Genomic DNA, 64,837 nt, shown 5'->3' with positions numbered 1-64,837 from the left:
ACTCCATGTGCTTAGAACCTCTACTAATACGGCCGCCGTGCGTATAGCCATATTGAATCTTATCCACACGGCCGCCGTGCGTATAGCCATATTGAGTCGGCCATACGGCCGCCGTGCGTATAGCCATATTGAATCTTATCCACGCGGCCGCCGTGCGTATAGCCATATTGAGTTGGCCACACGGCCGCCGTGCGTATAGCCATATTGAATCTTATCCACACGGCCGCCGTGCGTATAGCCATATTGAGTCCGCCACACGGCCGCCGTGCGTATAGCCATATTGAATCTTATCTACACGGCCGCCGTGCGTATAGTCTCGGCCATCACTGACACTGTCAGTTGACACTGTCAACTATCAACTGACACAGTCACTGCACAGTCACTGACACTGTCAACTGACAGCTAGTCATGACACTGTCAACTGACACAGTCATGACACTGTCAACTGACACAGTCACTGTCACTGACACTGACACTGCTATTATCGAGTTTGCTAAGATGAGAAATTAACTTATTGAATATTGCTGGATAGAAAACGTACCATACATAGAAGGAACGCAGTTCCTGCAGTTAACAAGTATACTATCAAAACTATGACATCAGGGTCTAATAACATGATGCTAAAATGTGAAAAATACTGCAAAATGTGTGTATTTACAAATGAACTGATGCAAATAACGCTGCCAACTCAGCGCTACAATTCGTGACGTCAGGCTGAGATTGGAGTACACTAAAATCTGAATTTGGTCTGGCAAAAATTACTGATGAACATTGAATATACGGCTTTTTTTTTCACATTCATTCATTTTATTTTAAACACAACAATCGTATCGCATATACTAAATTATTACCGTAATAAAACTAGGTTTATATTACTATAAATTTAAACCATACATAGTTTATACTGATATTAAAATAATTGCACCTACCAGCTAGTTATCTGGTTACCTCTATTATGGTTACTCGACTTAGATGGGCTCACTGTTCCTGAACTTATAGCGCATTGTCCCCTGGAGCTGCAAGTTATGGACAAATGTGCCGTCTATTCTGGACTGCCATCTCGTGGGGAAAAACTGGTTGTCAACTTGAGCACTTGGCTCAGGGCTCAGCACTTGGCAACCAATCAGTTCTGTCATGTCTGCGTTTAGAATCTGTCACCGTTTGCCTCAACATTTATTGAGAAGTCAGCGTATTCTCGGAACTGCTTCAGCAGTTTCAAAGCGGTAAGCATAGCGCGCGTGTTTAAAACTAGTAGGCCCTAGTAGTACAGCGACAGTATCAGGTTCTTGGATGTTGAAGAATATTCAGGTACTAGCGGATACCCGGCGTTGCCCACAGGCACCTATATCTAAATCCCCCAATGCGAGCACCGAAGGTGTGAGTAGAGAGACTAGGCGCTAGGCTATGGGAGGTAGGCGTTACTCAGTTGACTTCAACCCGCTTGGTTCCATCCCATCTATCCCATGCCATCGCATGCCATCCCATCCACACGTAGCTCTAGTAGTAGTACTATAGCCCGCGTTCGATAAACTGCCGCAGGCCGCGAACGCGGGCTATAGTGAGAATTTATAACCGTTTCATCAAAAGGACAGAGATCAAAAAGCAAGCAATGATAAACGTAAACACATCGTATCATGGCTGAGTGTTTGTGTATCCTTGTATCCTTTTATTGCAGTTATATTGTAAAGTGAAGGAAGGAAGGAAAGAAGGTGACTACTTACATAATTATGATGTGAGTGCATGATACTGATAACTTTGTAGCAACATAAATTATAGCCATCAAATATAAACTAAACCTGCTTATGTTCTACGGTAACACTACTAGTATGAAAGTTGACAACAATAATTCAATTGTCCAACCTTCACAATACATGATCAGGGTTTCTTATACATAGGAGGCACAGTGGTGCACCGCCGTTGTCAAATTTAACATCGGCGTTGTGAAAATGTTCCTGTATTTACTATTTACTGATAAGTATATCCTATATCTATATCAATACATCCTGTATTTGAATCCAACGTGCGCGTTTTTTTCCCAAACTGGCCATTACCTCCTTTGTCTAATTTTCCCTCAGAAGAAACCCTGCATGATCCTCTATAAATACAGAGTATAAAATGCCCCTGTGGACCGGGCACTCGCTAACACTCACCAGCGTTCGACATGAAGGTTACTGAAGGTTGACCGAGCTGCTTGCCTGGTGAGAAGCTTAAAGCCACACTGGGTGTCCCTGATGCCTCTTACACATAGCAACCAGACCATGAAGTGAAATCCGTGCATCAACAAAGTCCGAAATAAGGAACGCTGAAATCAATATGATAATGGACACTTACAATGATAATGGATACTTGAAATGCTAATTATTGAGAAAAAAATATTCATACAACGATTGACTTTCTAGAGTCAAGCGTAAGGCAGAAATATCATTAGGTTCACACTTTTTGTGACTGTACATTACAGATAACCAACTACTGAAGCAATGCAGATTCAATAACTCAATAAGTGGCAACATCATTTAACACCTCTCCCCTCGTTATGCACAATAGTCTCTGACTTTTAAGGAGGGCCAGCATAGCCATTGTACCAGCATAGACATATATTCTTTGTAAAGTCCAAGATATTTTTTAGATAGTTATATAATAGAATATAGAACAGACGATGGCAGAACGCCTAAGAATGTCACAATTGTGAAGTTTCCTTGGTGAAACTTTATAAGGAAGCAGAAAAATTTAAATCTGGTGCATGCATAAACGAGAAGTAACATCACACTCACTGTTGCAACAGCCTCGTCTTGTAAGTGAGCCCTTGATCCACAAACTATCGCCTCATTAGTCTGCAAGACCAAAAATTACTCAATTGAATGGCTGCTGTTGTTACTGCCTGTGGCTACTACTACCACTGCTGCTCCTACAACAACTGTTGCTACTCCTGTAACATCTGTTACCATTGCTGTTGTGGCTGCTGCTGCCTGAGTCTATTATGTGAGTCTTCTCCATACAGCAATGATGTTTTTTTGCAAGATGGCTAAAAATATTTGTTGGAATTACCTTATTACTATCACATATTTTCCTCATTTTCATTTCCACTTTGGAGTAGTCAGGAAAACTAGATGCACCATCAGCATCAGCAAACAGCAAATGTTCTCCTCTTGAACTCATCATACCCTGTCATGAATGAATGGATAAATGCATATTACAATATTATCACTTAGATAAACAGATATATGTAATAGGGGTTGAGAGCACCGGTAGATATAAAGCAAAATTGATTTGGTGAAATTCTAACCATAATCCTATAATAGAATAACACTGTTTCAACATTGCTATCATTTTTTATTTCTTTACAATATGTGTTCTTTACAATATTCTTTACAAAATGTGTTGTATTACAGATTAGTTTTCCACAGTTGTAGATTATATCTTGTACAATACAGATTGAAACTTCCTACCTAAGTGTGTTTTGACTTTACTTACTAGTCTCACTGCTCCTCCCTTTCCTCTATTTTTCTCAAAAGTCAGAACTCTAACTTTATCCGTACCAAACTTGTGAGAATACTTCAGTGCGACCTAAAAGGTGTGACAATATATACTGAGTTAGACAATAGCAATGTTATATATTAGCAACTATTGGACATTAAATACCTGCTAGGCTTAACAATTCAGCAGAGCAAGCACACACACATCATATACCAACCTCTGTTGTTTTGTCACTGCTCCCATCGTCTACCACAATAACTTCATACTGAAAATGTTCACTTTCTTTCTGTAAATCGAAGATGGTAGTATTAGGGTCTTGGTTTTTCAGCCAGACAGTACAATTGAAATGGCACAAAAAATGAAACTACATTTTATTTTATTTTCACCAAGGAATAAAAATAAGAACCATTCCATTTATTGTATGAAAATGACATACAATAGACACCAATGACATCAATTATGCTAACCGAACCATATACACTATCACTGCATGTGTACTTACTCTTCTAGCTTCCAAGTAATCCAGACACTCATCCATCATCTTGGGCACTAAAACAGACAAAGTGACACTTACAGTCTATGGCATTTATTATTTTATGCATCACATTAATTAACAAGATATATTGCAGAAGTTGGTTAATGCTCAACTAACCACTTGAAATGGGTGCTAAACATACTGTCACTGATGTAAACATGCTGACAACTAGTAACATCTATACCCTCCACTCCAGCCAAAAATGAATCTTCATCTTTACCTCATAATACTTAGATGTAAGTAAGTCAACCTTAGGTCCTCTGTGGTACTTACACCTTTCTTGCTCATTGTATGCAGGCACAATAACAGACAGTTGAAGCTCTGCCGGTGCTGAAAGACTCGGAAACCTTTTTTTGGTACTGGAAACTGGGTCAACAAAATATTCCTCAGTTTCACTGCGGCAAATGACAGGATGTCGTTCACTTGTCATATAGATAACCACAACAAACTGCAAGTAGAAGATGGATAAGAACTTTAGGAATCTCTGTGGCCACTCCGATCTTTGTTTGCCCTCAACCGACCCAGGCTGAAAAGTTTGGGTAGGCATGCAGGTCGGCTTTTTTTTTAGGGCAGGGGGGGGTCTTTTTACAAATTTAGCATGTTGTCTACATGCTCGGGTGTGCTTGAGTGGGGATACCTTTTATGTTGAATGCTTGTTTTGCTTGGTACATATAATGTATTGCCTACCAATTTATATAATGTGCAGTGATACAATTTGTTTTAAAAAAAAGATCAATAAAATTTTTTGAGTCGGCCCCTTTTTGGCGGGTCGGTCGGGTGAGGGCAAACAAACAATATTTTTATTATGGCCTGTGCTAGATTTAATTGTATTTTCAGTGTTAATAACATTATAAAACTTTAATTTCCCACATGGATGTGTCATAGATGAATTATTTACTTTGTCATGTTTAACTCTCAGACATGCTATCTTCACAATAACCAATCCGATTATATGGTTAATTGTAGAATGGAAACGTTTTCCAGTGCAATCGGCAGTGTTCTATCGATTTTATCAAATCCCTACATCAATCTTTATTAGTTACGAGGTTACATCCAACTACGACTATGAGGTTACTTCCCATGGCATGCAGCACAGTGGCACTGACAGTGTCACTGACACGTACAGTCACTGACTGTGTCAACTAGCTGTCAAGCCACAATTAAAAAAAAATTTCCTTAAATTGCCCTCAGCTGACCCCGGCTGAAAAGTTTGGGTATGTAGGTAGGCTTTTTTTTTAAATGGGTCTTTTTACAAATTTAGCATAGTGTCTACATGCTCGGGTGTGCTTGTGTGGAGATACCTTTTATGTTGAGTACGTGTTTGTTTTGCTTGGTACATATAATGTATTGCTTACAGATTTATATAATGTACAGTGATACAATTTGTAAAAAAATGATTAATACATTTTTTTCAGTCGGCCCCTTTTTGGCGGGTCAGTCGGGTGAGGGGGCAAACAAACAATATTTTTATCATGGCCCCATGCAGTGACTGTCCGTCACAGTCACAGTCAGCGTCTGTGACTGTTAGTCACTGACACAGTCACTGTGACACTGACGGAAGTGCCTATACGCACGGCGGCCGTGTGGATAAGATTCAATATTGCGGGGGGTATGGGGGTCCTTCCCCAGAAAATTTTGGAAACTTGCTGGTTTGCTGGTTTCAAATCGAGTTCACCTCTCATAAATCAGAAAACCTGACATATGATATTATACCAGTGTTGGAAATAGCAGCTGGTCCCATATTTTTATATTATTCACGATTTAATTCACGATTAAGATTTGTTGATGAGCTAGAAAACACTCGGATTTGAAGTATGAAACTGAACATTATTGTGCCAGCTAGCCTATACCAGTTGGTTGCATGGGATTGATTGTCAGTTCAGATGTAAAATATTGAAAGCAAAAGGTTATACACCATAGATTAATTGGGTACCACGCGTATATAAGATAGCCGAGTCGGTTTAGAGTTAGTGTAAGGGTTAGAGATAGTGTTTTTTGGTTGTCCACCGGACAATGTCTCAGACTGGTTAGGTTGTCCGGCGCAATTTCTGGTTGTCTCGGACAACCGGACAACGCTTATTTCGAGCACTGAAGATTCCGCATTCTATACAAATCCGGTGGCATTCTGCTGTATACTCCTGAGAGGACAATCAAAATATTTAGTGCAGTAGCAATAATGCACACGAAAGTTGCTACCACATCCGCTAGATCGCCCGCGTCATATTGTCTATATTTGACCAGCCAGTGTTGCAATCGAGTCAAGGTATCTTAGGTCAATCGTATTCAAAATGACAACCGTCTTGCCTGTTTATGTAAATATTTTAAGAATTTTTAACGTAACAGTTTTAGAGTTAGAATGCGTTAAAAACCTGGCCGAGTATAACTTTGGGAGGTATGCAGGCCCTATCTGCGAGTATGGCAACAAACGGTGTCACATGAAATACTGCAGCGAGGAAAGAATGCGGCTGCTACTAACGGGGTTATGTGCAACTCATTAACGATATGCCTACGCACGGGCTAGTCCTGACGGCTTGATGAATTAACCTCAGGAACGTTACGTACGCATTTCGTAGGATGCCTGCCTATGGACGTTAACTTACGTACCAATGATGAATCTAGGCCCAGGAGAAACCAAATTGGAAAAAAGAACCATACTGTAATTCAAATGTGTCTGTTTACTACAGCTCAGAATAGACCAGATTGCATCTCAGAACATCTAGGTTTGAAAAAAAATTTAGGGGGGGGGATTCTCCCCCCCCCCGCACTCTGCCACGGCCTCTTGCAAAAGCATTTGGGCCTGTTACTATAAAAGATAATGAAAAGGTTCATTCATGAATGTTTGATAGGTACTATTACTCTTGCCGCTATCTTTTAAAATCCTTCTATATCTGCAATACAATGCTTCGCTTTTTCACCTGAGAGCAACGATTTGGCGGATATTTTGGGGTTATTTGTGTCCTAGAGTTTTGTAGCTAAAACGTTTTGCTAAGTGTAATGCTACAACAGTAAATCAGAAAGGGGCGAGGAAATATAATTGTATCCGTGTTTTTGAGGCTTGAGCATAACAGTATTAATTAACACTATATAGTGCAGTGAAAAAAATACACGGGGGCTCGGGGCGATTTAGCCCCCCGAAATGCCAAAAAGAGCCCCGGAAAATTGCATAGAATTCAATGGAAACCAAATTTTAGAGTGCTATTTTCATGCGGGCGAGCTTGAAAAGTAGCCCCCAAAAAATAAATTGACTGCTAGGCTATCAGTGTAATGGGCTATCATGCTGGCATTCGTAACGAAATCACTGGCTGCTGTGCCTTAATTTATTTTATTGGATTTATTATTCATCACTAGATTATAAAAACTTATATGACCAGTAATGCTTAGGCAGGGATTTATAATGTCGTGTTAATTATTCATTGGATCTTATTCTCAAACATTTAAAAATGTTGCCAAAATGCTTTTCCCTATAAAATTTGACAAAACTGCTTTGAACCAACATGCTGCTTCAGTTCACCGAACAATAAAATTATAAGCAATGCCAAGCTCGTGTGCTATTAATAGCCTATTATATAAAATCTCAACTGTGTTACTACATGGGCTATGGTTTTGTGATGTATTGTTCCTGTACTAGTTAAACATCCTATGAGAATTCTGACAAATAGTTCATTAACTTACAATTCAGAACCTTCAACACAGTTTATACTTCAGACTATCAAATGTTGACTACCGGCCATTCTTTGGCAAATCTCCTTTCTGTGTATATTATTTATCTCTTGGTACAATACATAGACTGGTACTATCAGTATCAGGAGTTAATAAAGACAAAGGAGTTTGATACGTATTTGGCACTGATTTCACTAAATTTTGTCGTACGAGTTTGATGTGAGTAAAAATATAAAATGTATACAAACATGAGCTTCTTTTGTTCACTGGTCCTTATTCCATCTTCCGGTAGTATTACAAACCGCGTAGCATTCTTCGTTTTGACTTAAATCGTACTTTTGCACGACATGGTTTTCACGTTATTTACCGTCGTGTGTCGTAGCCAAGTGGTAAATTCGCATACACAGCAACTGGAAGGTGGCGCGACAGGGATCGCGTCTCCCGTACGTTATCTCCCGAAGAAGTTTTTGTTCGGCTAACAAAGCCCAGCGATGACGAGGTTAACTCTCGCCTTTATCACATACAGATGGTCATGATAAGTAAGGTGTAAACACATGCGTTTGCCTGCAATTGCATAGTAACGGTTGCTATGCAAAACACGTGCGAAAAACTACAATCAGCTGGAGCGTCATACTCGCTAAGATTCATACACATCATTCCTCCGGGGGTGAAGTAGTTCAGATATTTTACCACCGCAGCGTTTATTTAAAAAAACTGCGGGATTCAACAATAAAAACAAGGCATTCTAACTATAGTTTCAATGTAAAATAGTTTTAATTTTTAAACCCAGCATGGGTGCAACGTAACTTAAAGGCTCACAATGCGCATCCAAACGCTAATTTCTCCAGTACTAGACTAGCAAATACTTCGTGTCATGCATAATCATACTACCTTATGGCAAAATAATAGCACGGTCGCGGGTGTCATGGCGCCGTTCAAATTTCGTAGCGTTGATGTGTAAATAATTAATTAAGTATCTGGTGACAAATACATGTGGGTATAGACGATTTGTTATACAGTAAGTACAGTTGTATGCAGTAAAATCCTAGAGGCTACTGTCCCTTTAAAAGCAAAAGGATTAATTGTAATATCTTATAAACGACATATAGTTTCAGTTATATTATGGATAAATTTGTCCTCAAATGAACATCGTTCGGTTAAATAGCATTTAGGTATGAATATAATTGCATCTTTGTGATTAGCCCTCGGTCTGTAACGTGCAAAATAAATTGGCAAATACGCAAGTTTTTCAGGGTGGCAGCACGGTCGCGGGTGTCATGGCGCCGTTCAAATTTCGTAGCAGTGATGCGTAATTAATTATAACAATTAAATTAGGTATCTGATGACAAATACATGTGGGTATAGACGATTTGTTATACAGTAAGTACAGTTGTATTCAGTAAAATCCTAGAGTCTACTATCCCTTTAATGGCTGTTGGTATATACTAGTAGTATAGCTCTTGTAGACCAATCTGAATGCTTTTGGGATGGTTTTTGACACTAGCTTATCTAGCAATGGCTACTTATTGACGTGTGTGTGTTTCAGGACACCGCTGAGCTGTTCTTCGAAGATGTGAAGTTGCCTGCGAGTGCACTGCTGGGAGAGGAAAACTATGGCTTTATGTATCTGATGAAGGTGAGAGTGAAGGTCATTCGACTATATTCTCAGTGTTAAAACCAATTGTTAGTGATGGCTCTGCATATGCTAAACTAGAATTAGGTTAGGCCGATACCTGATTAAAAGGTTTTTCATCCTAGGTACAAACCGAATATCATATTCTATTCGTGACATTTATAATGAAACAAGGGTTTATTAATGAATTATGTCTCATGTAGGAGCTTCCACAGGAGAGACTGATCGTGGCAGCAGTAGGTGTGTCCAGTTCTGAGGCCATGTTTGAGATGACTAGGGACTATGTTAAGCAAAGAAAGGCATTTAAGCGTACCATCTCAAGTCTGCAGGTATGAATGTGCACACTAGCAACAGGATGCTTGATATCATTCAAAAGCAGGATTTAAAAATTATAAATAATATATATTATATATATGTGTGTGTATATATATATATATATATATATATATATATATATATATGAGTTGCCGTAATTAAAATTTATATGATAAATATGCAGTCAGCTACCGACAAATTGGGCAGGACATAGCTCTAGAACTATAGCTCTTGGCAGATCAAACTCAAAGGGCTATAGTTCTAGTGCTAGGCAGGACATTGACATGTGTAACATATATATGGTTATCACATGAGTTCATTAGACAGCTCATTGACATTCACATGTGTTGTATACAAAATGTCCTACTCCTAGTTCCTGCAATCAGTTCACCCTGCATCCAGCCTTATTTCAACAGCAGTTCACAATGAACTCGGGTGCTACAGCAAAAATTTGATGAACAAAGAGAAGATCTTTTTGTATATATCTCATTCTATAATCCATATGTAAACAGAAGCTAACTTTAGATAAATTTTTGGTCTCCAGGTTAGAGCCTGAAAAAACCTAAACACAATGATGACATATTGGTAGTGAAAGCAAGCCAGGTGGTTTGGTGCCCCTTAGTTCCCCTTCACCACCGGTATTCCCCTGAAGGAATGCACCTATTTTTTACTTTGAGGAGAAATATTATCGCTATTGAGCAATAAGTGAAACATGGCCTGTGGTGTTATAGCTCAGACCTCTTGTTCCTTACACCATAACTCCTAAAATCATTTCAAATATCCAAGAGTTCGTGTGTTTTTTCTGTATGTTTTAACTCCAGATTTAGATGAAAAATATACAACCAATGGTACACTCAAAATTCTACCCAAAGTAACATTTTCATCTGCCATATAGAATGCTCCAGACCTCACTAGTTTTTGATATTGTTTAATTTAAGTCAACACACTGTCTAAATTGAAAGTAGCATTCTGAAAGTTCTGGTAGCATGGCACAACATAGACCAGCCAAAGACAGCTAGAATGGCCTGCATGTGAACCTAGTAAAATTTATGCGTAGATGTTCAGTTCAGGCTACCATGATAATGATTGGCATAAATCCATTCTTGGGTTTGCCTTTGGATTAGAGTAGCGTGGGCGCTCCCAATGTAAAGATATATTTATTTTTCACTACTAACTATTGACCAATGTTCAAGCAACCACGTTTAAATTTGTTGAGTCATAAATAATGATACTGGTTTATATAAAAATGTCTGCATACGTATGTGTACGAGGTGCATGTACTTTGTACTAAGGCTGAGAGGGTCTATGTCCCCCAGGGTACTGCCGGAACGTACCCTTGGTACGGTCCGGTATACCGGAACACCCTGGTACTATCTAATATGCCGGACTGTACCTCGCCTACTCCACTAACGAGTCTAGGGAGTCGCCTACGCCTACTCCCTAACCCTAACCCTAACCCTAACCATATCAAATAGTTACCAGGGTACGTTCCGGTATACCGAACCGTACCCATGGTACGTTCTGGCAGTACCCTGGGGGACATAGACTCTATGAGCTGTACTAAGTGTAATCTGTATTTAGGTGAGTGTTTTGACAGAGTCAGTACTTTTGAACTTTGTGCTGGACTGGCTTTTCTGTTTGAAAAACTCCTGTGGCAGTGGTCTTTAGTTTTGGTCTAGCTTTGTTATAGTCCTTTGAACTATGAAAAGTTTTCATTCGGAGATTATAGTTTCCCCAACGTCACCATGTTGTGTGTGTAATTAAATTTTAAGTGGCACATCAAGTCTGTATGAGCCACTTTATGTAGAGAAATGTATGCAGCAAAGGCAATCATAACATAAATGTTATTAATGTTGATGTTTTAACAGCGTCTATCTATTTTATTGCATTTACAACCTGAGCCATACAGTGTAGGGTTTAAAGGTTTCTCATATCAGTTATATCAAATGAACCTCTGGTTATAGCATATACATGATATATATAGTATCTGAACTTTGGTCAGTCTGAACTTTGGTGTGTCAATAAAACGGTACCACATAATATCAATATATAAATAGTACCAAGGACCTCCCCATGCCTTTAACCCATGTCACTCAACATACCTAAAGTGTGTACAATAACCCTTGATTGAAGTGTGGTGAAGATGTTGACAGCCCACTTGTCATAGACTCCTAGTGCATGTGTATCGTGGCGAGAGAAGCCTCTCCTCGCGTATTGATGCTCTCGTGACACCATTTTTTCAATGTTTAGATCGGCATCATACACTACGGAACTTAGGCAAGAGAAATAACCAATTGCAATGTCATCACAGCCTGACATTATGTATTGCTATCACGCACACTACACCTGGTATTTTGCCAATTGATAACATAATTAATGCATAATGCTATATTAGTATATTTCAGGGAAAAAAATATTATTTATTTTTCGGGGGCTACTTTTCAAGCTCGAGTGCATAAAAATCGCCCCGAGCCCCCGTGTATTTTTTTTCACTGGTATATTTCTATCTCTTTTTATCTGACCAAGAGTAGATAATAACACATAGTTAATGTGTTATTATCTACTCTTGATCTGACCCATACTCGGGGTTAGAGGGTACATTTCTGGTTGATTTTTTTTAAAGGGACGGTATCCTCTAGGATTTTACTGCATACAACTGTACTTACTGTATAACAAATCGTCTATACCCACACGTATTTGTTACCAGATACCTAATTTAATTGGTGCCACCGTCGTTGTAATCAAACTGTAGTCGTTAGTTTTAAAACATTTTTTTAAAATATTTCTAATGGTGATTGAACCATGAAACTTTTTATGTTGCGTAATTATAACCTAAATTAGCTCAAAATAACCCTAGAACCTAGAGTAAACTCTCCCTTTAACCATGTGCCTTAAAAGATATGGTTGCTTTTGTTCTTTTCTGCCCAGCTTCCAAATTTGTGTTAAATAGTTCTACACACATACATGTGCACTTTCAACACCTAGATCGTCAGACTGACTGCATAGTGGCAGAATGCCAAATCTTCCGATTTTTAGAAACCTAATAATAATTAATATCAACTCCATTTCTCATCTTTGCTGACAGTGTTGTGATTGTCTACGTGTATTGTAGCAAACGAGAGACTGGTTAATTGTTGTATATATTTGTGCAATATATGACGCTGTAATGGGCTGTATGTCATTTATTCCTGTTTACCTGGAGAGGTTAATTGCATCTAATAGACACTATTAATTTGTCTAGAGGATGCTGCAACATGGATCGGCCCGAGCCGGGCCAGTCGGAAAAGCTCACCGACATCGGCACTCGACGTATTTTCTCCGATGAGCACGATCTTTTTCGAAAGAATGTGCGCCGTTTCTTCCAAGAGGAGGTCATGCCCTATCACGACCAGTGAGTTTTACGTATCTTGTTGTTGGACCCGGGTACTGAGAAGTCGCTCGTTTGGTTAGTGCTGTTTTCTGGACATAATTTTGTGCAGCGCTGTTTAGAATCAAATGTGATTCGCTCGCTACCACTATTGTTGGTCATGCCGCATCATTGACATGAAGCTTTGTTTTCACGCATCCCAAGATGCTATACTGGTCGTATAACTCTGCATGTTTCAGGTGAGTGACAGAAACAGGCGAATCTTGAAATTAAGTAGTAAGTTTTATTCTTAGTAACAAGAGCTAATAACACCTTAGGTATACCTCCTTAGGTAGGCCTTACCTCTTGATAGTAATATTATGTGACAAATGCAAAATGGCAAATGTTGCAGGTGGGAGATCGATGGACAAGTAAGCCGTGAGGTGTGGGAGAAGGCGGGTGAAGCTGGACTGTTGGGAGTGAGTACACCTGCAGAGGAGGGAGGCATTGGCAGTGATATCCTCACAAGCTCTATCGTGTGGGATGAGCAGTAAGTATAATTACTTATCTGAGTTAATAGCTATTTGTGTGTATGTGTTTTACTGTTTTAAATGTGGTTATGTGCGCACATGTGTGTGATTGTGCTTGTGTGGGAGTTTGTGATTTTGCTTATAATGCAGTAATTAACCTTCCTAGTTGAATTTGGTAAGAAATACGTCCTTCATATTAGATGAGAATTTAATGGGTTCTCGCTCATCTTATTAGTAGATTTAATAGATGTCACCTGTAGTTATTAGAATGACACTGACTTACCTACATCAATAACACTGGCTTAAATGTGTAAGCAAGGAGGTGGTCTCACTGACATTCTATCTACCCCCACTGAGCATGGATGGTAAGTATGGTTGCAAATAGGGCAGTAGTTTGGGAGAAGATTAATCTGCCCATGGATGTTAGTCATGACTGCAGTGCACAGCTAGTGACAGACCAATGCAACCATTCTGCAGGAATGCTGTTAATTTTAAAATCATCTATAAACTATATGTTTAAACAAAGCTGCTTGTGTACTTATCAAATAACTATAGCAATTGTGTACCAACTTGTTAGGATAAAATAATGAGAAAAATGGTTTCAAAGGTGCATCTGGTACAAATCGTATGTCCTTGAAGCACTATGGATTGACCGACCTGTCTGTAATTGTATTGATAATTAATTCCAGGGGGTATTCTGGCGCATCAGGCCCAGGATGGGCCTTGCACTCAGACATTGTGATGCCCTATATATGTCACTACGGAACTACCGAGCAGAAAGAGAAGTTCCTGCCTGCCATGACAGCTGGAAAGAAAATAGGAGCTATTGCCATGACAGAACCTGGAGCAGGCAGGTGAGAGTAAACATTCTCTACCGTTAGTTTCCGAGTTATTTGCTGTGTAATGTGCCCAGCATGTGCAATGTCCAAGCCAAGCTGTCATGTCACCTTTGCAGCTATCATGCTGGGCCAAAAATCCCCCGTTTCAAACTGTCAGTTCACAAAATAGTTGTCAGCTTCAATATTACCATTGCTTCAACTTTTACCAGTATATATAGAAAAAAGTTAATTTATAGTAGTGATATAATTAAACCTATATCATAATAGGCTCTTGAAGGAGTTATGTGGAATTTTCAATGTACTAGGTATGAAATAGACGTGAACAGATATATTTGTATAGATCATATATTTCTCAAGAATATCTTCCAGCTCTACTTTTCCATAACAGTGATCTTCAAGGCATTAAAACCAATGCCAAAAAAGATGGAGATGGCTGGATTCTTAATGGAAGCAAAGTCTTCATTACCAATGGTCACATGGCAGACGTTGTTATTGTCGTAGCAGTAACAGACCCAACGGCCAAGAGTGCGGCCCGTGGTATCAGCTTGTTTCTGGTGGAGGAGGGTATGGAAGGGTTCAAGAAGGGCAAGAAACTGAAGAAACTTGGCTTGAAAGCACAGGTGCGGTTTCCGTCTTGGCAATGATTCATGAGGCTTGGAAAGGCAAGCTTTCTACTCAAACACTGTGGCCAGTCATGTGACACATGTTACAGTATGTGTGCACCAGCCATTCGTATAACTTGGTATATGAATATATATAGTATCAGAAGTAGATAATAGAGAAGGAGTGTGACTTCAATAAACAAGGGAAATTCGTCATTTACTAGCCTTCGAATACCTACGATTTACTGCGCGTAACTCAACCAACTTGAGCTCAAATCGTACACGGTACATTCGCCTAGCATCGTGCGAAATCGTTTCCTTGTATACGCCCGCAATCCGGAGATACAGACTAAAACGTACGACACGATTCTCCATTCTAAGTAGGTATTCTAAGGCTAGTAAATGACGAATTTCCCTTGTTTATTGAAGTCACACTCCTTTCCTATTATCTAATTCTGATAATATGAAAATTATAATCTTGGTTTGAACTAACTCCCCATCGAGGTTAGTGTTTATTGGCCAGTCATTTGGCTCACGTTGGCCAGTCATGTGGCTTGGGAAGTTGATGTGGTAATATAGACTTACATAGAAGAGCAAATCACAGCATTCACGTCGTGTAGGACTCGTTATTAAAAAATAGTTTGTCACGATTTATTTACAACATTTCTTTAAGGATACTGTTAGGGTTATGGACGTGTAACACTGTAAAGGGCATTGCAACATAACTCATCTAATTCAATCAAACTCATATCCATGTATACATACGAGAGATGTCTCTCTACGCTCTCGATGAAATTTTTTTTTAAATTTATTGCTAATTAAGTGACTGCAAAAATTGTGAATTTATACAAAAACATGCTTTTTTGTTATTTCTCTGAAACAGCAGAGTTGGGACCTAAACGTTTAACCATAAGTGTCCCTGGAATTTTGTTTAAATGCTTTAATTTAGGAAAGAAGTTGAAAAGATGTACGAAAATTTGTAGTGAATTTCAAAACGCAACAATTTCGTAAACAAAGAGCCATAACTTTTAAAATAAAATATTTAAAAAAAATTACAGGGACACTTTTTTCCTTTCATATGTTAGCATTAAACTGTAACAAAAAAATTGAATCGGAGTTGTGAGTTTCGAGAAATAGCGTTTGACAAGTCAGCATTTCTAACGATGGAGATATTAGCACTTTTCTAAATTTTCCATGATTCCTGTGTTAATAATTGTCTAATGAGGGGATTTGGATCTGTTTGGGAGGGTACATACATAATTTCTACGTATACATAGCTGCCCATGGGTGCGATCTATCAAATAAAGTGGGTAGTGAAATTTCGACCAAAAATTCGTCTCTAACCCTAACAGTTTTACTCTAGGTTCTAGGGTTATTTTCAGTTTATTTAGGTTAAAATTACGCTACATAAAAAGTTTCATGGTTCAATCACCATTAGAAATATTATTAAAAAATGTTTTAAAACTAACGACTACAGTTTGATTACACGACGGTGGCGCCACTCAAAGCGCACGATCTGATAAGTTGCGCAAAACCACTTTTCAGCCAAGGTCTACAGACCGAGGGTGTTTCTTATTTATTAATTTAAAGGAACAGTAGCCTCTAGGTTCTAGGGTTATTTTCAGCTAATTTAGGTTATAATTGCGCTACATAAAAAGTTTCATGGTTCAATCACCATTAGAAATATTAAAAAAAAATGTTTTAAAACTAACTACTACAGTTTGATTACAACGACGGTGGCGCCACTCAAAGCGCACGATCTGAGAAGTTGCGCAAAACCACTTTCCAGCCAAGGGCTACAGACCGAGTATGTAGTGAAATCAGTACCAAATACGTGTCAAACTCCTTTGTCTTTATTAACTTCTGGTACTATATATATATCTCTATATATAAACTGTCTGGTATCATAGAACCAGTTTCTACTCATGAAGACGTTTGTCATCGGTCTGGGTGGCTTTGGTATGTGTAGGAAGTAGTGATAGAGCAGGCAACATCTGGTAGCAATTAGCAGGATGATTCTGGTTATGTGGCCTGTGATGTAATTGGTTCACATGCGTTATAATTATATGCAAAGGGTTGATTTTTGAATATCCTCTTTTTAGCTCACCTTGACATCGTCAAGCTGAGCTATTGCCATGGGTCGTCGTCCGTCCGTCCGTCAACATTTGGCTAGGGTCAACGATAATGCAAAATTCCTGCTATGAACATATTATGATTTATACTATTATTATTATGATATAATGATTTATGCTAAGAAACATCAAAGCGGGTATAGCGCCATCTACCGTCACAAATTGTGATTCATTTTGGTTTATAAATTATTTATACGATATACAGATGGCAATTTCGTTTCTATAATGTACGTCGATGGTTGCTCAATTAAAACTGACTTCTTCTCACTCACTCATTTGTGTCCTTTTTTGTGGTGAGCTACAGTGTTATTGACACTTTCATTTATTTTAATATTTATACTTATTTTTATAATGTTTTGTATAAGTATAAATATCAATATTACTATAGGACTACTTAGTATAGATTCACCCATTAGCAAAAACTGATAAAGCAATAGTGCCAAATTCCTAATAACTCTTCCGAACCCTATTTTAGTCACGAGTGAGTCACAATATCAATTAAATCTCTTGCTGCTATGAAACTGACTGGCGCCACTTGGACAACTCAAACCATGGATTGCCACGTTTATCACGTCCATGGCAAGAAAGGAGGACTGCATCATCTTATAAGAGTCGGGTGTTTCGGATTGCCTTCAAATCGGCGGTCATTTCATTTTTAGCTCATCTGACATAGTGAGATGCAGCTTGTAGAATCGCATGAGCGTGCGTCCGTCCGGCCGTCTGTGCGTGCGTGCGTCAACAGTTGGGCACAAATCTTAACCGCTCGACGTACGGTCATGATATTCGGGACGTCGGGGGGATCGTCAAAACGAGTTGGGATGTCGAAGCTGGGGGTCAAAGGTAGGGGTGCAACGAATCACAACTTCACGGTTCGGTTCGGTTTTCGGTTTTCACATTTCGGTTCGGTTATTTTCGGTTCGAATATTTGCGATCATGTGTGTGTGTGTGTGTGTGTGTGTGCGTGTGTGCGTGCGTGTGTGCGTGCGTGCATGTGTATGTATCAGACTCATATAATGTTTACTGGAGACTATGCAGAAGTTGCTTGCATTCATATATCAAAATCCAAGTCGGCCGAAATCCGAACGCAAACCCCGCGAAATTTTCTAGGGCGCTTGTAGCATGTACCTTTGTACATGGGCGGATACTTGTTCTGCTGCCACCCCCATATGGCGATGAAACTTGCAACTTTATCCAGGCAAAATATAATTTCGCTAAAATAAGTTGTACTATTTAAATATAAAAATGTGTTCAAAATTTATATTTTTTATATGTTAAAATTGGTAAGCTATACTTTTACATTAATTTGCATATAACTGTAAGTTTATTGGGGAGGTAGTCAATTATTGTAACAGTGAGCAGTTTCTTCGTAACCAATCACCAAATACGCCGTAGAGGGGTCTTACTAATGTGACGTCACACATCCTATCTCGCCCGTTTTCGTTGTCTGGAAGGTCTACGGACTTTCATTTCGTCGCCATTATTGAGGCGTTTGATATTGCACATTTTCGATACTAGTTCGCGGAAATTTCTGGCTTATTCGGACGGCACTAGTGAAAACAATACAGAGACGTTACAGTGGAGTGAGTATAATGTGCTGTACTACGTGTAAGAAGGTGGAAATCGCTACTATGTGTTCTTGCCAAAAATGTTGATTCGCCTGTTTGTTCATCGGGGACGTGGCCTGATCACGTGGTTTGTCCTACGCGTATTTGTAACCCGCTCGCGGTCTTCTGTTCTGTACGCTCCAGCTTGCAAAACGCCCAAAAATTTACGTTTGGCTTATGTATCTTTACAAACGTCAATAAAAATGCCTAAATGCATGAGTTACCTCACTGTGCACTTTGAAATTGTTGTCAATTTGCTTGTTTATTAAAATGCACAGAGGAAGACTGAAAGCTGTCACGCCGTTGTCATCAACCTAGTTCTTGTCAAGGAAGAAGAACGGTCTAGCAACTGAGCAATTTCCACTTCACCCCACAGACCCATCCTGTTCCTGGGGGAGCAGGCGTGGAGGGTCGTTGGTACGTTAGTTTGGACAACAGCATGCATGCCAGAGATATTTTGTTACGCCTTCGTTCCTTGATAAACGCCACTCGTGTTCGAGTCATCATGAGTCGTAGCAATGCATGTATTGTAGGCCTAGTGTCGTAGTGTATGTATACGACGCAATAATATTAATAACAGAGTGTCTATATGCCCGGCAGCCGGCATATATCTGACGGCTGCCGGCCACGGTCTTCGATTTCCTAAATGCACGGCATTTTTTAATTTTCAGCATTATCTCAAGTAAACAAGGGTTAGGGTTTAAGGGCATTTAGGAAATCGAAGACTGCCCGGCTGCCTGCCATATAGCCACAGCGTATTAATAACTCATGATGTTACGTCATCTGATTCGTCACCCACTTTCAAGGGTACTCACATTAATTATAGTTCCAGAGTAAACCGACCAGGCTCTCCGACTGTTGCACGTCGTAGGCCAATGTAGTGTTAAGCGAGAAGGGAACTTGTGGCTAGTTCCAGAGATACTTTTACAGGCTGACTGCCACTTTGTTATCACCTTTGGCCTCCATATAATTTCTGTGAATTGTCTAAATTATGCTTCAGCCTACAACTATTGTCATCATTGTGAATAAATGTTGTATTTGGAAAGCTATGACAGGTGTAATATTTTTGACATTTAACATGTTTATAGATAGTGTTTTATTATTGATTACCGTATGTGCACATTGAGATGATGCCATTCTGTGATCTGTCTCTCGCTCACATAACTTGCTTTATGAACTTTTTTTGCATTTTATAAACATGGAATGTGGGGTTTGTAATCATTAATATAAGAGAGGATGAATTGCACTATCGCTCTCTCTGTGGTACATGGAATAACCATTTACAAATCGGGGCTTAATCTATGTATCTAGCCTAATCGGGGAACCGTACAGGGAAATTGTATATATACTTATCTATCACGTTAAATTGGACGTTTGGTTGACACATTTTATTCAGATAATAGATTATAGATCTTATATGAGCATTTTATTATAAAACAGTGCCTACAACATGACGATAGAAACATGGAGATCTGCATCAGAGCTCTGCTAATTTGGGCGTTTTATGAATTTTGTAATTTGGGCATTTTGCTAGGGGACGTAATTTGGGAGGCCCGTATTCAGTATGAAAAATGGCCTGAATTAGGCCCTGCAAATGTTCTCGTGTCACTGATGCAAGAAGTAGCTCAAACAGTGGCATCGTTCATCATCGCACATGGTCAATTTTTAAAATCTGGTGTTTATGTATTGTTCATATTGAAGAATGTAATTTAGTCTGCAGCAGAATTAAAGCCTAATTTAACTTGAAATAATTCCGAAAGTCAGAGTTGTGATATTGTTGAAGCATTTGCATATTTGTAATTATATGTTGATGTGCATTTTCGTTCACCAGGTGGGAGACATCCAGGTGGGCGTTATGGATCATCAGGTGGAGAATCTTGCATCTGCTATTCTACCACTTGTATGTGTTCACGCTGGCCATTGAGGCTGTCCCGTCCTTTCGCGATGGCGCCTGCATTGTCGGATGCAATTAGGCAGTCCGTGCATTCAGGTTTCAGACTTCCTCCATCACCGCCGCCATCTGAGAGCTCGCCGGAAACTGATAGGGAGCGGGACTGTGAGAGTCCCACAGCAAGCGAGCGGGCTGTCTCTCCCGTGCAGGCTCAAAAGGCACAGATTCTGGTGCGGCCGCACAACGGTTACAGTCAGTTGAAAGAAGCCAACATCCCGGCTCTACTGCGGAAGCTTGCAGCGACCAACAACAATTTTGGCATTGTGAACACAATGGACGTCGACCAGAAAACGGGAGGAAATAGAATTCAGAAAGCGACGTGTAACCTACGTGGTTCTAACACAAACGGCAATCCAAAGCTAGACATGACGGGACAACGCAACAGTTCTTCGTCATCCCCAATCGCCAGCAGCATTTTGGCCGAGAATAGGACCACCGTTCAGCAGCCAGAAGCTGTCTCTCCCACACAGCTGGACGAGAGTGCCATGGATACTGACGATCAATCCGAACTGACCTTGCTGAAGTCTCTCGTGTGTGATAGGCTCGCGGACGCCGGCAAGCGGCAGGTTTACCTGGAACGACGTGCGGAGCGGCTGCTGCAGCGTCTGCGGCGGCTGCAGACGATGCAGACGAACACGCATGTGCGCGAACAGCTGGTGGCGTTCGTTCAGCACCAGCGCAAGAACCTGCAGTCGTGCGTGCGATCAACGACGAGGACTTGCAGCGCGCCGAACAGCAGCGACTTTCACGCCGAGCTGCTGCAGAGCGAGGACGTGAAGAACCTGTCGACGGCGGCCCTCGTCAACCTCGTGCGGAAGCTGGAGAGCGCCCACGGCTCGCAGCGTCAGCGGCTGTACAGCAGTCGCGGCGCTCACAGCGAGGACCAGGTCACCGTCGCCCTCGGCGACGACCTGTGCGACGAGATCAGCTGCGTGTCGAGCAGCCTCGCCGCCAACCTCGGTCACCTGGAGAGGGTGCTCGACTCGGAGGCGACCGATAGCAGTTCGGGTGGCGAGAGCTGCGACGAGGAGGAGTTTGACACGTGCGAGACGCAGCATCACTCGGTGTAAGTAGTTGACGTTTAATAATCCTCTTACACGATAAGTATATATATATATATATATATAAATATATATATATATATATATATATATTATAAATTTACATCGAAAGGTACGACATTTCGTTCTAAAACCTCCCCAGTCATCCTTGTCAGTCAAACGTAACACGTCAAGAGATGTATCCGTGTTTTTCTAGTATATATTCTTATTCAAACACCTTTTACATACCAACATGTGAGTTCAATACTGATATTTAAAATTATATATATATACATATATTGTAAATCATTCATTGAAGCTATATTGGCTATGTCATTATGCCATTATTTTGTTTAATTGCAGACAGTTCAACACAAGCTGGCCGAGATGAAGAGTGAAATATGTATGATGAGAGCATTTTACGACCAGTGCTTGCAGCAGCATCAGCATGAGACTCTAGATAACTACTCAGTCTCCATGGCTAAATATCTGTAAGCTACTTTTTGGTGTTAAACCACTGCATCCCTATTGCTGCTGATCTCTTGTTTGTGCTCTGTGTCTATTTCCAAATAGCTATAAGATTTTTCCTATATGCACACTCTTGTCAAGATGGTATTCACTATCATCATTGCAATTATAACTTGCGAAATTATTCTTTTGTTAAACTAACTCATGAATATAGGCTAATATGGCCTCTCAAGGTTAACCAGAAGTGTTGAAAGTCTGCACTGAGTCATAAGATGGGCTGAAGATCAACAATGTTGAAGTTACTGACGTTTATAAATTTGCATACATTGGTGCTATTGTCAACAATCAAGGAGATTATTAACTGATTAAAGACAAAGGACATTAGTAACTGAAAAAAAAAGAGAAATAAAAATCAGAAATAGAAAGCCAGAACAGCATTCAAAGTAATAGCACTTCAAGCTGATATACCTTAGGGTCTGTGATGTTGTATTGCAAGAGGCACTCTGGGGCAAGTATATACTTCATGCGTGTGTGAGTGTGTAAAATGTATAACGTTCCTGTGTTTGTCTTCTCAGGGCATCTGACCTGCAGAACAAGATTGCAAACCAATGTCTTCAGCTTCATGGTGGCTGGGGATACATGTGGGAATTTCCTATAGCCAGGGCATATGTCGACGCGCGAGTCCAACCAATCTACGCCGGAAGCAATGAGATCATGAAGGAGCTCATCGCCAGACCAATCGTGTCTGACAACTGAACGAAATAACCGTGTCTGGGTGTATGTACATGCACAATGTACAATGCGGTGTTATTTCATATGGCACCTCAAAATGCTGATTTCTGTATAAGTACATTCATATCCATTTTAGATCAAATGAAATCTTAAGAGGGGTTATAAGGCTTAACATTTCAGATTTGTAATTATTTTTATGTGACCTGGTGTAAATATATCAGGTGTTTATTAACTAGTTACAGTATAATTATTGAAAAACTATATATGGCACAGATTGAATGTGGTGTTACTACTTATAATTATATTATAATATATAAATATTGTAATCATTTAATATATTGTATGTATTTGGGATATATTGTAATGATACTGATATTGTCCATAATTACAATGTCTATGAATATATTAAATTGAACTTTAAAGATAATACTTGCTTGTTAGGATTATATTGGTAATATAACATGGTATTGGTAATGGAACACGGCCACCAGCATGGGCTAATTTATAACCTTATGGCATTTTTCTAAGACTACACACAGCTTTAGTGCTTCTCACAGTGTGTACGAATTATACTTGTGAGTCTGTTCACATATAAAAAAAACTATGGTAAAAATCGAATTAAATAATATATGACTGACTTATATGCTGATGATATGCTGACTTATATGCTGATGAGTCATGCCTGCCTGATTTATATGCTCTGACTAGAGGTAGCTCTGACCAAGGAGCTATACATATAACGTTATATATAATTTATATAATGTTATATGTAGCTCCTTGGCTCTGACTAGGCTCAGGTTCAGGTAGGTGCTGCTACCTAGCGAATAAAAATTAGTAAAGCAGCAGAACCAGTGGCAGAACCACTGATCTCTATAATAAAATTTTATTAATAAAATATTATTATTGAGATCAGTGAGCAGAACCCAAAAATCGTCTGCAGCATAAACAACATAATTAATCATATTATAACCTCACAAAGAGAATAGAAAATGCTTTATAATCCAAGGGACTGCAGCGAAGAATGATAATCTAACGTGAATCAAATGATCAAATCAAGAACGTGGGTTGCACAAATCATATAATATTATCATGAGTATATACATAACATGCTGATAACATACCATATACGATATAAGAAGCATAAATAATTCGCGTATATATCATTTACTCACGTTGTGATTAGTTATGATGCTTGATCATGGATTATTAATTACGGTATATGCGTGCGTGCGGGCGTGCGTGTGTGTGTATAAGTGCGGGCGTGCGTGTGTGTGTGTATAAGTGCGTGCGTGCGGGCGTGCGTGTGTGTGTATAAGTGCGTGCGTGCGCGCACGCGTGTGTGTTATAATATACATTGTTCTGTATGATATATGATACACGATATATGTTGATACTATATTACATGTATTTGAGTTGCATGCATATTACGTCTTATATATTATTCTTACTTTTATTTATTATTCACCTTCAATTTTGTATTCACAATTTATTCTCATAATAATAATATTTGTCACAACCGTTATGTCTCGATTTGCGTACGAGCATAACCACAAACATGCACTCGTCCTCAGACATTGGATCTAATGCAAATAATGATACGTGATTCACTTAGACAAATTCATGAAGATATGAAATCTTGAATATTTTATTAAAAGCAATCTGCAATAAAAACCATTATTCACCATATATTTGTGTACCATATAATATGTGTACCATATATTTACCACTATATATATATGTATTACAACTATACTTTGCCAGCTAGGCGATATATAAGATTTGAGATTTACAACCATCGATTACCAAACATCGATTTTCTCTTTTCAACAATCATATATAGCATTCCACAAACATATTATACGTGCGCACGTGTTTGTTGGTGTGTGTGTGTGTGTGTGTGTGTGTGTGTGTGTGTGTGTGTGTGTGTGTACATTGTATCAAGCGAACCAGAATCAGCGGTTCTGGTGAAAATTTGATGCCGTGGAATGGACAATTCAAATGTATGCCTCAATCATCAATGTCAGTGTGTGGGGTTTGTTTAAAGACTTGTGCAAGTGCATCAGACGGCCCAATTTTCAAATAATATACAATACGAGATTGAAATAAAGATTTATAATGTTTTTCTTTGTTTTTTTTCGGGCCACCAGATTACATTTTCGGGCCACCAAAAATTGAAAATCAATGATTTTGGTGGCCCGATCGGGCCACTGAAAAAAAAAGTTAGTGTCGAGCCTTGCCTTATCACATAGTTAAATCTATGTACAGCATAGAATGAATGTCACGGCTTATAAGACAAGCATTTTTAGGGGGTGCTTTCAAATATTTACATTTATGTGAGTTTCATTTTACTAATTTTAAAAATAGTAATACTTGGGCCACTCATTCTTCAAGCTGCCAACTAAAATAATGTATATATAAAAAAAATTGAGTTTTTGTTGAAGAGTACATAGATCTATCATCTAAGATAAATCGGAATTTACTCTTTTTGGTAAAAATTGCAATAATCTTATTCTATCGCAGAAGTGATATTATTCTAGTGTCTTCAAACGAACTAACAACTATTATACTGTATGATATTGGTGACAATGGGTCTATGAGAAGGAACAGGATGTACATGTAGTCAGAGTTGGCAAATTTATTAAACAGGTTTATCTGATTATAGATTGCATTAGGTAAATATCTGAGCAGTTGCGAAGTAGGCTGTTATCGGACACTGTTTAACTTTAAATTCTCATCATGGTGTTATTTCTTTGAGTCAACAATTTTTTGTTTCAAAGAAGTCCGTGTGTCTGAAAGTAATTTTAGTGATGGAGCATAGCATTGATATGATATCTTTTTGTTCTCAGGTAGGCAATAATTATGGGCATTATGATTAGTTTTTTGAAGAAAGGAAAAGATTGTTTACGTGGGCTTGTGAGTTAGATGATCCTGTAGTTGAATGACGATGGCACTGTGCTGAGTATGTTACTAGCCTCGGGGCAGGTGGATGTGCAATAGGTCATGCCTTGGGCCTATGTCGCAATGTTGTCATGTGTCTTTTATGACATGTGCGTGATCGTGTGTCACGTGTAGTTTAGGCATCTATCTACCATAGCTTGTATTACCAGATCTAATGTACTATAATTCTAAAATGCCTGCCTGCCTGCTTGCCTGCATGACTGCCTGCCTGCCTGCCTGCCTGCCTGCCTGCCTGCCTGCATGACTGCTTTACACCTACCGACCTAGTGGGTTCAGTGATGTGTGTTGAACATAATAGGCTAGCTGCTCTATAGACTACAGATTTCTGTCCACATGAATATGTATGTAGGTACTTGCTGAGCTCACACTCACAGCATGCTGCCTGTGAAATAGCATGCTGTATTGATGAGATCCTGTAGAGCCCCCCCTAGCGTAGCGTGCTTACTGTATGAGTACAAGAGTACAGCACACACACACAACAGCCTACTGACTAATGAAGGGCTTGAGTCACATGGCTTGAGATGTGGCAGCTAGACTGCCTCCTCTCAGCAGGAATAGTTTGTGCGCAGCAGTAGCAGAATGTAATAGGGGGTGGCAGTGGTTTAGATGTGTACACACTTGTCTGTACTTATGTACGCACATGTCTACACAGCAGTGCATCTTTGCATCTGTGTAACGTCAAATCGTACACACAGGTTGCATGTTTCTAAATTTAATGCTGTTTTAACAAATACTCCATAATATGATAGTACTTAGTGAATGCTTTTCAAAAAGAACTTGATATGGTTTAATGGTACTCGTGACAAACACTCAATGATTTGCATACAACGAAAGTTGGTCTGCGATTACATGGCTGCTGTGAACAGACCGTCAGACAGAGAGAGCGCAGATCATTACGAAAATTGTGATTTCTATTCTCATTGATTTTTTAGATAACCGTGGTGGTTATAAAAGAAACGTAATGAGCTGTACGTGCAAAGTGGTGTGATTTTACGTTCACTAATGATATGTAAATGCATCGAGGTAATTTTTTACCTGCTTGTATGTTGATTAGATATCGGAGAGCATCGTGGAAATGGTCAGTAGACAGAGCGGCAATCGCCAGCAGATGGACGTGGCTGCAGGCACAGGTGTCGGATCTAGAGTACCGCATACGTCAGCAGAATGATATCTACAAGCAGATCCGTGCTAACAAGGGACCTGTGGTTTTGGGTGACCAGAAGATGGATGCTGTTATGGCACGTGCGAGGATCGTGAATAGAACGGCTCGTCGGCTGTCCCCGCTGGAGACGAAAATCTCCAACATGGAACGTTACGTAGAAGCCCATCCTAACGAGTTGTCTCCGCTCCATAGCAGTGATAGCTCGAGGGCAGCCGCACGCAGAGATGGGTTCGTGCAAAAGCCTGTGAACGGGTATATCGACGACGACAGTCGGACAGGGCAGCAGCAGGCTGCGGGCGGTACAGCGCTGGCGCCTCGCGTGTCGCAGAGCAGTGCAAACAGCGTTGCCGTTACCTCCACGACAGGTGGTTTACCGGAGGCAGCGGCACCCGGTACACCTGCTGTAGCACCTGGCCAGGATGATGTGACGGCCTGCGCAGCCAGGACTAGACCCCTGCGTAGCTACAGGAAGAGGAAGTTGCTGAGGGCGGCCGGCATACATTACATCAATCGGAAGGCCGCGCGCTTGTCCACGGTGAAGTGTGGCTGCGCGGCTCCGATCACCTCGTGCGTGATGTGCGGTGGCCGCTTCAACAACGTTCAGACTCTGGACCCCGACACAATGTCACTACCTGAAAGAATTGGCCTACTTGACCCCTCACACCATCAAGTCCTTTCATTTTGCCAAGGTAAGTTTCATTCGACTGCGGTGCGAGAGGGGCAAGTTCGTGAGAAGTTTGTCAATTGATAGCGTTGCTTTGCTTTGAGAAAAATAGAATGACAATATTACACTGAGTTGGTGTTGTTTTTTAGAAGTACCACTCCAGCATCATTTTGAATCCCTGCTCAAGACAGGAGACTGGCAAACAAAGGCATCCCCTAAGCAGACACTTGGCCCATCATCATCATCGTCATCATCATCAACAACATACAAAAAGTAAGAATTTTCTCATAGCAAAGAAACTGTCAGTGAAAGTGAAATCATTAAATCTTCTTGCCTAGTAGGCAATTAACTTACAGTTAGAGCATGGAAATGACAATTTGATACGGCATGTCATTACTAAGAGCAGGCGTGGGTTTATACCAATGAACAGGTTGTTGAATAGGGAATGCTGCAGGAAACCTAATTATCATTATTAGACAAGAGATTTGTTACATGATTTTGTCTTACAAACTCTAATGATATTACAATCTGAAAAACGGATGTAATGAAATTTTAAGTATTATAGGAGATAAATTGGATATATAGTTCCAGGTATTCTTGTACCAAGCGTATGAATAGATGTTGCAAGTGGCATTTCTTATGCTTTAGTACATAAGGAGGGGGCTTTAAGGTCTAAGGTCTATTTGAGGCAACTAATGTTTATGTTATCAAGCTTAGCATTATTAAAAGTTGCCTTTACCCACTAGAAAATTTCATCTTTTTTCCATTTCTGCTATGAGCATCTTTACAAATCACCTTGATGCTGTGTATCCTCGATGCATTATGAGACGTTGTAGACAGCTAGCCTGTATAATATTAGACATTGCCAAGCTTAAAAACCATTTTCAGGGGAAGAACACTGGCTGTGCATCCATGTTCTTCTCTTGGTTACCAAAATGTTGTAATCGGAGAAGCAGCAAGTTATTCTTCTCTTTATCAAGTTTCATCAGCAGCTTTTATGCATGGGCTTTCAGACGGAGGCTGAAGAACCACGCGGAACAGAGGATCAAACGGTTGAAGTTGAAAAATGCAGCAGCGTTTTTACTGTCTAATGCTAGTAAGTACACTGTAGTCTCATTGCTGGGAGTGTTACTGTACATAGCTTGTGCGGTGGGTGTGCCGGCTTAGTCGATTTATGTGATGTGCACTGTAGGTGTTCGTACCATATGGAGGGTGCTTGTGCGGTACGCGCAAGGGGATAGGTCAGCCATCTGCGTGTCAAAATTTGTGTAGTAAAGTTTGTCCTTTTTATTGGTTAGTGACTAACGATACTAACGTTGAGGCAAAAGTGGAGACTGCTAGGACAACACTTGAAATTTAGAACTAGTGTGTCAGAATCCTTCTATTTGTGTAAAAACCTTAGAATTGCAGTTGTTTGCAGGCAAATGGAAGTTTGTAATTGCTGTCCTAAGATTTCTATTAGGATGAATGACAATTGCATATTTATGAGAGGTTTGCTAAGAAAAATCGTGGTCAGGCTGATACATTGAAAAATAAGAATGTCGGTAGATGCCATTGTGAATGTTTGTTTTGATTCTCCATCAGCTATTGTTTAATGGCGAGGTTTTTATGATAATTCCCGGTTCAAAGCAAGGATTTCTCATGTTTTTTTTCCAACCGTAACCATATTTTCTTGACTGTTCTTTACAATTTGAGAGATAATTAAGTTTTAAATGAAATTTAAGTTCTCAGTATATACGAGAGAAATGTTATTGTGTACTTTCATTCTTTTGACGTTTGATATGTATGAGAGTTTAGTTTAGGGTATGGACTGTCCTAGACTTTAGAGCAAATTCGATTTAGGGTAGAATGCTATGACTAGGACCCCTAAATAGTATGATTTTATTAGAAGAGAATAACAGATAAAGCAAAGTCTGCTCAATAAAATAGCTACTGCTATTAGGGCTCCCTCTGGATGTTCTAAAGTTTGAGCAAAGACTGAGCCACCAGTGAAAAACTATAGCCACAGTTCACTTCATCGCATGTGCTAGGCAAGGCATAAACAGGTGGTGGGTATGGGAAAAGAAGTGCACGGAAACATTTTACGATACGACACTGAAGTTTGACGATTTTATTATACAAGCGTAATTTTGTGAGCAGTTGAACCATTGCCATTTGTATTCGCCACTTAGTGTAGTAAAATCGCCACTGTTATTTATTTATCGCAACTTGCGAAGGTGGCGAACGACAGCGGTAGCCCTGGCTATCATCTCACTGCATCGATGATTTTAATGCAGCTAGTTGAGCGGCGCTGTGGTCACTCGATCCCTGAGCATAACCGAATCGTAACGCAAAACGCATCTTGCATCTCTCGTGGCAGAGCTGCGCAACAAGCTCGTCGAGAACAACGGCAAGCGTGGGAGGCTGCAGACCCTGTCGTTGCCGTCCACCGCGGCGGCGGCGCTGAAGAACTCCGGCCGCAACAGTCGGCTGTGCAAGTCCGAGCTGCGCGAGAGTCGCAAGCAGCGGAAGGCCGCGCGGCTGGCGCTCGCCGCCATGAAGAAGCAGGAGAAGCAGCGCGCCATGTGTTTCCCGAATGACGCGTACGGCAACGCGATGATGTCGCCGTCGCCGCCCGGCTCCGCGATGCTGTCCGACGTCGTCGCTGGCCACTCGCACGGGAAGCTGGAGGGCGGGAAGGACCTGCTTCGTCGACCGTTCCGAAAGTCCGAGAACGCGTTTGATATCAACAACATAGTCATTCCAGAGAGCATGGCGGCGTCGGCACGCATCATGAAGCTTCAGTACAAGGAAATCATCACTCCAAAGTAAGTGGGCAAAACAAGGCGAATGTCGGCAGGTTCGGGTACAAGTATAAAACCGTCTAGCACAGTGGTTCTTAACCTCTTTTTGAGTCATGGACGTCTTTAAGAATCTGGTGAAATCTACAAACCCCTCCCCAGAAAAATGCACATAAGCACATAAACACAATAATTTTGCATGCGCCTGGTTCACGACGTTCACGGACACCCTGAAGCCCATCCGCGAACCCCAAAGGGGTCCATGGACCACAGGTTAAGAACACCTGGTCTAGCGCATGGCCTGCATGGGTTGGCGTCCCGCATCACACTGACACCCCTATTCGCACATGCATCTACTGCATTGATTATGTGGGTACCTGTTTGGCACACACAGTTGCCCGACTGCAGTCGCTGCAGCAAGTGAAATGATAATCAGGGAGATAAGAGATTTTTCACCCAAGTTAGCTGCTAGGGGTGAGCTGACAGCTACAGTAGTAGACCATAATTCTGCCTAAGAGCACATTGTAAGTTTATTATATGTGCACCAATGATATGACTACAACGTTGGCTCAAAATTTGTTTATATGTCCAACATCTGGTATCTTTTATCACACTTCTAGTAGTCATATACATTACGCAGTCATGTCTATATCAGTCATGCAACAGCAGCACAGTTCCTGTCTAAGGCTCACTTGGCTGTTCTCTCTTTTATGCCATGTGCATTTTATTGACTTCATCTCGTGTACGTGTGTACGTCACACATGTAATTTGAACGTTAGAGCAAAAAAAAATCCAGTATTGTCAGTTCTCTGTTAATTACATCTCAAAATAGCCACGCTTGTAGGTGTACTTTCATCTGTTGACAGGCAAGCAAATATTCCCTTCCACTTGCTCTATTGGGAATTTCTAAGTGTGTGTTACCTGGAGGTAGCCGCTTGTTGTTATGATTCTTGTAGATAATTGTTGCTGGTTCTGTTGTTGTCGTTGTCCATTGAAAACTTATTTCTATGATGTGGTGCATCGCCATACGTGTTTCCTTCAGGTGGCGTGTCGTGGAGGATGAGGTACCACCTGTCCCCTTACCAAAGGCCAGGAAGATGTCTACTGGGTCGAACGGGCTTGTAAACCACGTAGGTTCGGGAGATGCTGGAGATGATGAGCCAGATGTAAGTTTGCATTGCCTACCTATAGTGATGTCACGATCATCGATTATACTTGATCATCGGTTGAACAGTGGCTCGAACAAAGCGCTTTGGTTATCAAAAATCCATAAATCGTTTCATCGGGGGGGGGGAATCGAAATAAATGTAAAACTTGGAAAAGTGATGAGAATCAGAGATATCATCGCTACTATACAAGTTATCCTTTATTAACATACATGTATTATACACACAGTAGTAAACAGTGCAAAACAAACAGTAAACAGGACTAAACAACCACATACATGCACACGACGTTACGCAATACATGCAAACGACGTTACGCCACGCAGGCATTCACACCACGAGTAACGCATTGTAACCGATCATCGGTTACTTGGGTCGAACTGATGATCGATTACGAAATTACAACCGATTGACAACACTACCTACCTAGCAGCGTCACACAGGCATCTGTCTCACGTAATAGCTGGCTATATAGTAGCATCTGTCTCATGTCATATCTGGTTATATAGTAGCATCTGTCTCGTACAATATCTGGCTGCATAACACCATCTCGTGTAATGCTTACGTAGTGACAGTTTTCTCCTGTAATATTGGCTACATAGCAGCGTCTTCGCTCCGTAAACTGCTCGCCGCGGTCAATTAGCGGTTAGATAAATCGCAAGCAGCGCACGAGCACAACGACGGCCGCGTTGACGTTGTCTCCTCTTTGCCGCTCCCGCAGTGGGAGGACATATCGGACGAGTTGATCGCCGTGCGGCACATGCGCTGCGAGGTCGACGAGAAGAAGAAGTTCATGACGTACGTGACGCCGGCGCAGCTGATGGGTCGCTCGCGTTCGTCGCAGCGCAGCGAGAGCGGCGCCTTGACCCCGCCCGCGTCGCCGGACTCCGTCGGCGGCGCCGTCCCACGCCGAGTCGCCCGCCGCGTACTCGCCCGTCATCTCGGCGGTGATCTCGCCGCCGACCACGCCAGTGCTGAAGGTGAGAGACCCCTGGTGGGCGTCTTCTGCTCCCTGCCGTCGCGGGGGTTGTAGCAGGCATGAGAATTTTCTGCGGATTCGCGGATTTCCGGGTTTTGGTTTTCATTTTAGTCATACTTGAGATTGATGCAATAAAAAGTTTAGGGGGTAAGGTGTACGTTTTTTGTCAAAATGGACACCATTTTTAGCTCATCTGACGAAGTCAGATGCAGCTTGTAGAATCGCATTAGCGTCCGTCCGTGTGTCCGTCAACAGTTCGGCACAAATCTTAACCGCTCGACTTACGGTCACGATATTCGGGATGTCGGGGGGGGGGGGGGGGATCGTGAAAAGTACCTGGAATGATCAATTTGTGGGTCAAAGGTCAAGATGTGTCAACGGAGGGATATTTCCCCCCTTAACTTAAGGTATAGGAGGAAATACAGAATTGCGGCACAAATCTGAACGGCTCGACCTATGCTCTTAATATAGTGTGATGGGCAGGAAACCCATCACCAGAGCGAAATTGGAGGTCACATGTCAAAGGGCAGGGGGGAAAGGTAAGATATCATTTTCTGAGGACATGGTCTAACAGACCCAGTGGAAAACTTTTTTGTTCCAGTGCTGACCTACCATTTTTTATCACTTTATTGAAAGGACCATGAAATGTACTTTCCACTGACGTGCGAAGAGTAAGTGTCTAATAACCTTTTGACCTTCAAAGGGAGGGTTAGACATGGATTTGTTGACTGTCAACAAAGGACTGAACTGCTTTTGCTAGTAGAGCCCCCTCCACCCGCCCCTAACTCTCCCCCAACCTTCCCTGTACCCCCTACCCCCGCCCCCCACCACCACCACTACGCTCGCGCTCGATGCATTTCCATGATAACATGTTAATATAGCGAATTGATTAAAGTTAAACAGCTGTATCTTCGTTTAGATTTTGAGAAGAAATGTTATGAAAGTAGCAATACAAATAAGTTCTAGTGAATTTTTGCAACAGACGAGCTCACAGTAGGTCTATATATAATATAATCATTTCACCTTTGAAGGATTTCTAGTGTATTTTTGCAACAGACGATCTCACGGTAGGTCTACCGGTATACTATTATAAGCATTTAACCTTTGAAGGATTTGTATACTGCATACGCTGCTGCGTTTGCCAGTACCTGTGGTTGTGCAAGGCTCACATTTTACAGTGAAATTCCTAGTGGTGTTCTGATTAATCGAGTTCGTCGATCATTACTCGTTTGGGCTGCCGAGTTGATTAATCGAGTAGAAAATCGGACGACCGAGTACAACTCGAACTTTTTTCTTTTCTTTTTTTTTTAATTTCCAGATTTGTCACAAGTACATACATTTACACATATACTAGTAAAAACGGTGCAGTGAAAATTTTCAAGGAACTAAGCGACTGTTTCCTGAAAACCAAGCCTAATCCTAAATTTTCCTACATCTTTTCAACTTATTTCCTAAATTAAAGCATTTAAAAAAAATTCCAGGGACCCTTTTTTGTTCATATTATAAACAACTTATGGTTAACGACGGATGTGTCGACGATGACGCGGCGTCACCGCGTCGTTGCCGCAATCTAAAATGATCGATGATTAATCGATCATCGGTCGTTTTGTAAAACCGATGATCGATCATGAAATTTTGACCGATCTCCAACACTAGAAATTCCACACATAACTCTTACTTGAACAACGTTGACTTACTTAAACAATAATTATATATGAGATTCTTTAGTGTACGAATACATTCGCACTCTCGCACTGACTGGCTTTTTGTGGCCGCTGATATGTGCTGAAAATGTACTCGATCCCACCTCTCGGCTTAGGCCTCGCTGGGCCTGGCAGAGCGAGCATAGTGAGTGGAGTCGACGGCAGGGACCCGTCTAGTCCTGCATTGCACGATACGGTATGTTTTTGATAACGGCCCCCCATCTATCGGGACAAACTTAAAAGAATGTGCAGGGATGATAGTAGATCTAGTACTCGCACGCATTCAAAATCAAATTCAAATTCAAATAAAATTTATTGCAAAGATAATTGATGTTTATACAGGCAAGTACAGTGTGTTGTAACACAAGAAAATATCTATACTACGTAAGAAATAAATCCATCTATCGAAGTTAAATGATTTCGTTGGTGCCATGTGTCGCTGCGTTTTGTTTACGACATGCTGGCTACGCCCTCACTGCCTCGGGCTACTCGCATATCCAAGTAACGTTTATATCTATATATATAACATTTATATCTAATAGTCATTCATTGGTGAAATGATGTGTACGCAACTGCGTATCTGCGTTATGGTAGCTACGTACACGCCTGATTTCGTAGAAAATGTCTATGGTACTCCACCCAATTCACGAAGGTTACGTATACCATCACCATGTTTCAGCGCATATAATTATGCGAACATATCTGCGCCTAACAAAGGTGTCACTATCACGACTGAAATTTTGAGTTTATAACCGTAGCAACAGACCTCAGATGAGCCCAGTCGCTCTGCGGCTCTTGTTAATTTAAACTTCATAAAAAGTCAGGAAAAGTATGTCTAATTTCACACAGAAGTAACGGAACTCCAGTAAATATTGCGGTGTATCTATGTAATGTAAATTAAGGCAGGCTTTAAGTTAACCGCCACATAAAACATTGAAATTTTCATAGAAAATGATGTCTGAATTGTTAGTCACGAAATAGGTCATTTATTAAGAACAGAATGGACCCCAGAATGCATGGAAATGGCCTATCTGCCCTTCCAAATTTCAAAAAGTAGCACGACAGTGTGCAATATTTCCTCCAAAACATCTCAACCTGTTCTCATGCCTGTAGTAGCCTCATTCTGAAATCGCGTGTCTGGAGTCGCGACTGCCGTATTGCCTGAAACGTGTCTGATTTTCGAGCGAGTGAATTTTGCCCGACGCGAACCTGTGATCAGAAACCACGCCCCCTTAGGTATTGTTGCTACATCGGTCAAGCCAGACCGGTTTGTGTGTGGTTTTCACGCGCGGACGATTGTTGACTTTGTTAAAGCAAGGATTTCAAAAAGGATTTCCGACCGGTCTCGTGTTTTCCCCACTTTTACTATACTTAGTTACTGTTATTGCATGAGTAACAGCAGCTGTCTAGAATAACACTAACGTGTCTCAGAACCTTCGTACTTAGCTATATTCACCAAAACATGCACGTTTCGAGTTTTGCTTACTCGTTTTGATTTCCACCACCATTTCTTGTGAATCTCAAACTTTCTTGCGATCACCTGACATCGGCCAATTTAAAAAACGCAGAGTACACTACACAGAATCATATGCCCTTTCGTTTTTAGCTCGCCTTGACATCGTCAAGATGAGCTATTGCCATGGGGTGTCGTCCGTCGTACGTCCGTCCGTCCGTCAACATTAACGATAACTCAAGAACCGTTTGTCCCACATGTTTCAAATTGCATATAGTTGTTACTCCTATGAGAGAGGTTTGAAACATCCTATTTTGGAGCACCCAGTTGACCTACATTCGAGCCACGTCCACTTTTTGGCAAAAATGGAAATGGTCAGTTCAGGTTCAATGGGTTTTGCTCATTTCTGGTATGTGAGTGAATGAGGACTGGCCCCAAAACATATCACACAGGTTTTGATATTTTTTTAAATTATGCAAATTAGGTAGATTTTGTCAATTTCACTATGCATTTCAGTGTCTGCCTACGGTCAACGATAACTCAAGAACCGTTTGACCCACATGTTTCAAATTGCATGCAGTTGTTACTTCTATGGGAGAGGTTTGAACGTCCTATTTTGGAGCACGCCAGTCGACCTACTTTCGAGCCACGTCCACTTTTTGGCAAAAATGGAAATGTCAGGGTGCGAAATTAACGGGAGTCCGGAGTCAATTACTATACCTGATTTACTGTCGGACTCCCTGATTTGACATATGCAGGAGTCCGTGTGACTCCCTGAAAATTCTGCTATACAAACTAGTTCATTCCAGAGCGGACTCCCTGATTTGACATATGCAGGAGTCCGTGTGACTCCCTGAAAATTCTGCTATACAAACTAGTTCGTTCCGGAGCACCGCCCCGCGGAATTACCATATTTTTTCAGCAAATATTTAATTATGAACTTCACACTACGGACTCCCTCATTTTGAGGGCAGGGAGTCCGTCGGACTCCCTTGTTCAAAAGTAAATTTCTACCCCTGAAATGGCCATCTAAATTCATTCGATTTTGTTAAATTTTGGTATGTGAAGTGTAAGGCTAGCCCCAAAACAGTTGTTACTCCTATGGGAGAGATGACAACGTCCTATTACGTTTATATTCGTCTAACTGGTCAACAACTCTACAATCGTACCTATATACGTGTAATATTGTGTTTTAGATTCTCCGTTACAGTAATTTGACTGGAATATTTTATTGTTTTTATTTGCGCGATATTCGAAAACCAAAATCGCGATCATTTAGGCGTAGCGCCATCTCTCGTCAAGATTTCAGACTTTCAGATCTGAAACATTTATTTTCGCATCAAAACTTATGCCTATATCATTATCAAGAGTATATATAATGGGAGATATGCTATATAATGGGAGTTCTCCCATGTATAATCTTGCTTTATAGATTCTTCCTCCCTCTTCTATCACACCCAAGGTGAGCTACAGTGTCACTGACACTTTCATTATTAGGAATAGGTGCATTTGTTTTGAAGCAACCATCTGCAATTTTGTTGTCGCTATAATCAAATATGCCATGGTGTTAGATCATGTTAAATTCCAATTTTCTATCCTATAGCAGCATAAGTTCTTGGGGGTTTTCAGGTTGGTGTAATAAGTAATATATCCCCTATTAGATCAGACTATATTTTGCTATATTTTTTAGATTGTGCATTTATAAGCAATGATTTTGAAATAATTCTTTTAATAGGCAAGGTTTTAAAAATTCCTATTGCAATGCTGATGACCTCAAAATACCAAATGCATTCAAATCACTCCAATAGACTGGTAGATTACCAAAATGGTGCCAAATTGGTATATATAAAAAAACATTCATCGTAAACATTGCAGTTCTAGCAACTATTTGTGTCAACTCTGTCAGTGTAGGTTAACTCAAAGAGAATCCTAATGTAGGAAATGATTGTAGCCTGGACGTGGTGCCCTGCAGGCTGCCAATATGCCATTATTATTGTTATCTAATTATGCTTGTATTGATTGAACTGAAGGTTTATTTATAGTAATTGTTGTTGACCTGCATTCCTGGATACGAAAATCTTGACAAATGGGAGTTGCAGACAATTGTATTTATATCCAGTGTCAATTTGTGCACCATTTGTCGATTCCATCCTCCGTTCATTCTTTATTTGAGGTTGGAGATGAGACGTGAATGCACCCCCCTACTCCTTTTGTCGTTCATGTTTTTTGTTGCTGTCTGAAAGTGTGCTTTCCAGTCAATGGTAAAGGTTTTTTTGAGAACGTAGGATCGGCCCAGTGAGAATGTTTTCCAACTATCGTGACCTGTTTTCTATTTATATAACCTTACCCGTCATGGGTGAAATGTACTTGATACTGATATGTGAAGAGTAGCAGTTCATTGACTAAGGCTAGAACAAATAACAAAAACTGGTTAAAAATTCCTATATAACATACAACCAAAATAAATTTCAATATAACATATCCTATATAATGTACATGGCTAGCGTACAGTAGCCAAAGATGGCTATAGCACTAAATAAATCCATAAATCACTCACCATTTCGTAAATAGCCAGAAAGCTAATAGAGATTCTTTGATTCGTTTGTGAGCACTGCTTTTACGCATCTCAGAACTAACAGGTGCCATGAGCACATTTATAGGCCATTCACTCAGACCATTACATTGCAGTATATTGGATCTCATTTTAGTAATATTTTCAGCAGCATCATAGTTACTCCATCAGTCTGGTCTGATTGATAGACGTCTCTACCTGGTTTGCATTGCGATAGAAAGTTCTAAAAACAATGCTTAGCAATGACGCACCACTATGCAGACAGTTTGGCAGGCACAACACTTAGAAACTTTGTTTACTTGACTAACCTAACGATAGCATCCGAGGAGGCATGGCTTACCCAGACCCCCTTACTCGTACAGAGACGTTCGTTGAATCTAAAGCATGATCTCGCAACAGTTTGTTTGTGTGTGTCCGACAGATTATCCACCATGACGACGCGGCCGTCGCCGTGCGTCGCAACAGCGGCTCATTCGTCCGGCGGGAGAGCCTGCGCACGTCGCTGTGTGAGGACGGCTCGGAGAGCGGCAGTGGTGGCAGCGCCCTCTGCGTAGACACGTCGCTGTACACGTACCCGACGGTGGCGCCGTACGATGCGCGCCAGTTCCCGCTCTCCGACGCCGAGGTGCTGGAGATTGAGAAGGAGCCGCCAACGCCGACGCAGCAGCCCGCCGCCGTCACCGGTACGTGTCCCTCGCGTCGCCGTCGTGCGCCCAATAGCGCCACCTACGCGCAGAATTTCGTGAGATCCTTCGCTGCGTAAACACAAGCAGCATGACACTGGTTGCGTCGCAGTTTCTATTCACCGCGTAACGGTGGGTCGTCTGCGGAGGGGGGAGGGGGGGGGCGATGAACGCGGGTTAGTGTGTGGGGTGCAGCCTTTTCGATATGACGCAGTTCTTTTTCAAGTGTGAATGGGGAACGTCGAGCCTCCTAAATATGGTTCTGTCTCTGCTGTCTGTGCACATGATTTCTTTGGCTGCATACGAAGACTGTAGTTTGTCGCAAAATATTACATTTTTTGTCTGCATTCCTTGCGTGCCATTCCAACATCATTTAATCCGTGTGTAAATGTTTCGCAGCTGTTGCATGTCTAACCAGTGCTTCCATATAGTGGATTGGGAAATATTAACTAAGAATCATTATCCGTATTCTCGAGTGATTTCATAAGTGGGACTGTGTTAAACAAAAAATATTGTTTAAAATATTAACCGCAGTTGTTGGCTTGGATACACGATGTGGTTGTTATGTAGTATATATAATACTAGTCCATGGTTCATTGCATTTTAATTTTCAGCATTAGTTATATATAGTTAGTTTTTATCCATCTGTGTTAAAGTTTTTATTACGAGATTATTGCTCGGAAGCGCTCAATTCGAAAAAATATAGCGAAATATAGACTCACCTCGCAGTGGATATATCACTAATTACACCAACTTGAAAAACACTAAGATTTTATGCAGTTATAGCATAGAAAGTTGAATATGAACATTCGATAGGTGGAAGCACAAATACAGTATCGTATCCTCAACACATAAGCTGATCTATGATTCATATGCCAATTTTGCGATATAGCGAAGACATTACATGCGTTACAACCTTTTTTTCGTTGCAGATTTCAAGTGTGCGGCGGTGGAGCCTGTGCGCCTGTGGGACGGTGGCACGCCGCGCGTGTCCAGACCCACGTCGCCATCCCCGCAGTCCTCCGACTACGGCGACGACGACGACGACCCCGATGACCCCGAGTGGACGGTGGCTGCGCGGGAGGCGAGGAACAGTGGTCGTATCGTGCTGAAGCTCTCGAAGAGGTGAACGGTTTGTGCGTGCGTGCGTGCGTGCGCGCATCCTCCTGCCGGGTGCCGGGTTACGGGAGGAGAGCCGCCGCCGTCGCCACGCCGGTCGCGGGCTGCGTTCGTGTCCGCGCCGCGTACACGCCGACACGGCGGGGTGTGTTGGTTGAGAGGAAGCTATAGAAACAACATGGTCTTGTTGGAGACGCGGCTTTGATTGCGCTGTGAGAGCTCTGTAAAGACTTGTTTTAGGGGTTTAGGACACACACAGGCATACACACACACGTACATGTCTGAGTGCTTGTGAGAGTAGATGCTGGGGAGTAGATGCAGGTGAAGATTGTTGGGTTTTTTTGGAGAAAGCCATAGATCGGAGTGTATATGTTACCTGCGAGATGTTGATGATTACACCAGAAAGATATTTGCATGGTGTATTCAGTTCATATTGTCACGTAATTTCAATTTAATGAAAGCGTAGGCAGATTGAAACCATATATGTTGTGTGTGTGCGTGTGCGTGTGCGTGTGCGTGCATGCATACGTGTGTGTCTGTGTGTGTTTACTTCTGCATTAGTGAGGTGAACGAGGATGCAGTGGACATGTTTCTTCTGGAGGGAGAATAATGCAGAAAGTGGTAGGGTGGGGAGTGTATGGAGCAAAGTGTGGTGCCAGCTCATGTTGAAGGCAGAGCAATACAGAATGGAGCATCTATGCTAATGCTAGATGAATATTAAAAGTAGAATGTGTTGTGTATACTCCTGACAAGGGCTGAGAGGAGCAAGATGCAATGTCTATCTATGTGCTCCTGATTTAGATGGAAAAGTGGTATGCAGTATGTATCCTGCCGGAGGCTGATACTTGGTATTGTGTCGGAACGCTTCTGGGTGAAGCAGAGTGAAGGAGGATGTGGTGACTGTGCTCCAGGCTGAAGGCAGAGTAAAGCAGGATGTGTTGTCTTTTTGTTCCTGCTAGTAGCAGGGGGAAGCAGGTTACGGTTCCCGTACGACTGGTGGTTTCAGCTAAGACGAGATGTGGTGTCTCTATGCTTCTACTGGAAATGGAGTTAAGCAGAGTGCAGTGTCTCTGTAACGCGTAGTTGAGCGGGATGCAGTGTTCCTATCCATCTGCAGAAGGCAGAAGGAAGCGTGATGAGTTCTCGAATACAAATAATTTACCGGTTCATTGTAGTTGTGAGGGAATCAAATAAGATGTAAAGTTTGTCATTGTGTATATCTTGCATTATAGTTCACACCGAGTGAGATTGCAACATCATGTGCACTGAAATTGTCCCGTTAATTTCACTCTTCAATTGTACAGCATTATTTACGTGTGTGCGATGTGGTGACTGACACCATGGCAACTGATTACGTGATGCGCTTGGTTGGTTAGGTTGGTGTGCAGTGCATGGTGGTTTCAGCAGTGTTCGTGTATATATTGTTTTTGCTTTCCTTGAATCACTTTTCTAGAAATTAAGTGGTTCAATAAAGCATGTAAGAAAATCTCCAGTTAGGCCTTAGAGTAGACAGGGAAAAGGCTGAAACTACAGCATGGTACAGCATTGCGTGTATAGTTTTTGACTTGCTCCCCTGCATCTTTCAAAGTGGTAGTTGGCTTTCAAATGAAACTGTACGCATGAGGACAATGTACATAAGATATGGAGTTGGATATTTTTGTGATTTTCAGTGTTGAATCATTTCTTGTTGATGTCCTGCCTTGTATGGACATGACTAGTTTCTGTTGTACGTCCCCGCACATAAACATAAACATAAACATAAACATAAACACAAACACACAAACAAACAAACAAACAAACACACACACACATCCCATCCCAACATTATTCTGTTGTTTAATCAATTGTCACTGCGGTGATATGTTTCCATTTGCTTTCAATTTGAATGTTTGCATACGTCATCTACATACACACTGTTGCAGTGACAGGTTCTGCACCTATCTGTATTCTCATATCCCCTGCAGCAAGGTTGTAGATCTAGCGTTCCTGTGTAATAAATAACTTGAGAGAGGTGTTCAGTTTACAGGATCCTCGCAGTGCGAAATTGGTGTTGTTCAAGTGACACGATTTTCGCAGCGTTGCTACGGCACTATATCTCGTGGGTCGCACCTGCTGCGGCTTATCGTAAATTAAAGAAGTATTGAAAATATCTACGTTGCTAGCGGGGAAGTTGTATAGTTTGCGCAAGAGTAATACTTTGCCATAAATTTAAAAAAATCCGTGTCTATCATTTGCCTGCAACGATTGCCCAGTAAGCAATGCTGTTTGTAGTGTGGCATGAACATACCTGACATATTAAGCAGGTTAACTATTTACATGTATATTACATATTATGAGTCCAAAAATAAACCAAAAAAAGCTGGAGAGCATAAACGCTGTATGGTGTGACGGATGGTGCTTGTGAGAGGAGTGTTGTGACTACAGGTAGAGAGGTCTTTGTCTACTCTAGTTGTAGTGGTGTTTGGTGTATAGTGATTATGTTACGCGTAGGTTGACATGCTCTTCGTTGCTAGATAGTGCTGCCACCTACCTCACCAATAGTGTTGGGAAGCCGATTGACGATTAGTTGGCTAGTATGGCTGGATAAAGTGTCTATCGGCTAGATTAGGAAAACACTTGTCGTATGTTAACCAGTGTGGGTTTGATGTTTGCATTTCTGAAACGCATAGCAAGATTGTGAACCACATCAAACCCCGTTGGGGAAATTTTACTAATAGGGCTGATACATGAGCAGTACCTGCCTGTCTACCGAGGCATGTTATGACGTCATCTTGTCGGATTTCAACACGGTAACCTCGAGAGTATAGTTTTTCTTCAGCAAATATCTTGTGCTGATTTCTGTGTGATTTTCGATCTGTCTCATTTGTTTGTCTTTGCTTAGCACTTGGTGCAGAAATGTACACCAAAAAAGTCATGAAAATAAATACAAAACTCCATGATTACTATTCAAACAATCTATTTAGCAGTATATGTTCTTGTTTTTACCAGTGCCAATACATTGCATCGGCAAATCAAACGTAGCGTGTTCAACGAAATAGATGAATTTGTTATTGCCACATCCACATTTGCTAGCAGATAGTGTACAGTAATCATTTCTACACCTGAGATATTTATTGAACGTTTCTATTTTTGCGCAATGACATGTTTCATTTACACAGTCACACAAATATACAAAATCCTCTTGCGAATGTACACACCCACTTATTTACCGTACTTCTCTCCCTGTTCCTCCTCGTATTCCGACCTAGCCCATCCCCCCTCACCGTGCAAGTATTATTTTCACTTTGACTACGGCGGAGTCGTAGGGAAACCGCGCAGGATGGGGTCCCTACTCACTAGCACCTGTCGCTTCACTACTGTGTTTCCATAAATTCCCGACTCGTTGTGCCAAGTGTTGAGTCCAGTCCTGCAGTGGCCGTCGGTGTCCGTAAACTGAGAGTGACACTTTCTGTAGGCGCCCGATAGGTCGCGCGTTTCGGCGGGCGGACGTTGAGTGTACTGGCTGGGGTTCTTGTAATCGCAGGAATGCGTCGTGTCCAAGTAGCGGCGTCCGTGGTCGACGTGGTGAAATGGCAGCACTGGCTGCTTGCCCGCTACTTGATGACCGCCTATCGCGCCGGAAAACGTCGTCGGAGTGAGCATGCGTTTCGCGGGCTCGGTGTTGTTGCAGCTGCGGTTGTCGCCGACCTGTTTCATCGCCGTCTGCTGCGTGCTGACGTACTCCGCAGGCTCTGTCCCCAGCCGCTGATACTAAGCATGCATTATATCAGGAATGAAATTAAAAACAACATAGGGGCGTGTGCAGGGGGGGGTCCAGGGGGTCCGGACCCCCCCTGCTCGCGCAGAAAACGCATCTAAGGGGGTCTAATTTCAAAAAAATTCTGGGGAAGGGCCCCCCAGACCCCCCCCTTCGCGTGCTCGCAAGTTTGGGTTACGGTAAGACCCCCCCCCCCTCTGGTACAAATCCTGTACCCGCCCCTGCAACATTATTTTCACTTTCTATTTCACAGGGTTTGATTCACTCCTGATTATATATCGATTATTATGGATTAATGGATTTATGGATTACCGTTTAAGCATCGTTACCATCTGAGGTTAGCCGTATAAAAATGTGATAAAATTGTTAAATATTAATTAAATTAAACGTAAAGAAAATATACAATTTATTAAATATTTAAATATATTGATCCTATATACCGGCTCAACTTTTCCGGTGTCTGATTAGAAAATGTGAAAATATTGATCGCGATATCATAATCTATTGCATATCAAAAAGCAATGATGCCACAGATAGCGTGAAAATTTGCTCGTGCAATAGTTCCCGAAAATAATTGACTAAACTATGCAGTCAAATTATTGCCTATAGTTCTTGCCTACTCGAGACACTCGACATATTAATAAGGGTGCAAAGTTTAAAACGGGTTGGACGTTATTAATCTTTCTTTCTCTCTCTCTCTCTCTCTCTCTCTCTCTCGTCTTCTCTCTCTCTCTCTCTCTCTCTCTTCTTCGCTCTCTCTCTCTCTCTCTCTCTCTCTCTCTCTCTCTCTCTCTCTTCTTCTCCTCTCGCTCTGCTCTCTTTTTCGTTCCGCTCTTTCTCTCTCTCTCTCTCGCTCGCTCTTTCTCTCTCTATTATCTACTCTTGATATATATATTTATTTATTTATTTATTTATTTATTTATTTATAATACTGACCGTTCCGATGTGCAGATTGCGTGACTTGGTGTCGCATGATTGAATGTCGTACTGCATTGGGATCGCTTCTCTCGCCTCGTGCCAGTTGAACGTGAGCGTGGTCGGTGCGTACTTCTGGTGATTGGAGCGCAAAAACATTGATCCCTTGCGTTCGTTATTCTTTCTAAGCATCGTGAGTGTAGGGAACGCGCGAGTCGTGTATCTATACGATGGCTAGATGATGAAAGTTTCCGGTTACACTCACGTGTGTGCCACGCTATACGGCGTTAAATCCAGTTACCCGTGTCTACCAATGTCTAGGCACGCAACGTTGTCAAGCTTGGATTTGCTAGTACAAAATTGCTGCTTAGTAACCGCGGTTGCTTGCACGCTCAGCCTCCTCGTGGTCTAATTGTGATATGACGTCATCCACGTGTGTTTCTGTGATTATTTGCACACGAAGCAAATAAACTCGTATAACTCAAATAACAATTAGTATCGTATTAGTAAGAGCGTATTAAGTGTGCTTAAAATACGCTCTTGGTTATATGAATGTCGCAAGTTAGAGACAATTAACAAAATAAAACACAAATGATATTTTTAAATGATATATATTTAGTGATCCTTTAATATCACGAGTCCATTATGGTCCTGCGACATGCACCACCGGTATGACACACGCACACGTACATACGCGCGCACGCACCACTGATCGATCTCTACTATACTAAATTAGTATAGTTAGTTATTTTTTATTTATTATTAGTATAGTTAGTATACTACGTTAGTATAGTAGAGATCAGTGGCACGCACACACGGACGCCCGCCATCACGCGCGTTTCGTACGCGCACACGCGTGACCACACGCGCGCGCGTGCGCACGCGCAATGGGTAGATAGTAACGCCTTTCCTACCTTTCCTATACCTTTCCTACTTCTTATTCGGCTCTATTTCAATGTGTTTTACTCTTATTGAGTAATCATGCCCGTACCATAACGCTGTCCCCATAACATTTGATATAGCATCTGATATTTCATAACGCATCTGCCACGCCTAGTACCGCGTTGTCATCTAAATTTCTGAATTCGGATGCTAATTATTATCGTAAACCACAGATATCATATATACCGTATATATGATATCTACGTTGTAAACATCATAACGATTCTTGGAAAGATCAATGAGCTCAAATTAATATACTATCGGGAGTGAATATAGATGTATATATCTAGCTCCTTGTGGCTCCGTGTCTATCTGGTGGCCGTGGCCGATAATGTGACACAGGCGCCGCCTGTCGACAGGGTTGTTCCCCTGTGTCAATTTCTAGCAGTACAGGAAGATCTCCAAGATGGTGGTGTTTCGGAGTGATCCTTGTGGTATATTCTGTATATTGCTTACATATGGGGCTGTATTTTACGCCGATTATGTTGTAACTGTACAGATAGTTATGCCTACGATGTCGAATAGGTAAGAATTGCGCAGGGAATATTATATATTCATGATTAATCCACTCTTAAACTGAAGATAGTCGTGGCTAATATAATAAGATTCCCAGTACGCAATACTCGCCAATACTAGTCTAAGTACGAAGACGAAGTTAAGTAGTAATACTTAGTATTACTAATAGAAAGCTTCAAGTTTGCTTATTGGCACTGTGTCAGTTATCCCCACCAAGCCTTTACAACTGGTGTATGGGTATGTGTGTACCATGTATTTACTATCAAAGCCTTAATGTTTATGTATTCTCTATCGGCTATTAATTTCCTGTAAATACTGTTTAAATGCTCCTCTGCAACACACAATTTTAGCGCATGCACGCCACCGTGCACAAACTCACATAGAGCAGGTGGGAAAGAATAAGTGCTAAATTTGCACAACACTCACTTTGTTTCTCACCGTTACAACACAAATATTACATGCATCCATTCTGGTATAGCTCTAGAACTATAGTCCTCTGCTCCGCCGCAGGGCTATAGAACATACTATGGCAATTTCCAGGGAATAAGCAAAAACAACTTTTTTGCGGTTAATAACTTCTTCGGTATGCCAAATAAAGCACATTCTCTGCCGCACAAATGTCTTGAGTTACTACAAACACTAAAATTAAACCGCAAACTAACGCTTAAATGTTGTACTTGCTATATTACTCGTCGACGAAGATTGTTTACCAACTTGTAACTGCCATTTTTCGTTGCGCATCGCTAGCACGATGTATTTCCAAGTGGAAGGGTGGGCAGGTTGCACGCGGTTGCAAACCCCGCTAGCGCTGCGCAACGAAAGATGGCGGTTAAATCTGCGTGCAACCTGCCCACCCCTCCACTTGGAAATACATTGTGCCCGCTCACTAGCACCGGAACCGCGCTAGCGATGCGCAACGAAAAATAGCGGTTACAAGTTAGTAAACAATCTTCTTCGACGAGTAATATTGCAAGTACAACATTTAAGCGTTAGTTTGCGGTTTAATTTTAGTGTTTGTAGTAACTTAAGACATTTGTGCGGCAGAGAATGTGCTTTATTTGGCATACCGAAAAAGTTATTAATCGCAAAAAAGTTGTCTTTACTTACTCCCTGGAAATTGCCATAGTATGTTCTATAGCCCTGCGGCGGAGCGGAGGGCTATAGTTCTAGAGCTACCATTCTTGTATCTATACGTAGCTGAATGTTCACTTGTTTGAATTATCGCCTTGCGCTTGGATAGAACATAATTTACCTGGAGAAATCGAAGGCGTTTTTATCTAAGCGAAAGCGCTTTACGGTTTCGCAAATCTTCCATTTATCTGGACGGTTTTCGTGAAAGCGCTTTGGTCGTTTCTCAACATTCAATATGGCGGATAGCCAAACGTAAGTTATTAAGTAGTTTTCTTAATAAATGATTATATAAGATTAATAAGTTAATGTGTTATAAAAACGTACAAAGATCAGCTAAATCCTAACCAAATAGTGATCTATCTTGCGTTGTTTTTATGTAACAAAAGCGCTTTCACCAAACCGCTGATCACGTGATTTAGGAAACCGATTTACCGATTTCGCCTAGATAAAAACGTCTCTAATAAACTCCTGTGGAATGCTCTAACTTCACGGTAATGTAAATGGGAGCAACTATTTATATATACATGATTAATGGCGACGCATTGCATCCGGCTTCAAAAGCTCTATGTTTCCTGGCTATCTGATAAGCCCCGCCACTCAATTCCATGCCAAGCCAGCATAATTTGCGCAGAAATGACGTCACACACATGAGTACGTTCACTGGCTAAACAATCGGGTAGTGCAGTTAGGGAGTTTCGATTAATAAACAGAATTGCTCCCATATACATTGCTGTGGAGTGGGAGTTTTCCATAGGAATTTATTAGATTTCTCTGGGTAAATTAAAAATTAATTCTAACAAGTGAACAGTCGGATACATATAGGTACTAATATGGAGGCGATTGTTTGTGTATTTTCGCTGTGATTGTGTGAAACAAAGCGAGCATTGTGCGAAATTGGCACTCTCGCTTTTCCACCTGCTCTATATCTTTTTTGAGTTTGTGCACAGTGGCATTGTACTGGTCACTCTGTTACTGGATGTTTATATAAGGACCTGTATTATATAGTGTACATATGTTCATGATCTTACCGAGAGTTATTTATGTAGCTTGCTGGTGTATGCATTCTGGTGTATGGCACTGTAACCAAGGGCGTAAATCCCGGGGGGGGGGGATGGGGGATGCATCCCCCCTGCTCTTGAAGGAGGGGGGATGGCCTGTACAAATATCCCCCCCTGAGATTCAAAAAAAAGAGAAAAAAAAGAATAGCCAAAAAGTATGGTTGCAAACATACAAAAACACGTGAAATTGTGAGAAATTGCAATTCTTACCTGTTTTTTAATACATGTATTATTACTATAGTAACCTAACTGTACGCCCTCTGAAAAGTAATGAAAAGTGTATTGAATCGTAACTTGTAGGGTTGAGTCTAGGGTTGAGATAGTGTCACCAGACATGAGAATATGGCCCACAGTATGCCTCAGATTGCAGGAAAATGGCTTAAATATTTCAAATTTTTTTTGGGTGGCATGCCCTCAGACCCCCCTAGCACTGGCATGCCTGCGGCACGCGAGCCTGCCTGCGGCAGCCAAGGTTAATTTCGCCCCCGGCTATCGCCGATCATCCCCCCACTCCTCAGTACGGATTTACGCCCCTGACTGTAACTGTAAATGGGGAAAAAACACATATTATAGGTGGCCAAGGTTAAGGAAACATTGTACTTATATTTACAGTAAAAATTAGGGTCATGCCAGTTCTGTTTGTGTCAAATAAAACACAAAAATAATAGTCTCGCTCCATCTCTCTCTCACTTCCTTCCTTCCTCCAACCCTCCCTCCCTCTCTCCCTCCATCCCTTCCTCCTTCGCTCTCCCCTCTCTCTCCATTGCAGCATCGAAACCATGAAATCAAGTGCAGTGCATACTAATTATACTTCGCTATGATTATTTGTTTCAGCCTTTGGGGTGCCTTCAATGCTGTGCTCTTCAATGTGATATTGACAATGATGCTTGCATCTCATTTGAGAGCAGTGCTATCTGATCCAGGTGTTGTGCCCTTACCTAAAACCAATCTCGATTTCTCTGACCTGCATTCTGGATCTAGAAGTCCCATACATCAGGTGATATATCTGGCAGTAAAAGACATAATCTGTTTATGAATTTGTATATTTTGCCAGACAATATTATTTGTGATTATATAATGATAATGTTAGTATCTTTCTATTTTATAAAATCAATAAGCATTCATTATATTTAAAACCACTAATTCCAGTATATATGTATCTCATTTGGATTAGGGTTTACCAATCGCTATCACTAAATCACGTAAATTTACGCAATAATTTTGTTATCGAAAAGCAGAGTGGCCATGATTGGACGGTGTGTGCAAGATGTGAGACTTACAGGCCACCAAGGGCCCATCACTGTCGCATATGTCGCAGGTGTATTCGACGGATGGACCACCATTGCCCTTGGTAAATTGTGTTATTAAATAATCATTGGTGTTAGAGTTGGTAAATTTATCACAATTGTGTAGTTTTTCTGATGTGTAATTTTTGATGAATGAGTTCAGCTTGGAACACTTTTTCTAAACGTTTTTCATGATATACTCCTATGAAATTTGTTAAGGTTCTGACATTTTCTTTATTTATAGGATAAATAATTGCGTGGGTGAATACAACCAAAAATATTTCCTGCAGTTTATAATCTATGTAGGTAGGTATGAGGAACTTTTATTCCAATGTTTGTATAGCATTTTATAAACTATTTGCACATAGAGTTGCATTTTTTTGTCCTGTTTGTGTTGCTGATATTAAATGACTACACCCAAGACTGATTTTGTCATTGCCACAGCTAATCTCGTTTTATTCTTTTAATTTTTTACAAATTCTTTTATTCATTGGGTGATCTCGGCTTGCAGCCATAACTGTTTGTCAGCAAATTGGACTTATTTTTCGTTAGCTCGTGCCTGCACTGCATAGTACTCTCTCACCATTGGTACTCTCTCTGTGTGTCAAACAGATAATAATATTTTCGTGACGGTGTCCTGTTGTAGGTATAGCATCTGTTCATGCAATAGTGTTGGTTGCTGTTGCTTGGCTCGGTGACTGTGATGGCTGTCAGTTGGATGAGCATTCAAAGCAGACTATGCTGTAAGTAGAAATTAAGCTGTTCAAACTACATGAATTTACATTTCTATAAGGTTTGTGCTTATGTAAGTTGTATTGGTATCAGTAATAATGCACTATATGTATTATTTTGCCTTCTTACCCTCGGCTTGGATGGTTTGGATTTTTCAGTAACTGAGCTGGTCTAGTCCCAAACTTTCTGTATTAGTGAGCTTAAAGTTAAACTTGTATGTCCATTAACTTTTTGATTTTAGGATATTAATATGCATCCCAAATATAATGAAATGTGGTTAAATACATACTTTATACAAATAAATACATTTTGTTGCTGATATTTGATTTCGTCGTGTAATTTTCCTTTTGCAGGATGCATTGCATAATTCTTGTCATTGAATCTCTACTATTTGGAATATTTGTAGTAGCCATCATGGTAGACCAGGTAAATACTCATTTATTGCTTCTGTATTCATTGGGTAATAGTCAGCTAAGTGTCAGTAACCTGTAATTAATTGTTGATATTAACCATTTTTGAATTGCAAATACTAGTGGCAAGTTGCCCACATACACATACACATCCACATCCTTTTCATAGTATGAAGATATAAATTGCCAAAATAATACAAATTCACGCTATACACAGTATGAAGCTTTACCATTTTGTAACCATTTATGTTTGCCAAGTAAATTGGGTCGGCATTCCCGTTACGAGAAGCCAAGGGGCGTGCTTTGCGCCCGAGCGAGTTTATTTTGCACGTGTGGTTGAATCGCGCGTCTCTGGTGCTGCAGTTGACAGCGATCTGGACAGACGAGACAGCAGTAGAGCAGGTGCAGAGGAGAGGTCCTCATCGACCGCTTAAATCCAAGATGGCGCTACTGCAGGAAGTGTTCGGGCGAGGTGAGTTTGGCTGCTCAGGTGTGCGTGCCATGCTAGCCGCGTGGTGGCAGACTATACTGCATCCGCGTAGATCAATATGAGAGATGTACAGTGATTCCGTAGCTTGTTGTGCATTATCAATGTGTAAAGAAATCTTGGGTAGTTCCCGATATCAAATGTAAGTTTTTCGAGGCAAGGTACACATACAGAAGATTTTGATTATTTGTTAAAAATATCTCAAGCACTCGAAGGATTGTTCAAGTGATGGTTATCTTTTAACTGAACAATTTGACAAGGTAGTGGCAAACGTATATGGAACTAGTAAAACGTAAAGAATTTCTTGCACATTCATTTCCCTGTTTTTTGCTATTTCAACAATACAATCGTTTTTCACATAACAATTTAAAAGAAGTATGATTACCGGTATGTATTTTATATTATATTTAATGTTATTTTTGTATTTTTCTGAAAAAGAATTATTACACTTCATTAATTTTTGCTCTGCTTTTCAGGTTCTTTGGCTTTTTGGCTGCTACCTTGCCACAGTCCACCTAAAGAGATTGAACCGCATGACGACTATACAGTGTAATGTCTCGTATTGACCTGTAATTCTTACGGACCAAACGTCACCCCCACGTAATGGCCTCCTGGAAGCAACACTCCAACCTTTAGAACTATTTTCTACCAGCAGATGGCAGTGCAGTTTCATTTTGCAATTTTCAGCGATTATCCTCTGTGTGATAGAATAATATGTGATTTCCCTCAATATCGTCTTCAGACTAACGCTTTTCTGGAAAGGTGGTTTGTCTGCTGGACTTTTGTGAGCGCAGAATGACAGCAGATTGAGTTGTCGGGGCTGAAATGTTAGGTTCCGAGATTCCTTATCAAACTGCTGTATGATTCAGTGATCGTAGAAAGAGGCATCAATGAACTTGACAAGGTGGATCACTTGCCACGTGTGTGATTTTAATATATCAATCTCAACTATCCACTTATATTACATATCTTCCTCTAAAAAAAGCTGTGAATTGTGATGAGTGGTTTGAGAGACCAATGGCTGGGTTGAGAGATCAATGGTTGTGGTGGACACAAAATTATTTAGTGGTCAGTGCTGTTGGTCTTATTTAGTGGTCAGTGCTGTTGGTCTTTTGTCGTACATAGATCATTATTGATTGTTAATGCGTATTAATTTATTTATACCATTGTTGTAAATATGTCTGTGGCTATAGCAACAGCTTAAACCAATCTTAAGACTTGAGAATATCTTGGGTCATTTATTTTATTGCCATTCAAGCTAGAGCCCCATATTCACTAGGTACGCACAATATTGGGTGTACGTCTGGTAATAATGCATGTGTGGAATAATGACATGAGCTTGCGTATTTTGCAGTAAGTCATGTGATACGTTGGTGTAAGTGGGTGTAATAACCATGGTAAACTGATCATTCCCTTTTCCCATAGGTATGTCACATTCTGGTGCTACTTAGCCTGGTTAACGTTATCAAGTAACCAGAGACCAATTGTAACATTTTTACCGTTTTTGCACAAAACCCTAATGGAAAAATCAAAAATCATTTCTAAGATTCTCATAAAAAATATTAGTTGTGTTATGAAGTTCTCATCAATTCAGCTGTAAGTGCCATCTTTTGGCTTTCTGGATAATTTCATATTAATCTCATTGTCTAAACATTAATTTGGTAATTTTGATGTAATAGTGCAATCTACAAATCTTACAGAATGTGAAACTAAGAGTAAGTATTTACAATTCATGTAATGAAAACAAATGTTAATATTTTTATTTTGTTAAAGTATAATTGCATTTGCAAGTATGATATTGCACACGGTCTGTGTATGTAAATCACAAATAGTGGATTTTAAACCACGTGATTGTTATTTAATTGTGCAAACTGTCAAACCTGTATTTGATGCTGTGTATTATCTTCACTGTAAATATTCAAACACATCTCGGATTAAAATGTGCGTAATATTAAATGAAATTGTCGCAATGTACTTCACTAATGCATATACTGTGCCCAATAGCTGTCACAGCACTGCGTTGCTACAAATGTAATTAATTATATTCACCCTGAAACTGACTTGTCACTTATATGTAGTACAGCGTTTTTCTAAGGTGTTCATACGTGATGTAGTTACCCGTTTGGACTAGAGGGGTGTTCATACACAATTGAATGAATGCGGTTTAGACGTATAAAATTTGACCTCGAACAGTAACAAGCATAACTGACATTTAGAAAGAGCTTAATATCCACGAAGGGCACGGCAAGGTATTGTTCATAGGATTATAACGTTTTATAGTTATGTATTATGTTAAATTATTTATTTTTATTTGAAAGTAACAACTTTATCTAGCGTGATGCCCCGTGCGATAATTACTGTTTTCGTATCTATTATTTGCTCACAGGTTGTTTTCAGTGATGCAGGCATGCTTGCATGTACGTACGTAACCTGCACATGTATGCATATGCGTAATGTTAATATCATGAGCATATCGGATCTCGTTTTATGTACATTGTATATATGTATGTGTTTACGGTAATATACCTATTCTGTACTTTTGTATGATTTCTGCACTGCTCCACTCCCCCCCCCCCACACAGTGAATTAAGATTTTGTCAGCGATGACCGCCACGCTTTTATGTTGTCGCCTGGTAGGATATGTAACTCACTAGATACACGGCGAGCTAAGTTCTAGCGTTTTGATGATGCAGTGTGGCGGTGTAGCGTAATGTTCGCCTAGTTTATTGCCATTCTGCCGTATGTGCCATTAGGAAAATATCATTATCAAGCCCCTAATGTAGCAGGGTATTCTCACCTCTTTAGGCTTATGGTAGCAGGTTCACTCAGCCTCCTGTCTAGCAAGCCCCACCCCCACTCCCGGTAAAGCATGCACGCATCGTAGATGATTGTAAGATGCCGTGTTTTGCTGCACTGAAACGGCTTCTAATTGCGCTATATACACGCACGTAGGCCCCCCTAATACACTGTTGACCAATTTGACAGGGGGTTCGTTCGAGGGGGGAGGTGTGGCACAAGCGGAACGGGTGAACGCGTGAGTGTGCGTGCGTGCGCGCGCGTGTGTGTGTGTATGAGAGAGGAGACAAGGTGAAATATAGAAAGTTGTCGATGAGGAATTGTAAAATCCGAACGCAGTTATATAGAACAACTCTGAAAGTGATGAAACATGATTCTTGCCACTGTTCTCGATCCTTTATCACGGCATGGGTTGCTTCCTAACGATGTTACAAAGAAAGTTGTGCGGCAGTGTGTGCACACCTCCACGAGTACTCCTGCATGCTGCGAGTGAGGACACTCACAGCTTATTAACTGAATGGCACTGATGAGGGATTGGCCCTTCTTGACACAGCTACGGAATATTCCACTGTAAACAAAGGTCTCACGGGGGGTCAATCAATATTATCGACTACAGTCTACCAGTGCAGGCCCGGCTACCCTATAGGACGTACTTGTGTGTGCATGCATGCGTGCACGGTTAGATAGATATTTCCAAGCGAGTTACAAGTAAGCCAGTGCTATAGTGTGAAGCTCATGACGATATTGTTTCTGTATTGATTATATTCGAGTTTCCATGTCGTGCATTCAAATGGCATCGAATTGAACCAAATGTGTGTTGCGTATAGGCAGCTGCACGTATATCTTTGATAACCGTGTTAATCATTCATTTACAATCGAATTTTCAAACGAATGTCGTTTTCAATTGTATAGTTTAGTTAAATATTATGTTGTATGATTTTAACTTTTTTTAAACTCGAGGTTCAGAATCATTTCGAATGGCATTTTCCCCCGTTTCATATCTAGGAAGCCGTACAGCGAAACGAGAAGACATGTACATGCGCTGCGCCTGGAATATATGTTTTACATTCCAACGCCTGAACTTTTATGTGAAGATATTTTATGTAAATATCGCAGCCGCACTGTTTTAATTTCACTTTTACCAATACAGCGAACGCGTTATGTTCTGCATTATTGAATTCCGTATTGTGTTTGTGTCTTCACTTGCTGGCTCAAGGAGTTATAATGCAAAGCTTTTGGAATTGTGGCGGCAAAATTGCGCGAGTCCTCGCAAACAACTACGTGCAAATGCATTACAGAGTAAATATAGACTTGAAAAGCAATATAGGCTTGTAGACGCGAGGCTGCCATGTCCATCGGTTTAGTGGTGAAGTCACCAAGAGACGCTGAATCATGAATTTATAGTCCATTATCAATAATAAATTCTTTTTTGACAAGATGGAAATCAATATTTAGTGTAGAGAGTAACCAGAGATATATGCTATACGAGTACTGTTCAAATCGAATATCAACACTTTATAAATGTATTTTTCGTTCGATACTTATACGTAATGGGGGTCCATTTCATTTAGCGATTTACATATGATTCTTACGCAAATGAGTTGATATTACAATAGAAACAAATGAAAAACACGTTAAATGAAGCCAAGTTCGTTTATTTTGCCAATATTTCCATTATATAAAGACTTGTAGTCATGCCAGTTGTTGGCGAATTTAGCACTTTTTGTTTGACCTTTATTAGGATAATATGTGGGAACAAATAATTTTGTTGCTCCCGTCTAAAAATCGTCATTTCAATCCGCTGAACGCTCACAAACTGTATATTCCTTAATTTCCAAAATATTCTGCCTATTGCATTGCGTTTTATCCTGTCTGCGCATTCTCCTTGCAATGTGACTTAAAGCTAACTTTCCGTTCTACGAAATACTCCCCGCAATACGAAGTACGCCTGAAATCCACCATAACCAATTAAGAACAATGAAATTCAAAAATCACTAAATATGTCAAAATTGCACATAAATACAGACCTGCAACATGTCAACGCGTGCACACGACCGCTACACGTACAAGAAGCTAGTATGTATAGACAACTATTGCGCGAAAAAAGATGGGCAACTATAGTCATTATAGTTCTGTTAATTCACTCCAAAGCCGAACCTGGAGCTCGTTGTCAGAAACAAAATCAGTCTTAACATTAGTCTTAACACTAACATCTTCTCGTAGACCGTCGACACCACTTTGTTTGGTATTGCTATGAGGAAATCTGCTACGATTTTTCATTGAGGTAACTTCGCAGCGTTTCTGTCGACGGTCTAAGACAAAATGTTAATGTTAAGACTAATTTTGTTTCTGACAACGGGCCCCTGATTGTGTGTAAATTGAGGTGACTTACGTGTTCCAACTGACTGGCCAGAATTGTCATTTCTGAGAGTTCAGTTCTGGGTCAGTATAGGTCGACAGTGTGCGACAGGGATTAGTTGCGCTCACAGTTTGTTACAGCAGCGCATTTCTACCCATAGATAAGCATACCAAGGAGTCGCTGTAAGCAGCGTTGGTGGCCACGCGAACATTACGCAACAACGTCACACCCATGAAGCGATGCATATGTAAATCGTGATGTTGAATGCTTGCCGCCGAACATTGCTCTCCGCCCAACGCATCCTAGCGCGTGTCAACTAGCGTTAGGGAGGGGGAATTAACTAGCGTTAGGGAGGGGGGATTAACTAGCGTTAGGGAGGGGGGATTAACTAGCGTTAGGGAAGAGGGATTAACTAGCGTTAGGGAAGGGATTAACTAGCGTTAGGGAAGGGATTAACTAGCGTTAGGAAGGGGGGATTAACTAGCGTTAGGGAGGGGGGATTAACTAATATCGCGCCCCGACGTAATAACCGAAGGGCGAGCTTTCTTTGGCGATTTATCGTCATCCGCCATGCAGCGGCCATTAAAGGAAACCCTTTCCCCGAGGGAAGAACGGTTTCACAGAAATGTTAGTTTCGCGGGCGCTATACTATGTGAAGACCGCCTTACCGCTTACATAAAGGTTAAATTGCGATTATCACTCCTATAGAGAGAACGTAAAAAATGCGATTAGAACGATACACTAACAAACAGCAGCTATAAAACGATTAATCTCGTGAAAAGCTGAATAGATGACGGGGGCGAATCGTCGTCGTCAATGCAGACAGGTGAATGATCGTCGTCGTCAAGCCCTCCACCCCCTCCACCGCTTACGTGCAATTAGTGACGTGTGTTATTGCAGCTGCGTGGCACACTAGGAATACAATTTAAATATTTGTAAAGAACATGGCACCCTTCTTAAGAAGCCAAAAACAGGACGATTAAATAGGCACATACTTGCACGTGCAGACTGTAAATTCAATAAAGCTCGCGCTATAGACTGTCTAGTCTATATTTTGTCGCCCCCGCCTTACGATGCATAATGCAATGCGATACAGTTATAACGCTATCGATAACAGTTTGAAATCGAATAGATAAGAATACTGTCTATGCAGTGGCGCATATATTACGAATTTAGTGATATTATAAAGTTAACGTAATATAGCTATTTACACTTGTTGCGCGCAATCCATGGATGGTTGAAGAAACTAAAGAGATAAATGATGGTATTATATATATATATATATATATCCTATCTGTGTGTGCGCGCGCGTGTGTGTGTGTGTGCGTGTGTGCGTGCGTGCGCGGCGCGCGCGCGTGTGTATGTTTGTATATACTCTGCTACTATCTACGATTTTTAAAATTTTAAATGCGGTTTTTGTTACTTTGGCATTAATACCTACAGTTATTGCATTCTGTGTATTGCTATTTTGCTGGTTCGCACGCAAACATTTAGTAACCCATCGTGATACAGTAAGTTACAAATTGAATATAGGAAAGCTCAGCATGTAAAAAGTTTGCAACAATTTGCTATACCCTAAATATGTACTAATCACACAGTACGGCATAATTTCTACACTTATTATAATTATCATACATACGCAAAATATATGAGATCGCAACCACCAATGAAAATATCACTCACGCAATAATGAATTATATATGAAGGTTTAAAAGAAATAATTTGTTTCATTGTATAAACGGCAATTAATCCTGTGATCCTGTGAAGGATGTGCGTGCTATAACAAGTAGGCTATACATATACCAACTAGTGGCCGGACAGAGAAAGGCGAGCGACTTCTAAAGTGCTTCGCTTTGCAATGAAATTACATTGTAAGCACGGCCTTTAGGGGCCCACCCAAACTAAACGCATAATTTCCCCTGCGGGATTAGAGCGCAAAAGCTAGTCGCCTCACAGAAACAACTAAAACGACATACCCGCGGCGAAATATTCGTATGCAAAACATGCAGACGCATTAAAGCCCTTAAGTAATTTAATTTCAACAAAGTGCATCTAACTGCGCCATCAAAATTCTTCGGAATTTAATTAGCCGCCTGATTCAGAATCTAATATATGGACATTAATTTCACATCGCAATCGCTTAACATCTGTAGTAATGGGGATAATGCCTCAGAGCTGTTTGTGTTCATAGTTGCCAGAGCGACGGCATTGCGTCATAGTCTGGGACGGATCCATCGCCAGCACACATGAAATATTACGTCCGTTTCGTTTAATATGTTTAATGTTCATTCGCCTCTTATACAGTTTTTCTAGGAAATTTCGACAAACTCTTCGCTCTGCGACTTTTGGGATTAGCTAATTCTAATGCTAGATTAAAATTCTCAAGTCAAGTTAGCGTTTGTAAATCATCGATGCCCATCGTGCATAAAATTGAGCGGTTTGTTAAAACGTTGTCGGAAGTCAGACATCGATGCTTTTTTCCATTTAAATCCGGTTAGCATAAAAACTAGAGAAAGCAATTTTTCTATCGATAAAGGAGGGACAGCTCTCCAGAAAATTAATAGGTGGCGTCCCTTCCAACGGCCTTCCTTGCATCGCAACAATCCGAGGATATTTTTACAACCCTTTTGACGTCAAAAAAGTCACTTAAAGTAATTGATATGGGCTGTCCTATTTGCCATTGACTTCAGATGGAGATTGAGTACGAAAGGGCAACTAGAGGTCCAGCAGCAAATATCGTGTATTCTTTTACGAACAAGGTGAAGGCGGAATTCCCACTAGCAATTGTATTGCGAGAGCGTACGCGATTACAAACGTATTCATTAACGACGTGATTTGGTTTGCCCAAATGCGAAGTGCGCGCCGGAGTATCTGCCATAATTGCTTTCCATGGCAACTAATGAGCGTGTTTTTTCATGCTTATGCGTCAAACTCTGAATATCATTCATTCTTACACGCCATTTTTTAAAGATATAATTGTCGTTGTCACACTGCACACAGTAATGAGATCAAATCATCTAGGTTTAACACATGCAATTATTTACGCCCAACATTAAATTTAATTAATTAATTAAAACTTCAAATCGCAAGATGCTTGCAGTAATAAGTCATAAGCTTCATATCAAAATCTCATTCAAGCTCTATTATGAACGAATGTAGCAAATCCACAAACCGTCGCCAACGAGAAATGTTACAAGTGGTAAATCACGGGAACGGTTGTCGAGATTGAAACTAAACTTAACTTTAAAAAATAAAGAAAGTAGTCATTATTAAAATGGCTATTAAAGGCCAAAATGGTTGTTAGGTCTCACTTCTCGATTGTGAACTGTTTCTCTGCTGGTAACCGCTGACTTGACGTTGACGCGACGTTCTCTCCGTCAGCAGTTTCCTCTCCCTTTCCTGTCGCGTCGAACTTCAGCTCGGTCGAAGAGGGATTGCTTTTGTCGACATTTTGTGAGACGTTGTTGGCATTTGGAGTAACCGCCGTGGATTTCGCTTTCTGCTTGGGAAGGTTGGTGTCGTAGAGAGTTCTATGAGTAAGCCGGCTCAGAAGGTCTTTGCTCTGGTAAAAGTGATTTTCGAAAGGTTGCTGAAGTTGAAAAAAGTTATATCGCGTAAGCGCGCGCAAACCATAGGTACACAAATGTATGCACTAACGTGTTAATGCTGTCTTCCAGTCGACCAACCGACCGACCGATTGACCGACCGACCGACCGACCGGCCGGCCGACCGACCGACCGAGCGACCGACGCGACGACCGACCGACGCGACGACCGACACGACGCACCGACCGCGAGCCGACCCGACCGACCGACGCGACCGACCGACGACGACACGACCGACGGCCGATCGACCGAGACCGGACCAGACTGACCGACTGACCGACGGACGACGGACCGACGGACCAACGAATCGACGAACCGACCGACCGACTGACCGACGGACCGACCGACCGACGGACCGACCGACGGGCCGACCGACAGCCGAACCAACCGACGACCGTCCAACCGGCCGACTGATCGCCCCAACTACTCAGTCGACTGACCGATATTGACCGATATTCTATAGCTGTGTAGCTAGCTCGCTGTCTCGCTGTCAAAGTATATTGCTGTGTATGTATAAATCAATACGTAAATCTGTTTATCCATTCATCCATCCACCCATCCTCCGGCCCCTCCGTCCGTCCGCCTGCCAGTCCGTTCGTCTGTCCGGCAGCCCAGCTATCTACCCTGCCATCAATCCGCCTGTCCATCCATCCCTCCATCCATCAATCCATCCGTCCATCCATCCATCCATCCATCCATCCATCCATCCATCCATCCATCCATCCATCCATCCATCATCCATCCATCATCCACTCATCCATCCATCCATCCATCCATCCATCCATCCATCCATCCGTCCGTCCATCCGTCCATCCGTCCGTCCGTCCGTCCATCCGTCCATCCGTCCGTCCACCCATCCATAACGCCGCCTACAAACATTTTTTGTCTATCATATATTCTCATCTATCATTTATCTGGTCTAACCTTACCGGAAAGACCTCAATGGAATATATTGATATATATGTAACTAATAGTTTAAAACTTTGCTTGATAAAGTCATGCGTTTATCAAAAAACCTCTACGTCCGGGGTTTCATAGAATTCAACGCGAATATTCCGGAGCTAGAACGATATGATGAAGATGAAATTATTCCCAGTTGACCGCAGAGGTAAACCCGATCAACGTTCACTAAAAGTAACTACCCATTAATCCACCGTAATCAGATCATTCTGTAAAAATCTACACAATTTACATAACACCCGAATCTTTCGTCAAAGATTAATATATATGCATACGTATCAGTAATTTCAATCACAGCATGCGGCCTCTTTCACTGCCGCTTTTATCTCTGTACATAGAAGGGCTCGTAGTAGTCTATGATCTCCTAGTCGTATAGTAGCAGTACGGTGCTCAATCGGTTAAGATGGGATTAACAATTTTCCTATCTAGTCTTTGGTTTTAGTGAGACGTATGGCCCGTATACTCGAGGCTCAGACTCCTCTGGCTCCTCAGACTCCAGCGCGAGTGTAAGTCGTCGAGGCATGCATTAGAATACACGCCTCGTTCCGTCCCGCTCTGATTGCGCGGCGTGCTAAGTCCTGCGCAAACGGTTTGTCGACGCTCAATCACGTTTATTTCCCGCAGAGAATTCTCCGTTTTCTATATATTGCCGCGTCCACGAGCGCTCGCACGGCTCCTCGCGCGACGTTAGTCAGGATATTGCGGTTTATTGATAAGCATGTGCCTCCGCGTCCGTCTATGAAAGATGGCGGACGATAAGCACGTGAAACCCTCCGCCTGCTCAGAACCGACGGTCTGGGAGCCACCACCACGAGGACGAATTTTGTCAGATTTCCATATCGGCTCTCATGACTATAGTTTAAGGCAATCATCGGCTGGCACTCGAAGTTGGTGGGTGTAGTTTTGATTCGAGCTGAACAATCGAGGAAATATTAGCGTAGAGAGAGAGACCTAAATTCGTGATCGAAACAAATATCAATTTTACGGCAGCGCACGTTAAGAGTTCGAGCGCGTAGAGATGGTGCGTGGCTCGGGTCCGTAACATGGACAGCATAGCGATTCCGAAATATATCACGGCGATCTGATTTCAAGGAAAACATTCTCCCGAATTGTTCACCGAAAGGCAGTTATTACGGGTTTTTGTATTTTTGCGCAAACATGCAAATGATGGTGCATGGGCCGCGTGCTGCAAGCACTAATCACTCATGGTTTTGTCTGATCACTGCAATAGGATTTTATCTTTTTGCTTTTTTCCAATAATCTTAACATTATTGATGACCGGATGGAAAACATCTCGGCATCAATCGCCCGCAAGGGAGACGTCTTAAAATATGCCGGCATAATGGAGTGACGTTTCGAACGCTCTACTCTGCCTTTGCTCGATTGCCTCTAAACTATAAGTGCTGCGCACATATTTCATGAAGCGAGCAGCACGCAACTCTGGACTATTGCTCACTTTTATTGGCACGCGTGGGGATATAATATTCCAATAGTTATATACGGGCAAAGATTACTTGCTTAAAACGAAAGATAGACCGACAAACAGACAGAGAGCAAGCCAACCAGAGTGAAAGGTGTGGTGGAGAATGCGAGAGCGGAGAGGGAGAGTGAAGAGAAAGAAAGACGGGGAAAAGGTCAGAGAGCAGGCACGTTAAGGGCCTTAAAGCGTCACGCACACGCACGCAGATACACACGAGCGCGCACGCACGCATATACACACACACACACACACACGCAAAATGAGGAAAACAATGAGAAAAACATCGAGAGAGAGAGAAAAAAAAGACAGAGTGGAATAACAAAGTAAGAGAGAGAAGGGAAAGAGAGAATAGAAAGAGCTATGCACGTACATTTTAAACCTAAATAAAGCGACCGCTGTGACCTGGAGTTCAAACATCTGGCGATAGGCATACTGATGCCTCAATTTCCCCCAGCGTCGCTGTTGAGTTGGATACTGTGTTGACATATACATCGGTTCGATTCGACTAGACATCGTTTCGATTCTTAAATATGTTAATCTCATACGATAATGGCTTCCATGCGCGTTACGGAACATTAATCGTAAATAATTCTGCCCAAGTTCCGAGCGATCGTACATATAAACGAATTTCTAAATGATGGATACGATCAGTGTAGGCAATCGAAGGCTCGGCGTTCCGCCGTCGATAATTTTCTCTATCTATGACGAATTCAGACCAGATACAAGCACCGTGCAATACGACAAAAGAAGTCCATTAAATCAAACAGTAACGCATCGACACGAAACGAAATCATGTTGCACGCTATCAATGGCAAACTTTCAATGCATCTTTGAGGCAACCGCGACGCACTACTTACTCGAAGTCATTTTCTGAAAAACCCTCATGTCCTGTCAAAATTTGCCACGATTCACCGAAAGCTATCGAGACGAAGTGCAATTTCCATCATTTCCGTCCTGGAAGCTAGTCGAAGTGATTCGCGGTAACTGTCTGATTCCGTTAATACGCGCGTTGACATGATAGTCGATGACGGACAATTCAACCGAGTGCCTCTAATAGGAGGGATTTGTCCACCTATTCTATGCGCATGTACGCTGGTAAAGCAACATGTCGTCTCCAACGTTATGCTATATTACGTTAGATACCGCTGCGCTACGCTACGTTATGCAACGTTACATTATATTACGCTACGTTAGGGCCGATACACCGACGTATAAAACTGGGAATATAAGGATATATATATACGCACGCAGTCTATCAACTTTATTCCACGGTCATATGCAATAACGCATATTTATTTCTAATACTTCTCTTTTTTATATTTATAACGCATAGTAGGCAATTTAAATCGAAGTTCTGTGTGTATTTGTGCTTATGATAACATTTTACATGGTTAATTGAAAAAACATCTCTATAGATCGCAAATAAATTTTCCCGATTTCTTATAGCACGAAAGTAAAGTGTGATCAATAAAACGGCTATTTCTATGGCTTTAACATGTCAACGAAAAACCCGATTTTCATAAATATGTAGTTTGAACGCGTAGAAAACACGACAGCCATGTTTCATATTATCTTTAAGGAATGCAGACGTTATTTAAGGTGGTTCAGTTGTCACGCAATCTACCGATTTCCTATAATAATACGTCCTCCTTATCAGACAGATGTGCATTACAGACATATATACGCTCATCGCGGTCGAAACAGCCATGTTGGTAATGATTCCAGTCGTTATCACAAACAATTTATGATAAACTCGAAGCCAATAAATCACCGTAGTTGTTCCGCCCACATCCGGGGGTAAAGACACCCTATTATGCGCTGTAAATAGGCATTCGTGCGACTGTATTGATGAAACCGACATTATATAGGAGTTTGCAAATCATTTACAACGGTATTAATTAATGTGAGCTAAGTGGAAATTGATTTTCGCATTGAAGTGGTTCGTAATAAAATCGTCTTTACGACTGATCGCATTATTGGGCTTTATTTTGTCTACGCCTAACGTTACACACTGTATGGGCTGTGAAGGAAGTGCCGGGGATTTTAAAAGGCTTATATGGAGATCGATATACCAACCAGCCTGGCCGCGCTTTTGGAGAGGATATGGTAGAAAAACTACTGTAGCGAGAATAGCGGTTTTGCCTAAGTGAAACACGAAACTATTTTAATCACGCACCAACCAGCCGACGTTGTGCAGTCGCTAATTTCCTTCAATAAAGTATAACCAGTCTGATGAAACCAAAGGAAACACCGAGTCGTTTCATGAAACTTACCATGCGCATGTATATATTGCATTCATTCAT

At 41.2% G+C, this 64,837-nt stretch overlaps 5 protein-coding genes across 5 annotated transcripts in view; 3 read left to right on the top strand and 2 right to left on the bottom strand.

Moving 5' to 3' along the window:
* Positions 1-4,915, bottom strand: part of LOC106805094 (dolichyl-phosphate beta-glucosyltransferase-like) — a 14,259-nt gene extending 9,344 nt beyond the window's left edge. The window contains exons 1-8 of the mRNA XM_014806575.1: positions 4,908-4,915; positions 4,283-4,509; positions 3,977-4,023; positions 3,692-3,760; positions 3,472-3,564; positions 3,046-3,162; positions 2,772-2,831; positions 2,151-2,302 (exon numbers count right to left, since the gene is read on the bottom strand). Coding sequence (XP_014662061.1) covers positions 2,151-2,302; positions 2,772-2,831; positions 3,046-3,162; positions 3,472-3,564; positions 3,692-3,760; positions 3,977-4,023; positions 4,283-4,509; positions 4,908-4,915 — 773 coding nt within the window. The remainder of the gene's footprint in view (positions 1-2,150; positions 2,303-2,771; positions 2,832-3,045; positions 3,163-3,471; positions 3,565-3,691; positions 3,761-3,976; positions 4,024-4,282; positions 4,510-4,907) is intronic.
* A 7,956-nt stretch (positions 4,916-12,871) lies between these two features.
* On the top strand, positions 12,872-14,976 carry LOC106805083 (long-chain specific acyl-CoA dehydrogenase, mitochondrial-like). The gene is made up of 4 exons (XM_014806565.1): positions 12,872-13,008; positions 13,376-13,513; positions 14,183-14,347; positions 14,721-14,976. Exons 1-4 carry the CDS (start codon positions 12,872-12,874, stop codon positions 14,974-14,976), a joined length of 696 nt encoding a protein of 231 aa, XP_014662051.1.
* A 3,524-nt stretch (positions 14,977-18,500) lies between these two features.
* On the top strand, positions 18,501-43,051 carry LOC106805241 (KAT8 regulatory NSL complex subunit 1-like). Its single transcript, XM_014806771.1, has 9 exons — positions 18,501-18,646; positions 20,502-21,687; positions 26,874-27,670; positions 27,795-27,918; positions 28,659-28,741; positions 30,005-30,452; positions 31,468-31,591; positions 38,720-38,981; positions 39,914-43,051. The coding sequence occupies exons 2-9, from the start codon at positions 20,573-20,575 to the stop codon at positions 40,108-40,110; spliced, it is 3,150 nt and encodes a 1,049-aa protein (XP_014662257.1). The 5' UTR covers positions 18,501-18,646; positions 20,502-20,572; the 3' UTR covers positions 40,111-43,051.
* Positions 43,052-46,106: 3,055 nt separating this feature from the next.
* LOC106805484 (palmitoyltransferase ZDHHC3-like) lies at positions 46,107-55,308 on the top strand. Its single transcript, XM_014807090.1, has 8 exons — positions 46,107-46,239; positions 49,254-49,416; positions 49,658-49,770; positions 49,950-50,011; positions 50,352-50,448; positions 50,791-50,863; positions 51,211-51,319; positions 51,811-55,308. Exons 1-8 carry the CDS (start codon positions 46,121-46,123, stop codon positions 51,885-51,887), a joined length of 813 nt encoding a protein of 270 aa, XP_014662576.1. The 5' UTR covers positions 46,107-46,120; the 3' UTR covers positions 51,888-55,308.
* A 456-nt stretch (positions 55,309-55,764) lies between these two features.
* The window catches only part of LOC106805072, a 50,623-nt gene continuing 41,550 nt past the window's right edge, over positions 55,765-64,837 (bottom strand). Inside the window, exons 3-4 of the mRNA XM_014806554.1 lie at positions 59,801-60,051; positions 55,765-57,401 (exon numbers count right to left, since the gene is read on the bottom strand). Of these exons, the coding sequence (XP_014662040.1) occupies positions 57,368-57,401; positions 59,801-60,051 (285 nt within the window). The 3' untranslated portion in view covers positions 55,765-57,367. The remainder of the gene's footprint in view (positions 57,402-59,800; positions 60,052-64,837) is intronic.

This window comes from Priapulus caudatus, unplaced genomic scaffold, assembly GCF_000485595.1.
Source record: "Priapulus caudatus unplaced genomic scaffold, Priapulus_caudatus-5.0.1 Scaffold6, whole genome shotgun sequence".
Lineage (NCBI taxonomy): Eukaryota > Metazoa > Priapulida > Priapulimorpha > Priapulimorphida > Priapulidae > Priapulus > Priapulus caudatus.
The sequence above is the reverse complement of the archived record's forward strand: the minus strand, read 5'-3'. Positions and strand labels throughout refer to the sequence as shown.

Coding starts and splice junctions, on each gene's coding strand:
- LOC106805083 (XM_014806565.1), top strand. CDS start 12,872: ATGGATCGGCCCGAGCCGGGCCAGTCGGAAAAGCTCACCGACATCGGC. Junction 13,009..13,375: donor GTCATGCCCTATCACGACCA/GTGAGTTTTACG, acceptor CAAATGTTGCAG/GTGGGAGATCGATGGACAAG. Junction 14,348..14,720: donor ACAGAACCTGGAGCAGGCAG/GTGAGAGTAAAC, acceptor TTTCCATAACAG/TGATCTTCAAGGCATTAAAA.
- LOC106805484 (XM_014807090.1), top strand. CDS start 46,121: ATGGTGGTGTTTCGGAGTGATCCTTGTGGTATATTCTGTATATTGCTT. Junction 50,449..50,790: donor CATTCAAAGCAGACTATGCT/GTAAGTAGAAAT, acceptor TTCCTTTTGCAG/GATGCATTGCATAATTCTTG. Junction 51,320..51,810: donor GCAGGAAGTGTTCGGGCGAG/GTGAGTTTGGCT, acceptor TCTGCTTTTCAG/GTTCTTTGGCTTTTTGGCTG.
- LOC106805241 (XM_014806771.1), top strand. CDS start 20,573: ATGTGTTCACGCTGGCCATTGAGGCTGTCCCGTCCTTTCGCGATGGCG. Junction 30,453..31,467: donor AAGGAAATCATCACTCCAAA/GTAAGTGGGCAA, acceptor TGTTTCCTTCAG/GTGGCGTGTCGTGGAGGATG. Junction 38,982..39,913: donor GCAGCCCGCCGCCGTCACCG/GTACGTGTCCCT, acceptor TTTTCGTTGCAG/ATTTCAAGTGTGCGGCGGTG.